Below are 72,089 nucleotides of genomic sequence, written 5' to 3'. Positions count from 1 at the left end.
CAGAATTCTGCACGAAATCTTCAAAATTCTTAGAGAAAACTGCATATTTCGATGCAAAACAACGATTTCTCGCCGATTTTCGTTGTTTTCTATCTTGAATTCGCCAAGAAGAGCACGAAATCTACAAAATCATGACTTTTTACCTAGATTCAACGGCTGAATTGCAAGAAAACAGCAGAATTCTGCACGAAATCATCAAAATTCTTACAGAAAACCGCATATTTCGATGCAAAACAACGATTTCTCACCGATTATCGTTGTTTTCTATCTTGAATTCGCCAAGAAGGGCACGAAATCTACAAAATCATGACTTTTTACCTAGATTCAACAGCTGAATTGCAAGAAAACAGCAGAATTCTGCACGAAATCATCAAAATTCTTGCAGAAAACCGCATATTTCGATGCAAAACGACGATTTCTCGCCGATTTTCGATGTTTTCTGGCTTGAATTCGCAAAGAAGAGCACGAAATCTACAAAATCATGACTTTTTACCAAGATTCAACGGCTGAATTGCAAGAAAACAGCAGAATTCTGCACGAAATCATCAAAATTCTTACAGAAAACCGTATATTTCGATGCAAAACGACGATTTCTCGCCGATTTTCGTTGTTTTCTGGCATGAATTTGCAAAGAAGAGCACGAAATCTACAAAATCATGACTTTTTACCAAGATTCAACGGCTTAATTGCAAGAAAACAGCAGAATTCTGCACGAAATCATCAAAATTCTTACAGAAAACCACATATTTCGATGCAAAACGACGATTTCTCGCCGATTTTCGTTGTTTTCTGGCTTGAATTCGCAAAGAAGAGCACTAAATCTACAAAATCATGACATTTTACCAAGATTCAACGGCTGAATTGCAAGAAAACAGCAGAATTCTGCACGAAATCATCAAAATTCTTAGAGAAAACTGCATATTTCGATGCAAAACAACGATTTCTCGCCGATTTTCGTTGTTTTCTATCTTGAATTCGCCAAGAAGAGCACGAAATCTACAAAATCATGACTTTTTACCTAGATTCAACGGCTGAATTGCAAGAAAACAGCAGAATTCTGCACGAAATCATCAAAATTCTTACAGAAAACCGCATATTTCGATGCAAAACAACGATTTCTCACCGATTATCGTTGTTTTCTATCTTGAATTCGCCAAGAAGAGCACGAACTCTACAAAATCATGACTTTTTACCTAGATTCAACAGCTGAATTGCAAGAAAACAGCAGAATTCTGCACGAAATCATCAAAATTCTTGCAGAAAACCGCATATTTCGATGCAAAACGACGATTTCTCGCCGATTTTCGATGTTTTCTGGCTTGAATTCGCAAAGAAGAGCACGAAATCTACAAAATCATGACTTTTTACCAAGATTCAACGGCTGAATTGCAAGAAAACAGCAGAATTCTGCACGAAATCATCAAAATTCTTACAGAAAACCGTATATTTCGATGCAAAACGACGATTTCTCGCCGATTTTCGTTGTTTTCTGGCATGAATTTGCAAAGAAGAGCACGAAATCTACAAAATCATGACTTTTTACCAAAATTCAACGGCTTAATTGCAAGAAAACAGCAGAATTCTGCACGAAATCATCAAAATTCTTACAGAAAACCACATATTTCGATGCAAAACGACGATTTCTCGCCGATTTTCGTTGTTTTCTGGCTTGAATTCGCAAAGAAGAGCACTAAATCTACAAAATCATGACATTTTACCAAGATTCAACGGCTGAATTGCAAGAAAACAGCAGAATTCTGCACGAAATCATCAAAATTCTTACAGAAAACCGCATATTTCGATGCAAAACAACGATTTCTCGTTGATTTTCGTTGTTTTCTGGCTTGAATTCGCAAAGAAAAGCACGAAATCTACAAAATCATGACTTTTTACCTAGATTCAACGGCAGAATTGCAAGAAAACAGCAGAATTCTGCACGAAATCATCAAAATTCTTACAGAAAACCGCATATTTCGATGCAAAACAACGATTTCTCGCCGATTATCGTTGTTTTCTATCTTGAATTCGCCAAGAAGAGCACGAAATCTACAAAATCATGACTTTTTACCAAGATTCAACGGCTGAATTGCAAGAAAACAGCAGAATTCTGCACGAAATCATCAAAATTCTCACAGAAACCGCATATTTTGATGCAAAACGACGATTTCTCGCCGATTTTCGTTGTTTTCTGGCATGAATTTGCAAAGAAGAGCACGAAATCTACAAAATCATGACTTTTTACCAAGATTCAACGGCTGAATTGCAAGAAAACAGCAGAATTCTGCACGAAATCATCAAAATTCTTAGAGAAAACCGCATATTTCGATGCAAAACGACGATTTCTCGCTGATTTTCGTTGTTTTCTATCTTGAATTCGCAAAGAAGAGCACAAAATTTACAAAATCATGACTTTTTACCAAGATTCAACGGCTGAATTGCAAGAAAACAGCAGAATTCTGCACGAAATCGTCAAAATTCTTAGAGAAAACCGCATATTTCGATGCAAAACGACGATTTCTCGCCGATTTTCGTTGTTTTCTAGCTTGAATTCGCTAAGAAGAGCACGAAAACTACAAAATCATTACTTTTTACCAAGATTCAACAGCTGAATTGCAAGAAAACAGCAGAATTCTGCACGAAATCATCAGAATTCTTAGAGACAACCGCATATTTCGATGCAAAACGACGATTTCTCGCTGATTTTCGTTGTTTTCTATCTTGAATTCGCAAAGAAGAGCACGGAATCTACAAAATCATGACTTTTTACCAAGATTCAACGGCTGAATTGCAAGAAAACAGCAGAATTCTGCACGAAATCATCAAAATTCTTACAGAAAACCGCATATTTCGATGCAAAACGACGACTTCTCGCCGATTTTCGTTGTTTTCTGGCTTGAATTCGCAAAGAAGAGCACGAAATCTACAAAATCAAGACTTTTTACCAAGATTCAACGGCTGAATTGCAAGAAAACAGCAGAATTCTGCACGAAATCATCAAAATTCTTAGAGAAAACCGCATATTTCGATGCAAAACAACCATTTCTCGCTGATTTTCGTTGTTTTCTATTTTGAATTTGCAAAGAAGAGCACGAAATCTACAAAATCATGACTTTTTACCTAGATTCAACGGCTGAATTGCAAGAAAACAGCAGAATTCTGCACGAAATCATCAAAATTCTTACAGAAAACCGCATATTTCGATGCAAAACAACGATTTCTCGCCGATTATCGTTGTTTTCTATCTTGAATTCGCCAAGAAGAGCACGAAATCTACAAAATCATGACTTTTTACCTAGATTCAACGGCTGAATTGCAAGAAAACAGCAGAATTCTGCACGAAATCATCAAAATTCTTGCAGAAAACCGCATATTTCGATGCAAAACGACGATTTCTCGCCGATTTTCGTTGTTTTCTGGCTTGAATTCGCAAAGAAGAGCACGAAATCCACAAAATCATGACTTTTTACCAAGATTCAACGGCTGAATTGCAAGAAAACAGCAGAATTCTGCACGAAATCATCAAAATTCTTACAGAAAACCGCATATTTCGATGCAAAACGACGATTTCTCGCCGATTTTCGTTGTTTTCTGGCATGAATTTGCAAAGAAGAGCACGAAATCTACAAAATCATGACTTTTTACCAAGATTCAACGGCTGAATTGCAAGAAAACAGCAGAATTCTGCACGAAATCATTAAAATTCTTAGAGAAAACCGCATATTTCGATGCAAAACGACGATTTCTCGCTGATTTTCGTTGTTTTCTATCTTGAATTCGCAAAGAAGAGCACAAAATTTACAAAATCATGACTTTTTACCAAGATTCAACGGCTGAATTGCAAGAAAACAGCAGAATTCTGCACGAAATCGTCAAAATTCTTAGAGAAAACCGCACATTTCGATGCAAAACGACGATTTCTCGCCGATTTTCGTTGTTTTCTAGCTTGAATTCGCAAAGAAGAGCACGAAATCTACAAAATCATTACTTTTTACCAAGATTCACCAGCTGAATTGCAAGAAAACAGCAGAATTCTGCACGAAATCATCAGAATTCTTAGAGAAAACCGCATATTTCGATGCAAAACAACGATTTCTCGCTGATTTTCGTTGTTTTCTATCTTGAATTCGCAAAGAAGAGCACGGAATCTACAAAATCATGACTTTTTACCAAGATTCAACGGCTGAATTGCAAGAAAACAGCAGAATTCTGCACGAAATCATCAAAATTCTTACAGAAAACCGCATATTTCGATGCAAAACGACGATTTCTCGCCGATTTTCGTTGTTTTCTGGCTTGAATTCGCAAAGAAGAGCACGAAATCTACAAAATCATGACTTTTTACCAAGATTCAACGGCTGAATTGCAAGAAAACAGCAGAATTCTGCACGAAATCATCAAAATTCTTACAGAAAACCGCATTTTTCGATGCAAAACGACGATTTCTCGCCGATTTTCGTTGTTTTCTGGCTTGAATTGGCAAAGAAGAGCACGAAATCTACAAAATCATGACTTTTTACCAAGATTCAAGGGCTGAATTGCAAGAAAACAGCAGAATTCTGCACGAAATCATCAAAATTCTTACAGAAAACCGCATATTTCGATGCAAAACAACGATTTCTCGCCGATTTTCGTTGTTTTCTGGCTTGAATTCGCAAAGAAGAGCACGAAATCTACAAAATCATCACTTTTTACCAAGATTCTACGGCTGAATTGCAAGAAAACAGCAGAATTCTGCACGAAATCATCAAAATTCTTACAGAAAACCGCATATTTCGATGCAAAACGACGATTTCTCGCCGATTTTCGTTGTTTTCTGGCTTGAATTCGCAAAGAAGAGCACGAAATCTACAAAATCAAGACTTTTTACCAAGATTCAACGGCTGAATTGCAAGAAAACAGCAGAATTCTGCACGAAATCATCAAAATTCTTAGGGAAAACTGCATATTTCGATGCAAAACAACGATTTCTCGCCGATTTTCGTTGTTTTCTATCTTGAATTCGCCAAGAAGAGCACGAAATCTACAAAATCATGACTTTTTACATAGATTCAACGGCTGAATTGCAAGAAAACAGCAGAATTCTGCACGAAATCATCAAAATTCTTACAGAAAACCGCATATTTCGATGCAAAACAACGATTTCTCGCCGATTTTCGTTGTTTTCTATCTTGAATTCGCCAAGAAGAGCACGAAATCTACAAAATCATGACTTTTTACCTAGATTCAACGGCTGAATTGCAAGAAAACAGCAGAATTCTGCACGAAATCACCAAAATTCTTACAGAAAACCGGATATTTCGATGCAAAACGACGATTTCTCGCCGATTTTCGTTGTTTTCTGGCTTGAATTCGCAAAGAAGAGCACGAAATCTACAAAATCATGACTTTTTACCAAGATTCATGGCTGAATTGCAAGAAAACAGCAGAATTCTGCACGAAATCATCAAAATTCTTACAGAAAACCGCATATTTCGATGCAAAACGACGATTTCTCGCCGATCTTCGTTGTTTTCTGGCATGAATTTGCAAAGAAGAGCACGAAATCTACAAAATCATGACTTTTTATCAAGATTCAACTACTGAATTGCAAGAAAACAGCAGAATTCTGCACGAAATCATCAAAATTCTTAGAGAAAACCGCATATTTCGATGCAAAACGACGATTTCTCGCTGATTTTCGCTGTTTTCTATCTTGAATTCGCAAAGAAGAGCACGAAATCTACAAAATCATCACTTTTTACCAAGATTCAACGGCTGAATTGCAAGAAAACAGCAGAATTCTGCACGAAATCATCAAAATTCTTAGAGAAAACCGCATATTTCGATGCAAAACGACGATTTCTCGCCGATTTTCGTTGTTTTCTGGCTTGAATTCGCATAAAAGCACGAAATCCACAAAATCATCACTTTTTACCAAGATTCAACGGCTGAAATGCAAGAAAACAGCAGAATTCTGCACGAAATCATCAAAATTCTTAGAGAAAACTGCATATTTCGATGCAAAACAACGATTTCTCGCCGATTTTCGTTGTTTTCTATCTTGAATTCGCCAAGAAGAGCACGAAATCTACAAAATCATGACTTTTTACCTAGATTCAACGGCTGAATTGCAAGAAAACAGCAGAATTCTGCACGAAATCATCAAAATTCTTACAGAAAACCGCATATTTCGATGCAAAACGACGATTTCTCGCCGATTTTCGTTGTTTTCTGGCATGAATTTGCAAAGAAGAGCACGAAATCCACAAAATCATGACTTTTTACCAAGATTCAACGGCTGAATTGCAAGAAAACAGCAAAATTCTGCACGAAATCGTCAAAATTCTTAGGAAAACCGCATATTTCGATGCAAAACGAAGATTTCTCGCCGATTTTCGTTGTTTTCTGGCTTGAATTCGCAAAGAAGAGCACGAAATCTAAAAAATCATCACTTTTTACCAAGATTCAACGGCTGAATTGCAAGAAAACAGCAGAATTCTGCACGAAATCATCAAAATTCTTAGAGAAAACCGCATATTTCGATGCAAAACGACGATTTCTCGCCGATTTTCGTTGTTTTCTGGCTTGAATTCGCAAAAGAGCACGAAATCTACAAAATCATCACTTTTTACCAAGATTCAACGGCTGAATTGCAAGAAAGCAGCAGAATTTTGCACGAAATCATCAAAATTCTTAGAGAAAACTGCATATTTCGATGCAAAACAACGATTTCTCGCCGATTTTCGTTGTTTTCTATCTTGAATTCGCCAAGAAGAGCACGAAATCTACAAAATCATGACTTTTTACCTAGATTCAACGGCTGAATTGCAAGAAAACAGCAGAATTCTGCACGAAATCATCAAAATTCTTACAGAAAACCGCATATTTCGATGCAAAACGACGATTTCTCGCCGATTTTCGTTGTTTTCTGGCATGAATTTGCAAAGAAGAGCACGAAATCCACAAAATCATGACTTTTTACCAAGATTCAACGGCTGAATTGCAAGAAAACAGCAGAATTCTGCACGAAATCATCAAAATTCTTAGAGAAAACCGCATATTTCGATGCAAAACGACGATTTCTCGCCGATTTTCGTTGTTTTCTGGCTTGAATTCGCAAAAGAGCACGAAATCTACAAAATCATCACTTTTTACCAAGATTCAACGGCTGAAATGCAAGAAAACAGCAGAATTCTGCACGAAATCATCAAAATTCTTAGAGAAAACTGCATATTTCGATGCAAAACAACGATTTCTCGCCGATTTTCGTTGTTTTCTATCTTGAATTCGCCAAGAAGAGCACGAAATCTACCAAATCATGACTTTTTACCTAGATTCAACGGCTGAATTGCATGAAAACAGCAGAATTCTGCACGAAATCATCAAAATTCTTACAGAAAACCGCATATTTCGATGCAAAACGACGATTTCTCGCCGATTTTCGTTGTTTTCTGGAATGAATTTGCAAAGAAGAGCACGAAATCCACAAAATCATGACTTTTTACCAAGATTCAACGGCTGAATTGCAAGAAAACAGCAAAATTCTGCACGAAATCGTCAAAATTCTTAGAGAAAACCGCATATTTCGATGCAAAACGAAGATTTCTCGCCGATTTTCGTTGTTTTCTGGCTTGAATTCGCAAAGAAGAGCACGAAATCTAAAAAATCATCACTTTTTACCAAGATTCAACGGCTGAATTGCAAGAAAACAGCAGAATTCTGCACGAAATCATCAAAATTCTTAGAGAAAACCGCATATTTCGATGCAAAACGACGATTTCTCGCCGATTTTCGTTGTTTTCTGGCTTGAATTCGCAAAAGAGCACGAAATCTACAAAATCATCACTTTTTACCAAGATTCAACGGCTGAATTGCAAGAAAGCAGCAGAATTTTGCACGAAATCATCAAAATTCTTAGAGAAAACTGCATATTTCGATGCAAAACAACGATTTCTCGCCGATTTTCGTTGTTTTCTATCTTGAATTCGCCAAGAAGAGCACGAAATCTACAAAATCATGACTTTTTACCTATATTCAACGGCTGAATTGCAAGAAAACAGCAGAATTCTGCACGAAATCATCAAAATTCTTACAGAAAACCGCATATTTCGATGCAAAACGACAATTTTTCGCCGATTTTCGTTGTTTTCTGGCTTGAATTCGCAAAGAAGAGCACGAAATCTACAAAATCATGACTTTTTACCAAGATTCAATGGCTGAATTGCAAGAAAACAGCAGAATTCTGCTCGAAATCATCAAAATTCTTACAGAAAACCGCATATTTCGATGCAAAACGACGATTTCTCGCCGATTTTCGTTGTTTTCTGGCATGAATTTGCAAAGAAGAGCACGAAATCCACAAAATCATGACTTTTTACCAAGATTCAACGGCTGAATTGCAAGAAAACAGCAGAATTCTGCACGAAATTGTCAAAATGCTTAGAGAAAACCGCATATTTCGATACAAAACGAAGATTTCTCGCCGATTTTCGTTGTTTTCTGGCTTGAATTCGCAAAGAAGAGCACGAAATCTACAAAATCATCACTTTTTACCAAGATTCAACGGCTGAATTGCAAGAAAACAGCAGAATTCTGCACGAAATCATCAAAATTCTTAGAGAAAACCGCATATTTCGATGCAAAACGACGATTTCTCGCCGATTTTCGTTGTTTTCTGGCTTGAATTCGCAAAATAGCACGAAATCTACAAAATCATCACTTTTTACCAAGATTCAACGGCTGAATTGCAAGAAAACAGCAGAATTCTGCACGAAATCATCAAAATTCTTAGAGAAAACTGCATATTTCGATGCAAAACAACGATTTCTCGCCGATTTTCGTTGTTTTCTATCTTGAATTCGCCAAGAAGAGCACGAAATCTACAAAATCATGACTTTTTACCTAGATTCAACGGCTGAATTGCAAGAAAACAGCAGAATTCTGCACGAAATCGTCAAAATTCTTACAGAAAACCGCATATTTCGATGCAAAACAACGATTTCTCGCCGAATTTCGTTGTTTTCTATCTTGAATTCGCCAAGAAGAGCACGAAATCTACAAAATCATAACTTTTTACCTAAATTCAACGGCTGAATTGCAGGAAAACAGCAGAATTCACCACGAAATCATCAAAATTCTTACAGAAAACCGCATATTTCGATGCAAAACGACGATTTTTCGCCGACTTTCGTTGTTTTCTGGCTTGAATTCGCAAAGAAGAGCACGAAATCTACAAAATCATGACTTTTTACCAAGATTCAACGGCTGAATTGCAAGAAAACAGCAGAATTCTGCACGAAATCATCAAAATTCTTACAGAAAACCGCATATTTCGATGCAAAACGACGATTACTCGCCGATTTTCGTTGTTTTCTGGCATGAATTTGCAAAGAAGAGCACGAAATCCACAAAATCATGACTTTTTACCAAGATTCAACGGCTGAATTGCAAGAAAACAGCAGAATTCTGCACGAAATCATCAAAATTCTTAGAGAAAACCGCATATTTCGATGCAAAACGACGATTTCTCGCTGATTTTCGTTGTTTTCTATCTTGAATTTGCAAAGAAGAGCAGAAAATCTACAAAATCATGACTTTTTACCAAGATTCAACGGCTGAATTGCAAGAAAACAGCAGAATTCTGCACGAAATCGTCAAAATTCTTAGAGAAAACCGCATATTTCGATGCAAAACGAGGATTTCTCGCCGATTTCCGATGTTTTCTGGCTTGAATTCGCAAAGAAGAGCACGAAATCTACAAAATCATGACTTTTTACCAAGATTCAACGGCTGAATTGCAAGAAAACAGCAGAATTCTGCACGAAATCATCAAAATTCTTACAGAAAACCGCATATTTCGATGCAAAACGACGATTTCTCGCCGATTTTCGTTGTTTTCTGGCTTGAATTCGCAAAGAAGAGCACGAAATCTACAAAATCATGACTTTTTACCAAGATTCAACGGCTGAATTGCAAGAAAACAGCAGAATTCTGCACGAAATCATCAAAATTCTTACAGAAAACCGCATTTTTCGATGCAAAACGACGATTTCTCGCCGATTTTCGTTGTTTTCTGGCTTGAATTCGCAAAGAAGAGCACGAAATCTACAAAATCATCACTTTTTACCAAGATTCAACGGCTGAATTGCAAGAAAACAGCAGAATTCTGCACGAAATCATCAAAATTCTTAGAGAAAACCGCATATTTCGATGCAAAACGACGATTTCTCGCCGATTTTCGTTGTTTTCTGGCTTGAATTCGCAAAATAGCACGAAATCTACAAAATCATCACTTTTTACCAAGATTCAACGGCTGAATTGCAAGAAAACAGCAGAATTCTGCACGAAATCATCAAAATTCTTAGAGAAAACTGCATATTTCGATGCAAAACAACGATTTCTCGCCGATTTTCGTTGTTTTCTATCTTGAATTCGCCAAGAAGAGCACGAAATCTACAAAATCATGACTTTTTACCTAGATTCAACGGCTGAATTGCAAGAAAACAGCAGAATTCTGCACGAAATCGTCAAAATTCTTACAGAAAACCGCATATTTCGATGCAAAACAACGATTTCTCGCCGAATTTCGTTGTTTTCTATCTTGAATTCGCCAAGAAGAGCACGAAATCTACAAAATCATAACTTTTTACCTAGATTCAACGGCTGAATTGCAGGAAAACAGCAGAATTCACCACGAAATCATCAAAATTCTTACAGAAAACCGCATATTTCGATGCAAAACGACGATTTTTCGCCGATTTTCGTTGTTTTCTGGCTTGAATTCGCAAAGAAGAGCACGAAATCTACAAAATCATGACTTTTTACCAAGATTCAACGGCTGAATTGCAAGAAAACAGCAGAATTCTGCACGAAATCATCAAAATTCTTACAGAAAACCGCATATTTCGATGCAAAACGACGATTACTCGCCGATTTTCGTTGTTTTCTGGCATGAATTTGCAAAGAAGAGCACGAAATCCACAAAATCATGACTTTTTACCAAGATTCAACGGCTGAATTGCAAGAAAACAGCAGAATTCTGCACGAAATCATCAAAATTCTTAGAGAAAACCGCATATTTCGATGCAAAACGACGATTTCTCGCTGATTTTCGTTGTTTTCTATCTTGAATTTGCAAAGAAGAGCAGAAAATCTACAAAATCATGACTTTTTACCAAGATTCAACGGCTGAATTGCAAGAAAACAGCAGAATTCTGCACGAAATCGTCAAAATTCTTAGAGAAAACCGCATATTTCGATGCAAAACGAGGATTTCTCGCCGATTTCCGATGTTTTCTGGCTTGAATTCGCAAAGAAGAGCACGAAATCTACAAAATCATGACTTTTTACCAAGATTCAACGGCTGAATTGCAAGAAAACAGCAGAATTCTGCACGAAATCATCAAAATTCTTACAGAAAACCGCATATTTCGATGCAAAACGACGATTTCTCGCCGATTTTCGTTGTTTTCTGGCTTGAATTCGCAAAGAAGAGCACGAAATCTACAAAATCATGACTTTTTACCAAGATTCAACGGCTGAATTGCAAGAAAACAGCAGAATTCTGCACGAAATCATCAAAATTCTTACAGAAAACCGCATTTTTCGATGCAAAACGACGATTTCTCGCCGATTTTCGTTGTTTTCTGGCTTGAATTCGCAAAGAAGAGCACGAAATCTACAAAATCATGACTTTTTACCAAGATTCAAGTGCTGAATTGCAAGAAAACAGCAGAATTCTGCACGAAATCATCAAAATTCTTACAGAAAACCGCATATTTCGATGCAAAACAACGATTTCTCGCCGATTTTCGTTGTTTTCTGGCTTGAATTCGCAAAGAAGAGCACGAAATCTACAAAATCATGACTTTTTACCAAGATTCAAGGGCTGAATTGCAAGAAAACAGCAGAATTCTGCACGAAATCATCAAAATTCTTACAGAAAACCGCATATTTCGATGCAAAACGACGATTTCTCGCTGATTTTCGTTGTTTTCTATCTTGAATTTGCAAAGAAGAGCACAAAATCTACAAAATCATGACTTTTTACCAAGATTCAACGGCTGAATTGCAAGAAAACAGCAGAATTCTGCACGAAATCGTCAAAATTCTTAGAGAAAACCGCATATTTCGATGCAAAACGAGGATTTCTCGCCGATTTTCGATGTTTTCTGGCTTGAATTCGCAAAGAAGAGCACGAAATCTACAAAATCATGACTTTTTACCAAGATTCAACGGCTGAATTGCAAGAAAACAGCAGAATTCTGCACGAAATCATCAAAATTCTTACAGAAAACCGCATATTTCGATGCAAAACGACGATTTCTCGCCGATTTTCGTTGTTTTCTGGCTTGAATTCGCAAAGAAGAGCACGAAATCTACAAAATCATGACTTTTTACCAAGATTCAACGGCTGAATTGCAAGAAAACAGCAGAATTCTGCACGAAATCATCAAAATTCTTACAGAAAACCGCATTTTTCGATGCAAAACGACGATTTCTCGCCGATTTTCGTTGTTTTCTGGCTTGAATTCGCAAAGAAGAGCACGAAATCTACAAAATCATGACTTTTTACCAAGATTCAAGGGCTGAATTGCAAGAAAACAGCAGAATTCTGCACGAAATCATCAAAATTCTTACAGAAAATCGCATATTTCGATGCAAAACGACGATTTCTCGCCGATTTTCGTTGTTTTCTGGCTTGAATTCGCAAAGAAGAGCACGAAATTTACAAAATCAAGACTTTTTATCAAGATTCAACGGCTGAATTGCAAGAAAACAGCAGAATTCTGCACGAAATCATCAAAATTCTTAGAGAAAACTGCATATTTCGATGCAAAACAACGATTTCTCGCCGATTTTCGTTGTTTTCTATCTTGAATTCGCCAAGAAGAGCACGAAATCTACAAAATCATGACTTTTTAAATAGATTCAACGGCTGAATTGCAAGAAAACAGCAGAATTCTGCACGAAATCATCAAAATTCTTAGAGAAAACTGCATATTTCGATGCAAAACAACGATTTCTCGCCGATTTTCGTTGTTTTCTATCTTGAATTCGCCAAGAAGAGCACGAAATCTACAAAATCATGACTTTTTACATAGATTCAACGGCTGAATTGCAAGAAAACAGCAGAATTCTGCACGAAATTATCAAAATTCTTACAGAAAACCGCATATTTCGATGCAAAACAACGATTTCTCGCCGATTTTCGTTGTTTTCTGGCTTGAATTCGCAAAGAAGAGCACGAAATCTACAAAATCATCACTTTTTACCAAGATTCTACGGCTGAATTGCAAGAAAACAGCAGAATTCTGCACGAAATCATCAAAATTCTTACAGAAAATCGCATATTTCGATGCAAAACGACGATTTCTCGCCGATTTTCGTTGTTTTCTGGCTTGAATTCGCAAAGAAGAGCACGAAATTTACAAAATCAAGACTTTTTATCAAGATTCAACGGCTGAATTGCAAGAAAACAGCAGAATTCTGCACGAAATCATCAAAATTCTTAGAGAAAACTGCATATTTCGATGCAAAACAACGATTTCTCGCCGATTTTCGTTGTTTTCTATCTTGAATTCGCCAAGAAGAGCACGAAATCTACAAAATCATGACTTTTTAAATAGATTCAACGGCTGAATTGCAAGAAAACAGCAGAATTCTGCACGAAATCATCAAAATTCTTAGAGAAAACTGCATATTTCGATGCAAAACAACGATTTCTCGCCGATTTTCGTTGTTTTCTATCTTGAATTCGCCAAGAAGAGCACGAAATCTACAAAATCATGACTTTTTACATAGATTCAACGGCTGAATTGCAAGAAAACAGCAGAATTCTGCACGAAATCATCAAAATTCTTAGAGAAAACCGCATATTTCGATGCAAAACGACGATTTCTCGCCGATTTTCGTTGTTTTCTGGCTTGAATTCGCATAAAAGCACGAAATCTACAAAATCATCACTTTTTACCAAGATTCAACGGCTGAAATGCAAGAAAACAGCAGAATTCTGCACGAAATCATCAAAATTCTTAGAGAAAACTGCATATTTCGATGCAAAACAACGATTTCTCGCCGATTTTCGTTGTTTTCTATCTTGAATTCGCCAAGAAGAGCACGAAATCTACAAAATCATGACTTTTTACCAAGATTCAACGGCTGAATTGCAAGAAAACAGCAGAATTCTGCACGAAATCATCAAAATTCTTACAGAAAACCGCATTTTTCGATGCAAAACGACGATTTCTCGCCGCTTTTCGTTGTTTTCTGGCTTAAATTGGCAAAGAAGAGCACGAAATCTACAAAATCATGACTTTTTACCAAGATTCAAGGGCTGAATTGCAAGAAAACAGCAGAATTCTGCACGAAATTATGAAAATTCTTACAGAAAACCGCATATTTCGATGCAAAACAACGATTTCTCGCCGATTTTCGTTGTTTTCTGGCTTGAATTCGCAAAGAAGAGCACGAAATCTACAAAATCATCACTTTTTACCAAGATTCTACGGCTGAATTGCAAGAAAACAGCAGAATTCTGCACGAAATCATCAAAATTCTTACAGAAAATCGCATATTTCGATGCAAAACGACGATTTCTCGCCGATTTTCGTTGTTTTCTGGCTTGAATTCGCAAAGAAGAGCACGAAATTTACAAAATCAAGACTTTTTATCAAGATTCAACGGCTGAATTGCAAGAAAACAGCAGAATTCTGCACGAAATCATCAAAATTCTTAGAGAAAACTGCATATTTCGATGCAAAACAACGATTTCTCGCCGATTTTCGTTGTTTTCTATCTTGAATTCGCCAAGAAGAGCACGAAATCTACAAAATCATGACTTTTTAAATAGATTCAACGGCTGAATTGCAAGAAAACAGCAGAATTCTGCACGAAATCATCAAAATTCTTAGAGAAAACTGCATATTTCGATGCAAAACAACGATTTCTCGCCGATTTTCGTTGTTTTCTATCTTGAATTCGCCAAGAAGAGCACGAAATCTACAAAATCATGACTTTTTACATAGATTCAACGGCTGAATTGCAAGAAAACAGCAGAATTCTGCACGAAATCATCAAAATTCTTAGAGAAAACCGCATATTTCGATGCAAAACGACGATTTCTCGCCGATTTTCGTTGTTTTCTGGCTTGAATTCGCATAAAAGCACGAAATCTACAAAATCATCACTTTTTACCAAGATTCAACGGCTGAAATGCAAGAAAACAGCAGAATTCTGCACGAAATCATCAAAATTCTTAGAGAAAACTGCATATTTCGATGCAAAACAACGATTTCTCGCCGATTTTCGTTGTTTTCTATCTTGAATTCGCCAAGAAGAGCACGAAATCTACAAAATCATGACTTTTTACCAAGATTCAACGGCTGAATTGCAAGAAAACAGCAGAATTCTGCACGAAATCATCAAAATTCTTACAGAAAACCGCATTTTTCGATGCAAAACGACGATTTCTCGCCGATTTTCGTTGTTTTCTGGCTTGAATTCGCAAAGAAGAGCACGAAATCTACAAAATCATGACTTTTTACCAAGATTCAAGGGCTGAATTGCAAGAAAACAGCAGAATTCTGCACGAAATTATCAAAATTCTTACAGAAAACCGCATATTTCGATGCAAAACAACGATTTCTCGCCGATTTTCGTTGTTTTCTGGCTTGAATTCGCAAAGAAGAGCACGAAATCTACAAAATCATCACTTTTTACCAAGATTCTACGGCTGAATTGCAAGAAAACAGCAGAATTCTGCACGAAATCATCAAAATTCTTACAGAAAATCGCATATTTCGATGCAAAACGACGATTTCTCGCCGATTTTCGTTGTTTTCTGGCTTGAATTCGCAAAGAAGAGCACGAAATTTACAAAATCAAGACTTTTTATCAAGATTCAACGGCTGAATTGCAAGAAAACAGCAGAATTCTGCTCGAAATCATCAAAATTCTTACAGAAAACCGCATATTTCGATGCAAAACGACGATTTCTCGCCGATTTTCGTTGTTTTCTGGCATGAATTTGCAAAGAAGAGCACGAAATCCACAAAATCATGACTTTTTACCAAGATTCAACGGCTGAATTGCAAGAAAACAGCAAAATTCTGCACGAAATCGTCAAAATTCTTAGAGAAAACCGCATATTTCGATGCAAAACGAAGATTTCTCGCCGATTTTCGTTGTTTTCTGGCTTGAATTCGCAAAGAAGAGCACGAAATCTACAAAATCATCACTTTTTACCAAGATTCAACGGCTGAATTGCAAGAAAACAGCAGAATTCTGCACGAAATCATCAAAATTCTTAGAGAAAACCGCATATTTCGATGCAAAACGACGATTTCTCGCCGATTTTCGTTGTTTTCTGGCTTGAATTCGCAAAAGAGCACGAAATCTACAAAATCATCACTTTTTACCAAGATTCAACGGCTGAATTGCAAGAAAGCAGCAGAATTCTGCACGAAATCATCAAAATTCTTAGAGAAAACTGCATATTTCGATGCAAAACAACGATTTCTCGCCGATTTTCGTTGTTTTCTATCTTGAATTCGCCAAGAAGAGCACGAAATCTACAAAATCATGACTTTTTACCTATATTCAACGGCTGAATTGCAAGAAAACAGCAGAATTCTGCACGAAATCATCAAAATTCTTACAGAAAACCGCATATTTCGATGCAAAACGACGATTTTTCGCCGATTTTCGTTGTTTTCTGGCTTGAATTCGCAAAGAAGAGCACGAAATCTACAAAATCATGACTTTTTACCAAGATTCAACGGCTGAATTGCAAGAAAACAGCAGAATTCTGCTCGAAATCATCAAAATTCTTACAGAAAACCGCATATTTCGATGCAAAACGACGATTTCTCGCCGATTTTCGTTGTTTTCTGGCATGAATTTGCAAAGAAGAGCACGAAATCCACAAAATCATGACTTTTTACCAAGATTCAACGGCTGAATTGCAAGAAAACAGCAGAATTCTGCACGAAATCGTCAAAATTCTTAGAGAAAACCGCATATTTCGATACAAAACGAAGATTTCTCGCCGATTTTCGTTGTTTTCTGGCTTGAATTCGCAAAGAAGAGCACGAAATCTACAAAATCATCACTTTTTACCAAGATTCAACGGCTGAATTGCAAGAAAACAGCAGAATTCTGCACGAAATCATCAAAATTCTTAGAGAAAACCGCATATTTCGATGCAAAACGACGATTTCTCGCCGATTTTCGTTGTTTTCTGGCTTGAATTCGCAAAAGAGCACGAAATCTACAAAATCCTCACTTTTTACCAAGATTCAACGGCTGAATTGCAAGAAAACAGCAGAATTCTGCACGAAATCATCAAAATTCTTAGAGAAAACTGCATATTTCGATGCAAAACAACGATTTCTCGCCGATTTTCGTTGTTTTCTATTTTGAATTCGCCAAGAAGAGCACGAAATCTACAAAATCATGACTTTTTACCTAGATTCAACGGCTGAATTGCAAGAAAACAGCAGAATTCTGCACGAAATCGTCAAAATTCTTACAGAAAACCGCATATTTCGATGCAAAACAACGATTTCTCGCCGAATTTCGTTGTTTTCTATCTTGAATTCGCCAAGAAGAGCACGAAATCTACAAAATCATAACTTTTTACCTAGATTCAACGGCTGAATTGCAGGAAAACAGCAGAATTCTCCACGAAATCATCAAAATTCTTACAGAAAACCGCATATTTCGATGCAAAACGACGATTTTTCGCCGATTTTCGTTGTTTTCTGGCTTGAATTCGCAAAGAAGAGCACGAAATCTACAAAATCATGACTTTTTACCAAGATTCAACGGCTGAATTGCAAGAAAACAGCAGAATTCTGCACGAAATCATCAAAATTCTTACAGAAAACCGCATATTTCGATGCAAAACGACGATTACTCGCCGATTTTCGTTGTTTTCTGGCATGAATTTGCAAAGAAGAGCACGAAATCCACAAAATCATGACTTTTTACCAAGATTCAACGGCTGAATTGCAAGAAAACAGCAGAATTCTGCACAAAATCATCAAAATTCTTAGAGAAAACCGCATATTTCGATGCAAAACGACGATTTCTCGCTGATTTTCGTTGTTTTCTATCTTGAATTTGCAAAGAAGAGCACAAAATCTACAAAATCATGACTTTTTACCAAGATTCAACGGCTGAATTGCAAGAAAACAGCAGAATTCTGCACGAAATCGTCAAAATTCTTAGAGAAAACCGCATATTTCGATGCAAAACGAGGATTTCTCGCCGATTTTCGATGTTTTCTGGCTTGAATTCGCAAAGAAGAGCACGAAATCTACAAAATCATGACTTTTTACCAAGATTCAACGGCTGAATTGCAAGAAAACAGCAGAATTCTGCACGAAATCATCAAAATTCTTACAGAAAACCGCATATTTCGATGCAAAACGACGATTTCTCGCCGATTTTCGTTGTTTTCTGGCTTGAATTCGCAAAGAAGAGCACGAAATCTACAAAATCATGACTTTTTACCAAGATTCAACGGCTGAATTGCAAGAAAACAGCAGAATTCTGCACGAAATCATCAAAATTCTTACAGAAAACCGCATTTTTCGATGCAAAACGACGATTTCTCGCCGATTTTCGTTGTTTTCTGGCTTGAATTCGCAAAGAAGAGCACGAAATCTACAAAATCATGACTTTTTACCAAGATTCAAGGGCTGAATTGCAAGAAAACAGCAGAATTCTGCACGAAATCATCAAAATTCTTACAGAAAACCGCATATTTCGATGCAAAACAACGATTTCTCGCCGATTATCGTTGTTTTCTGGCTTGAATTTGCAAAGAAGAGCACGAAATCTACAAAATCATCACTTTTTACCAAGATTCTACGGCTGAATTGCAAGAAAACAGCAGAATTCTGCACGAAATCATCAAAATTCTTGGAGAAAACTGCATATTTCGATGCAAAACAACGATTTCTCGCCGATTTTCGTTGTTTTCTATTTTGAATTCGCCAAGAAGAGCACGAAATCTACAAAATCATGACTTTTTACATAGATTCAACGGCTGAATTGCAAGAAAACAGCAGAATTCTGCACGAAATCATCAAAATTCTTACAGAAAACCGCATATTTCGATGCAAAACAACGATTTCTCGCCGATTTTCGTTGTTTTCTATCTTGAATTCGCCAAGAAGAGCACGAAATCTACAAAATCATGACTTTTTACCTAGATTCAACGGCTGAATTGCAAGAAAACAGCAGAATTCTGCACGAAATCATCAAAATTCTTACAGAAAACCGGATATTTCGATGCAAAACGACGATTTCTCGCCGATTTTCGTTGTTTTCTGGCTTGAATTCGCAAAGAAGAGCACGAAATCTACAAAATCATGACTTTTTACCAAGATTCATGGCTGAATTGCAAGAAAACAGCAGAATTCTGCACGAAATCATCAAAATTCTTACAGAAAACCGCATATTTCGATGCAAAACGACGATTTCTCGCCGATTTTCGTTGTTTTCTGGCATGAATTTGCAAAGAAGAGCACGAAATCCACAAAATCATGACTTTTTACCAAGATTCAACGGCTGAATTGCAAGAAAACAGCAGAATTCTGCACGAAATCGTCAAAATTCTTAGAGAAAACCGCATATTTCGATACAAAACGAAGATTTCTCGCCGATTTTCGTTGTTTTCTGGCTTGAATTCGCAAAGAAGAGCACGAAATCTACAAAATCATCACTTTTTACCAAAATTCAACGGCTGAATTGCAAGAAAACAGCAGAATTCTGCACGAAATCATCAAAATTCTTAGAGAAAACCGCATATTTCGATGCAAAACGACGATTTCTCGCCGATTTTCGTTGTTTTCTGGCTTGAATTCGCAAAAGAGCACGAAATCTACAAAATCCTCACTTTTTACCAAGATTCAACGGCTGAATTGCAAGAAAACAGCAGAATTCTGCACGAAATCATCAAAATTCTTAGAGAAAACTGCATATTTCGATGCAAAACAACGATTTCTCGCCGATTTTCGTTGTTTTCTATTTTGAATTCGCCAAGAAGAGCACGAAATCTACAAAATCATGACTTTTTACCTAGATTCAACGGCTGAATTGCAAGAAAACAGCAGAATTTTGCACGAAATCGTCAAAATTCTTACAGAAAACCGCATATTTCGATGCAAAACAACGATTTCTCGCCGAATTTCGTTGTTTTCTATCTTGAATTCGCCAAGAAGAGCACGAAATCTACAAAATCATAACTTTTTACCTAGATTCAACGGCTGAATTGCAAGAAAACAGCAGAATTCTGCACGAAATCATCAAAATTCTTACAGAAAACCGCATATTTCGATGCAAAACGACGATTTCTTGCCGATTTTCGTTGTTTTCTTACTTGAATTCGCAAAGAAGAGCACGAAATCTACAAAATCATGACTTTTTACCAAGATTCAACGGCTGAATTGCAAGAAAACAGCAGAATTCTGCACGAAATCATCAAAATTCTTACAGAAAACCGCATATTTCGATGCAAAACAACGATTTCTCGCCGATTTTCGTTGTTTTCTATCTTGAATTCGCCAAGAAGAGCACGAAATCTACAAAATCATGACTTTTTACCTAGATTCAACGGCTGAATTGCAAGAAAACAGCAGAATTCTGCACGAAATCATCAAAATTCTTACAGAAAACCGGATATTTCGATGCAAAACGACGATTTCTCGCCGATTTTCGTTGTTTTCTGGCTTGAATTCGCAAAGAAGAGCACGAAATCTACAAAATCATGACTTTTTACCAAGATTCATGGCTGAATTGCAAGAAAACAGCAGAATTCTGCATGAAATCATCAAAATTCTTACAGAAAACCGCATATTTCGATGCAAAACGACGATTTCTCGCCGATCTTCGTTGTTTTCTGGCATGAATTTGCAAAGAAGAGCACGAAATCTACAAAATCATGACTTTTTATCAAGATTCAACTACTGAATTGCAAGAAAACAGCAGAATTCTGCACGAAATCATCAAAATTCTTAGAGAAAACCGCATATTTCGATGCAAAACGACGATTTCTCGCTGATTTTCGCTGTTTTCTATCTTGAATTCGCAAAGAAGAGCACGAAATCTACAAAATCATCACTTTTTACCAAGACTCAACGGCTGAATTGCAAGAAAACAGCAGAATTCTGCACGAAATCATCAAAATTCTTAGAGAAAACCGCATATTTCGATGCAAAACGACGATTTCTCGCCGATTTTCGTTGTTTTCTGGCTTGAATTCGCATAAGAGCACGAAATCTACAAAATCATGACTTTTTACCAAGATTCAACGGCTGAATTGCAAGAAAACAGCAGAATTCTGCACGAAATCATCAAAATTCTTACAGAAAACCGCATATTTCGATGCAAAACGACGATTTCTCGCCGATTTTCGTTGTTTTCTGGCTTGAATTCGCAAAGAAGAGCACGAAATCTACAAAATCATGACTTTTTACCAAGATTCAACGGCTGAATTGCAAGAAAACAGCAGAATTCTGCACGAAATCATCAAAATCCTTACAGAAAACCGCATTTTTCGATGCAAAACGACGATTTCTCGCCGATTTTCGTTGTTTTCTGGCTTGAATTCGCAAAGAAGAGCACGAAATCTACAAAATCATGACTTTTTACCAAGATTCAAGGGCTGAATTGCAAGAAAACAGCAGAATTCTGCACGAAATCATCAAAATTCTTACAGAAAACCGCATATTTCGATGCAAAACAACGATTTCTCGCCGATTTTCGTTGTTTTCTGGCTTGAATTCGCAAAGAAGAGCACGAAATCTACAAAATCATCACTTTTTACCAAGATTCTACGGCTGAATTGCAAGAAAACAGCAGAATTCTGCACGAAATCATCAAAATTCTTACAGAAAATCGCATATTTCGATGCAAAACGACGATTTCTCGCCGATTTTCGTTGTTTTCTGGCTTGAATTCGCAAAGAAGAGCACGAAATCTACAAAATCAAGACTTTTTACCAAGATTCAACGGCTGAATTGCAAGAAAACAGCAGAATTCTGCACGAAATCATCAAAATTCTTACAGAAAACCGCATATTTCGATGCAAAACAACGATTTCTCGCCGATTTTCGTTGTTTTCTATCTTGAATTCGCCAAGAAGAGCACGAAATCTACAAAATCATGACTTTTTACATAGATTCAACGGCTGAATTGCAAGAAAACAGCAGAATTCTGCACGAAATCATCAAAATTCTTACAGAAAACCGCATATTTCGATGCAAAACAACGATTTCTCGCCGATTTTCGTTGTTTTCTATCTTGAATTCGCCAAGAAGAGCACGAAATCTACAAAATCATGACTTTTTACCTAGATTCAACGGCTGAATTGCAAGAAAACAGCAGAATTCTGCACGAAATCATCAAAATTCTTACAGAAAACCGGATATTTCGATGCAAAACGACGATTTCTCGCCGATTTTCGTTGTTTTCTGGCTTGAATTCGCAAAGAAGAGCACGAAATCTACAAAATCATGACTTTTTACCAAGATTCATGGCTGAATTGCAAGAAAACAGCAGAATTCTGCACGAAATAATCAAAATTCTTACAGAAAACCGCATATTTCGATGCAAAACGACGATTTCTCGCCGATCTTCGTTGTTTTCTGGCATGAGTTTGCAAAGAAGAGCACGAAGTCTACAAAATCATGACTTTTTATCAAGATTCAACTACTGAATTGCAAGAAAACAGCAGAATTCTGCACGAAATCATCAAAATTCTTAGAGAAAACCGCATATTTCGATGCAAAACGACGATTTCTCGCTGATTTTCGCTGTTTTCTATCTTGAATTCGCAAAGAAGAGCACGAAATCTACAAAATCATCACTTTTTACCAAGATTCAACGGCTGAATTGCAAGAAAACAGCAGAATTCTGCACGAAATCATCAAAATTCTTAGAGAAAACCGCATATTTCGATGCAAAACGACGATTTCTCGCCGATTTTCGTTGTTTTCTGGCTTGAATTCGCATAAGAGCACGAAATCTACAAAATCATCACTTTTTACCAAGATTCAACGGCTGACATGCAAGAAAACAGCAGAATTCTGCACGAAATCATCAAAATTCTTAGAGAAAACTGCATATTTCGATGCAAAACAACGATTTCTCGCCGATTTTCGTTGTTTTCTATCTTGAATTCGCCAGGAAGAGCACGAAATCTACAAAATCATGACTTTTTACCTAGATTCAACGGGTGAATTGCAAGAAAACAGCAGAATTCTGCACGAAATCATCAAAATTCTTACAGAAAACCGCATATTTCGATGCAAAACGACGATTTTTCGCCGATTTTCGTTGTTTTCTGGCTTGAATTCGCAAAGAAGAGCACGAAATCTACAAAATCATGACTTTTTACCAAGATTCAACGGCTGAATTGCAAGAAAACAGCAGAATTCTGCTCGAAATCATCAAAATTCTTACAGAAAACCGCATATTTCGATGCAAAACGACGATTTCTCGCCGATTTTCGTTGTTTTCTGGCATGAATTTGCAAAGAAGAGCACGAAATCCACAAAATCATGACTTTTTACCAAGATTCAACGGCTGAATTGCAAGAAAACAGCAAAATTCTGCACGAAATCGTCAAAATTCTTAGAGAAAACCGCATATTTCGATGCAAAACGAAGATTTCTCGCCGATTTTCGTTGTTTTCTGGCTTGAATTCGCAAAGAAGAGCACGAAATCTACAAAATCATCACTTTTTACCAAGATTCAACGGCTGAATTGCAAGAAAACAGCAGAATTCTGCACGAAATCATCAAAATTCTTAGAGAAAACCGCATATTTCGATGCAAAACGACGATTTCTCGCCGATTTTCGTTGTTTTCTGGCTTGAATTCGCAAAAGAGCACGAAATCTACAAAATCATCACTTTTTACCAAGATTCAACGGCTGAATTGCAAGAAAGCAGCAGAATTCTGCACGAAATCATCAAAATTCTTAGAGAAAACTGCATATTTCGATGCAAAACAACGATTTCTCGCCGATTTTCGTTGTTTTCTATCTTGAATTCGCCAAGAAGAGAACGAAATCTACAAAATCATGACTTGTTACCTATATTCAACGGCTGAATTGCAAGAAAACAGCAGAATTCTGCACGAAATCATCAAAATTCTTAGAGAAAACTGCATATTTCGATGCAAAACAACGATTTCTCGCCGATTTTCGTTGTTTTCTATCTTGAATTCGCCAAGATGAGCACGAAATCTACAAAATCATGACTTTTTACCTAGATTCAACGGCTGAATTGCAAGAAAACAGCAGAATTCTGCACGAAATCATCAAAATTCTTACAGAAAACCGCATATTTCGATGCAAAACAACGATTTCTCGCCGATTTTCGTTGTTTTCTATCTTGAATTCGCCAAGAAGAGCACGAAATCTACAAAATCATAACTTTTTACCTAGATTCAACGGCTGAATTGCAGGAAAACAGCAGAATTCTCCACGAAATCATCAAAATTCTTACAGAAAACCGCATATTTCGATGCAAAACGACGATTTTTCGCCGATTTTCGTTGTTTTCTGGCTTGAATTCGCAAAGAAGAGCACGAAATCTACAAAATCATGACTTTTTACCAAGATTCAACGGCTGAATTGCAAGAAAGCAGCAGAATTCTGCACGAAATCATCAAAATTCTTACAGAAAACCGCATATTTCGATGCAAAACGACGATTACTCGCCGATTTTCGTTGTTTTCTGGCATGAATTTGCAAAGAAGAGCACGAAATCCACAAAAACATGACTTTTTACCAAGATTCAACGGCTGAATTGCAAGAAAACAGCAGGATTCTGCACGAAATCATCAAAATTCTTAGAGAAAACCGCATATTTCGATGCAAAACGACGATTTCTCGCTGATTTTCGTTGTTTTCTATCTTGAATTTGCAAAGAAGAGCACAAAATCTACAAAATCATGACTTTTTACCAAGATTCAACGGCTGAATTGCAAGAAAACAGCAGAATCCTGCACGAAATCGTCAAAATTCTTAGAGAAAACCGCATATTTCGATGCAAAACGAAGATTTCTCGCCGATTTTCGTTGTTTTCTGGCTTGAATTCGCAAAGAAGAGCACGAAATCTACAAAATCATGACTTTTTACCAAGATTCAACGGCTGAATTGCAAGAAAACAGCAGAATTCTGCACGAAATCATCAAAATTCTTACAGAAAACCGCATATTTCGATGCAAAACGACGATTTCTCGCCGATTTTCGTTGTTTTCTGGGATGAATTTGCAAAGGAGAGCACGAAATCCACAAAATCATGACTTTTTACCAAGATTCAACGGCTGAATTGCAAGAAAACAGCAGAATTCTGCACGAAATCATCAAAATTCTTAGAGAAAACCGCATATTTCGATGCAAAACGACGATTTCTCGCTGATTTTCGTTCTTTTCTATCTTGAATTCGCAAAGAAGAGCACAAAATCTACAAAATCATGACTTTTTACCAAGATACAACTGCTGAATTGCAAGAAAACAGCAGAATTCTGCACGAAATCGTCAAAATTCTTAGAGAAAACCGCATATTTCGATGCAAAACGAGGATTTCTCGCCGATTTTCGATGTTTTCTGGCTTGAATTCGCAAAGAAGAGCACGAAATCTACAAAATCATCACTTTTTACCAAGATTCAACGGCTGAATTGCAAGAAAACAGCAGAATTCTGCACGAAATCATCAAAATTCTTAGAGAAAACCGCATATTTCGATGCAAAACGACGATTTCTCGCCGATTTTCGTTGTTTTCTGGCTTGAATTCGCAAAAGAGCACGAAATCTACAAAATCATCTTTACCAAGATTCAACGGCTGAATTGCAAGAAAACAGCAGAATTCTGCACGAAATCATCAAAAGTCTTAGAGAAAACTGCATATTTCGATGCAAAACAACGATTTCTCGCCGATTTTCGTTGTTTTCTATCTTGAATTCGCCAAGAAGAGCACGAAATCTACAAAATCATGACTTTTTACCTAGATTCATCGGCTGAATTGCAAGAAAACAGCAGAATTCTGCACGAAATCATCAAAATTCTTATAGAAAACCGCATATTTCGATGCAAAACAACGATTTCTCGCCGATTTTCGTTGTTTTCTATCTTGAATTCGCCAAGAAGAGCACGAAATCTACAAAATCATGACTTTTTACCTAGATTCAACGGCTGAATTGCAGGAAAACAGCAGAATTCTCCACGAAATCATCAAAATTCTTACAGAAAACCGCATATTTAGATGCAAAACGACGATTTTTCGCCGATTTTCGTTGTTTTCTGGCTTGAATTCGCAAAGAAGAGCACGAAATCTACAAAATCATGACTTTTTACCAAGATTCAACGGCTGAATTGCAAGAAAACAGCAGAATTCTGCACGAAATCATCAAAATTCCTACAGAAAACCGCATATTTCGATGCAAAACGACGATTTCTCGCCGATTTTCGTTGTTTTCTGGCATGAATTTGCAAAGAAGAGCACGAAATCCACAAAATCATGACTTTTTACCAAGATTCAACGGCTGAATTGCAAGAAAACAGCAGAATTCTGCACGAAATCATCAAAATTCTTAGAGAAAAGAAGAGCACGAAATCCACAAAATCATGACTTTTTACCAAGATTCAACGGCTGAATTGCAAGAAAACAGCAGAATTCTGCACGAAATCATCAAAATTCTTAGAGAAATCCGCATATTTCGATGCAAAACGACGATTTCTCGCTGATTTTCGTTGTTTTCTATCTTGAATTCGCAAAGAAGAGCACAAAATCTACAAAATCATGACTTTTTACCAAGATTCAACGGCTGAATTGCAAGAAAACAGCAGAATTCTGCACGAAATCGTCAAAATTCTTAGAGAAAACCGCATATTTCGATGCAAAACGACGATTTCTCGCCGATTTTCGATGTTTTCTGGCTTGAATTCGCAAAGAAGAGCACGAAATCTACAAAATCATGACTTTTTACCAAGATTCAACGGCTGAATTGCAAGAAAACAGCAGAATTCTGCACGAAATCGTCAAAATTCTTAGAGAAAACCGCATATTTCGATGCAAAACGAAGATTTCTCGCCGATTTTCGTTGTTTTCTGGCTTGAATTCGCAAAGAAGAGCACGAAATCTACAAAATCATCACTTTTTACCAAGATTCAACGGCTGAATTGCAAGAAAACAGCAGAATTCTGCACGAAATCATCAAAATTCTTAGAGAAAACCGCAAATTTCGATGCAAAACGACGATTTCTCGCCGATTTTCGTTGTTTTCTGGCTTGAATTCGCAAAAGAGTACGAAATCTACAAAATCATCACTTTTTACCAAGATTCAACGGCTGAATTGCAAGAAAACAGCAGAATTCTGCACGAAATCATCAAAATTCTTAGAGAAAACTGCATATTTCGATGCAAAACAACGATTTCTCGCCGATTTTCGTTGTTTTCTATCTTGAATTCGCCAAGAAGAGCACGAAATCTACAAAATCATGACTTTTTACCAAGATTCAACGGCTGAATTGCAAGAAAACAGCAGAATTCTGCACGAAATCGTCAAAATTCTTAGAGAAAACCGCATATTTCGATGCAAAACGACGATTTTTCGCCGATTTTCGTTGTTTTCTGGCTTGAATTCGCAAAGAAGAGCACGAAATCTACAAAATCATCACTTTTTACCAAGATTCAACAGCTGAATTGCAAGAAAACAGCAGAATTCTGCACGAAATCATCAAAATTCTTAGAGAAAACCGCATATTTCGATGCAAAACGACGATTTCTCGCCGATTTTCGTTGTTTTCTGGCTTGAATTCGCAAAAGAGTACGAAATCTACAAAATCATCACTTTTTACCAAGATTCAACGGCTGAATTGCAAGAAAACAGCAGAATTCTGCACGAAATCATCAAAATTCTTAGAGAAAACTGCATATTTCGATGCAAAACAACGATTTCTCGCCGATTTTCGTTGTTTTCTATCTTGAATTCGCCAAGAAGAGCACGAAATCTTCAAAATCATGACTTTTTACCTAGATTCAACGGCTGAATTGCAAGAAAACAGCAGAATTCTGCACGAAATCATCAAAATTCTTACAGAAAACCGCATATTTCGATGCAAAACAACGATTTCTCGCCGATTTTCGTTGTTTTCTACCTTGAATTCAGCAAGAAGAGCACGAAATCTACAAAATCATGACTTTTTACCTAGATTTAACGGCTGAATTGCAGGAAAACAGCAGAATTCTCCACGAAATCATCAAAATTCTTACAGAAAACCGCATATTTCGATGCAAAACGACGATTTTTCGCCGATTCTCGTTGTTTTCTGGCTTGAATTCGCAAAGAAGAGCACGAAATCTACAAAATCATGACTTTTTACCAAGATTCAACGGCTGAATTGCAAGAAAACAGCAGAATTCTGCACGAAATCATCAAAATTCTTAGAGAAAACCGCATATTTCGATGCAAAACGACGATTTCTCGCTGATTTTCGTTGTTTTCTGGCATGAATTTGCAAAGAAAAGCACGAAATCCACAAAATCATGACTTTTTACCTAGATTCAACGGCTGAATTGCAAGAAAACAGCAGAATTCTGCACGAAATCATCAAAATTCTTACAGAAAACCGCATATTTCGATGCAAAACAACGATTTCTCGCCGATTATCGTTGTTTTCTATCTTGAATTCGCCAAGAAGAGCACGAAATCTACAAAATCATGACTTTTTACCTAGATTCAACGGCTGAATTGCAAGAAAACAGCAGAATTCTGCACGAAATCATCAAAATTCTTGCAGAAAACCGCATATTTCGATGCAAAACGACGATTTCTCGCCGATTTTCGATGTTTTCTGGCTTGAATTCGCAAAGAAGAGCACGAAATCTACAAAATCATGACTTTTTACCAAGATTCAACGGCTGAATTGCAAGAAAACAGCAGAATTTTGCACGAAATCATCAAAATTCTTACAGAAAACCGCATATTTCGATGCAAAACGACGATTTCTCGCCGATTTTCGTTGTTTTCTGGCATGAATTTGCAAAGAAGAGCACGAAATCTACAAAATCATGACTTTTTACCAAGATTCAACGGCTTAATTGCAAGAAAACAGCAGAATTCTGCACGAAATCATCAAAATTCTTACAGAAAACCGCATATTTCGATGCAAAACGACGATTTCTCGCCGATTTTCTTTGTTTTCTGGCTTGAATTCGCAAAGAAGAGCACTAAATCTACAAAATCATGACTTTTTACCAAGATTCAACGGCTGAATTGCAAGAAAACAGCAGAATTCTGCACGAAATCATCAAAATTCTTACAGAAAACCGCATATTTCGATGCAAAACAACGATTTCTCGCCGATTTTCGTTGTTTTCTGGCTTGAATTCGCAAAGAAGAGCACGAAATCTACAAAATCATCACTTTTTACCAAGATTCTACGGCTGAATTGCAAGAAAACAGCAGAATTCTGCACGAAATCATCAAAATTCTTACAGAAAACCGAATATTTCGATGCAAAACGACGATTTCTCGCCGATTTTCGTTGTTTTCTGGCTTGAATTCGCAAAGAAAAGCACGAAATCTACAAAATCATGACTTTTTACCTAGATTCAACGGCTGAATTGCAAGGAAACAGCAGAATTCTGCACGAAATCATCAAAATTCTTACAGAAAACCGCATATTTCGATGCAAAACAACGATTTCTCGCCGATTATCGTTGTTTTCTATCTTGAATTCGCCAAGAAAAGCACGAAATCTACAAAGTCATGACTTTTTACCTAGATTCAACGGCTGAATTGCAAGAAAACAGCGGAATTCTGCACGAAATCATCAAAATTCTTGCAGAAAACCGCATATTTCGATGCAAAACGACGATTTCTCGCCGATTTTCGTTGTTTTCTGGCTTGAATTCGCAAAGAAGAGCACGAAATCCACAAAATCATGACTTTTTACCAAGACTCAACGGCTGAATTGCAAGAAAACAGCAGAATTCTGCACGAAATCATCAAAATTCTTACAGAAAACCGCATATTTCGATGCAAAACGACGATTTCTCGCCGATTTTCGTTGTTTTCTGGCATGAATTTGCAAAGAAGAGCACGAAATCTACAAAATCATGACTTTTTACCAAGATTCAACGGCTGAATTGCAAGAAAACAGCAGAATTCTGCACGAAATCATCAAAATTCTTAGAGAAAACCGCATATTTCGATGCAAAACGACGATTTCTCGCTGATTTTCGTTGTTTTCTATCTTGAATTCGCAAAGAAGAGCACAAAATTTACAAAATCATGACTTTTTACCAAGATTCAACGGCTGAATTGCAAGAAAACAGCAGAATTCTGCACGAAATCGTCAAAATTCTTAGAGAAAACCGCATATTTCGATGCAAAACGACGATTTCTCGCCGATTTTCGTTGTTTTCTAGCTTGAATTCGCAAAGAAGAGCACGAAATCTACAAAATCATTACTTTTTACCAAGATTCAACAGCTGAATTGCAAGAAAACAGCAGAATTCTGCACGAAATTATCAGAATTCTTAGAGAAAACCGCATATTTCGATGCAAAACGACGATTTCTCGCTGATTTTCGTGGTTTTCTATCTTGAATTCGCAAATAAGAGCACGGAATCTACAAAATCATGACTTTTTACCAAGATTCAACGGCTGAATTGCAAGAAAACAGCAGAATTCTGCACGAAATCATCAAAATTCTTACAGAAAACCGCATATTTCGATGCAAAACGACGATTTCTCGCCGATTTTCGTTGTTTTCTGGCTTGAATTCGCAAAGAAGAGCACGAAATCTACAAAATCATGACTTTTTACCAAGATTTAACGGCTGAATTGCAAGAAAACAGCAGAATTCTGCACGAAATCATCAAAATTCTTACAGAAAACCGCATTTTCCGATGCAAAACGACGATTTCTCGCCGATTTTCGTTGTTTTCTGGCTTGAATTCGCAAAGAAGAGCACGAAATCTACAAAATCATGACTTTTTACCAAGATTCAAGGGCTGAATTGCAAGAAAACAGCAGAATTCTGCACGAAATCATCAAAATTCTTACAGAAAACCGCATATTTCGATGCAAAACAACGATTTCTCGCCGATTTTCGTTGTTTTCTGGCTTGAATTCGCAAAGAAGAGCACGAAATCTACAAAATCATCACTTTTTACCAAGATTCTACGGCTGAATTGCAAGAAAACAGCAGAATTCTGCACGAAATCATCAAAATTCTTACAGAAAACCGCATATTTCGATGCAAAACGACGATTTCTCGCCGATTTTCGTTGTTTTCTGGCTTGAATTCGCAAAGAAGAGCACGAAATCTACAAAATCAAGACTTTTTACCAAGATTCAACGGCTGAATTGCAAGAAAACAGCAGAATTCTGCACGAAATCATCAAAATTCTTAGAGAAAACTGCATATTTCGATGCAAAACAACGATTTCTCGCCGATTTTCGTTGTTTTCTATCTTGAATTCGCCAAGAAGAGCACGAAATCTACAAAATCATGACTTTTTACATAGATTCAACGGCTGAATTGCAAGAAAACAGCAGAATTCTGCACGAAATCATCAAAATTCTTACAGAAATCCGCATATTTCGATGCAAATCAACGATTTCTCGCCGATTTTCGTTGTTTTCTATCTTGAATTCGCCAAGAAGAGCACGAAATCTACAAAATCATGACTTTTTACCTAGATTCAACGGCTGAATTGCAAGAAAACAGCAGAATTCTGCACGAAATCATCAAAATTCTTACAGAAAACCGGATATTTCGATGCAAAACGACGATTTCTCGCCGATTTTCGTTGTTTTCTGGCTTGAATTCGCAAAGAAGAGCACGAAATCTACAAAATCATGACTTTTTACCAAGATTCATGGCTGAATTGCAAGAAAACAGCAGAATTCTGCACGAAATCATCAAAATTCTTACAGAAAACCGCATATTTCGATGCAAAACGACGATTTCTCGCCGATCTTCGTTGTTTTCTGGCATGAATTTGCAAAGAAGAGCACGAAATCTACAAAATCATGACTTTTTATCAAGATTCAACTACTGAATTGCAAGAAAACAGCAGAATTCTGCACGAAATCATCAAAATTCTTAGAGAAAACCGCATATTTCGATGCAAAACGACGATTTCTCGCCGATTTTCGTTGTTTTCTGGCTTGAATTCGCATAAGAGCACGAAATCTACAAAATCATCACTTTTTACCAAGATTCAACCGCTGAAATGCAAGAAAACAGCAGAATTCTGCACGAAATCATCAAAATTCTTAGAGAAAACTGCATATTTCGATGCAAAACAACGATTTCTCGCCGATTTTCGTTGTTTTCTATCTTGAATTTGCCAAGAAGAGCACGAAATCTACAAAATCATGATTTTTACCTGGATTCAACGGCTGAATTGCAAGAAAACAGCAGAATTCTGCACGAAATCATCAAAATTCTTACAGAAAACCGCATATTTCGATGCAAAACGACGATTTTTCGCCGATTTTCGTTGTTTTCTGGCTTGAATTCGCAAAGAAGAGCACGAAATCTACAAAATCATGACTTTTTACCAAGATTCAACGGCTGAATTGCAAGAAAACAGCAGAATTCTGCTCGAAATCATCAAAATTCTTACAGAAAACCGCATATTTCGATGCAAAACGACGATTTCTCGCCGATTTTCGTTGTTTTCTGGCATGAATTTGCAAAGAAGAGCACGAAATCCACAAAATCATGACTTTTTACCAAGATTCAACGGCTGAATTGCAAGAAAACAGCAGAATTCTGCACGAAATCGTCAAAATTCTTAGAGAAAACCGCATATTTCGATGCAAAACGAAGATTTCTCGCCGATTTTCGTTGTTTTCTGGCTTGAATTCGCAAAGAAGAGCACGAAATCTACAAAATCATCACTTTTTACCAAGATTCAACGGCTGAATTGCAAGAAAACAGCAGAATTCTGCACGAAATCATCAAAATTCTTAGAGAAAACCGCATATTTCGATGCAAAACGAAGATTTCTCGCCGATTTTCGTTGTTTTCTGGCTTGAATTCGCAAAGAAGAGCACGAAATCTACAAAATCATCACTTTTTACCAAGATTCAACGGCTGAATTGCAAGAAAACAGCAGAATTCTGCACGAAATCGTCAAAATTCTTAGAGAAAACCGCATATTTCGATGCAAAACGAAGATTTCTCGCCGATTTTCGTTGTTTTCTGGCTTGAATTCGCAAAGAAGAGCACGAAATCTACAAAATCATCACTTTTTACCAAGATTCAACGGCTGAATTGCAAGAAAACAGCAGAATTCTGCACGAAATCATCAAAATTCTTAGAGAAAACCGCATATTTCGATGCAAAACGACGATTTCTCGCCGATTTTCGTTGTTTTCTGGCTTGAATTCGCAAAGAAGAGCACGAAATCTACAAAATCATCACTTTTTACCAAGATTCTACGGCTGAATTGCAAGAAAACAGCAGAATTCTGCACGAAATCATCAAAATTCTTACAGAAAACCGCATATTTCGATGCAAAACGACGATTTCTCGCCGATTTTCGTTGTTTTCTGGCTTGAATTCGCAAAGAAGAGCACGAAATCTACAAAATCAAGACTTTTTACCAAGATTCAACGGCTGAATTGCAAGAAAACAGCAGAATTCTGCACGAAATCATCAAAATTCTTACAGAAAACCGGATATTTCGATGCAAAACGACGATTTCTCGCCGATTTTCGTTGTTTTCTGGCTTGAATTCGCAAAGAAGAGCACGAAATCTACAAAATCATGACTTTTTACCAAGATTCATGGCTGAATTGCAAGAAAACAGCAGAATTCTGCACGAAATCATCAAAATTCTTACAGAAAACCGCATATTTCGATGCAAAACGACGATTTCTCGCCGATTTTCGTTGTTTTCTGGCTTGAATTCGCATAAGAGCACGAAATCTACAAAATCATCACTTTTTACCAAGATTCAACGGCTGAATTGCAAGAAAACAGCAGAATTCTGCACGAAATCATCAAAATTCTTACAGAAAACCGCATATTTCGATGCAAAACGACGATTTTTCGCCGATTTTCGTTGTTTTCTGGCTTGAATTCGCAAAGAAGAGCACGAAATCTACAAAATCATGACTTTTTACCAAGATTCAACGGCTGAATTGCAAGAAAACAGCAGAATTCTGCTCGAAATCATCAAAATTCTTACAGAAAACCGCATATTTCGATGCAAAACGACGATTTCTCGCCGATTTTCGTTGTTTTCTGGCATGAATTTGCAAAGAAGAGCACGAAATCCACAAAATCATGACTTTTTACCAAGATTCAACGGCTGAATTGCAAGAAAACAGCAGAATTCTGCACGAAATCGTCAAAATTCTTAGAGAAAACCGCATATTTCGATGCAAAACGAAGATTTCTCGCCGATTTTCGTTGTTTTCTGGCTTGAATTCGCAAAGAAGAGCACGAAATCTACAAAATCATCACTTTTTACCAAGATTCAACGGCTGAATTGCAAGAAAACAGCAGAATTCTGCACGAAATCATCAAAATTCTTAGAGAAAACCGCATATTTCGATGCAAAACGACGATTTCTCGCCGATTTTCGTTGTTTTCTGGCTTGAATTCGCAAAAGAGCACGAAATCTACAAAATCATCACTTTTTACCAAGATTCAACGGCTGAATTGCAAGAAAGCAGCAGAATTCTGCACGAAATCATCAAAATTCTTAGAGAAAACTGCATATTTCGATGCAAAACAACGATTTCTCGCCGATTTTCGTTGTTTTCTATCTTGAATTCGCCAAGAAGAGCACGAAATCTACAAAATCATGACTTTTTACCTAGATTCAACGGCTGAATTGCAAGAAAACAGCAGAATTCTGCACGAAATCGTCAAAATTCTTAGAGAAAACCGCATATTTCGATGCAAAACGAGGATTTCTCGCCGATTTTCGATGTTTTCTGGCTTGAATTCGCAAAGAAGAGCACGAAATCTACAAAATCATGACTTTTTACCAAGATTCAACGGCTGAATTGCAAGAAAACAGTAGAATTCTGCACGAAATCATCAAAATTCTTACAGAAAACCGCATGTTTCGATGCAAAACGACGATTTCTCGCCGATTTTCGTTGTTTTCTATCTTGAATTCGCAAAGAAGAGCACAAAATCTACAAAATCATGACTTTTTACCAAGATTCAACGGCTGAATTGCAAGAAAACAGCAGAATTCTGCACGAAATCGTCAAAATTCTTAGAGAAAACCGCATATTTCGATGCAAAACGAAGATTTCTCGCCGATTTTCGTTGTTTTCTGGCTTGAATTCGCAAAGAAGAGCACGAAATCTACAAAATCATCACTTTTTACCAAGATTCAACGGCTGAATTGCAAGAAAACAGCAGAATTCTGCACGAAATCATCAAAATTCTTAGAGAAAACCGCATATTTCGATGCAAAACGACGATTTCTCGCCGATTTTCGTTGTTTTCTGGCTTGAATTCGCAAAAGAGCACGAAATCTACAAAATCATCATTTTTTACCAAGATTCAACGGCTGAATTGCAAGAAAACAGCAGAATTCTGCACGAAATCATCAAAATTCTTACAGAAAACCGCATATTTCGATGCAAAACAACGATTTCTCGCCGATTTTCGTTGTTTTCTATCTTGAATTCGCCAAGAAGAGCACGAAATCTACAAAATCATGACTTTTTACCTAGATTCAACGGCTGAATTGCAGGAAAACAGCAGAATTCTCCACGAAATCATCAAAATTCTTACAGAAAACCGCATATTTAGATGCAAAACGACGATTTTTCGCCGATTTTCGTTGTATTCTGGCTTGAATTCGCAAAGAAGAGCACGAAATCTGCAAAATCATGACTTTTTACCAAGATTCAACGGCTGAATTGCAAGAAAACAGCAGAATTCTGCACGAAATCATCAAAATTCTTACAGAAAACCGCATATTTCGATGCAAAACGACGATTTCTCGCCGATTTTTGTTGTTTTCTGGCATGAATTTGCAAAGAAGAGCACGAAATCCACAAAATCATGACTTTTTACCAAGATTCAACGGCTGAATTGCAAGAAAACAGCAGAATTCTGCACGAAATCATCAAAATTCTTAGAGAAAAGAAGAGCACGAAATCCACAAAATCATGACTTTTTACCAAGATTCAACGGCTGAATTGCAAGAAAACAGCAGAATTCTGCACGAAATCATCAAAATTCTTAGAGAAAACCGCATATTTCGATGCAAAACGACGAATTCTCGCTGATTTTCGTTGTTTTCTATCTTGAATTCGCAAAGAAGAGCACAAAATCTACAAAATCATGACTTTTTACCAAGATTCAACGGCTGAATTGCAAGAAAACAGCAGAATTCTGCACGAAATCGTCAAAATTCTTAGAGAAAACCGCATATTTCGATGCAAAACGACGATTTTTCGCCGATTTTCGATGTTTTCTGGCTTGAATTCGCAAAGAACAGCACGAAATCTACAAAATCATGACTTTTTACCAAGATTCAACGGCTGAATTGCAAGAAAACAGCAGAATTCTGCACGAAATCGTCAAAATTCTTAGAGAAAACCGCATATTTCGATGCAAAACGAAGATTTCTCACCGACTTTCGTTGTTTTCTGGCTTGAATTCGCAAAGAAGAGCACGAAATCTACAAAATCATCACTTTTTACCAAGATTCAACGGCTGAATTGCAAGAAAACAGCAGAATTCTGCACGAAATCATCAAAATTCTTAGAGAAAACCGCATATTTCGATGCAAAACGACGATTTCTCGCCGATTTTCGTTGTTTTCTGGCTTGAATTCGCAAAAGAGTACGAAATCTACAAAATCATCACTTTTTACCAAGATTCAACGGCTGAATTGCAAGAAAACAGCAGAATTCTGCACGAAATCATCAAAATTCTTAGAGAAAACTGCATATTTCGATGCAAAACAACGATTTCTCGCCGATTTTCGTTGTTTTCTATCTTGAATTCGCCAAGAAGAGCACGAAATCTACAAAATCATGACTTTTTACCAAGATTCAACTGCTGAATTGCAAGAAAACAGCAGAATTCTGCAGGAAATCATCAAAATTCTTACAGAAAACCGCATATTTCGATGCAAAACAACGATTTCTTGCCGATTTTCGTTGTTTTCTATCTTGAATTCGCCAAGAAGAGCACGAAATCTACAAAATCATGACTTTTTACCTAGATTCAACGGCTGAATTGCAAGAAAACAGCAGAATTCTGCACGAAATCATCAAAATTCTTACAGAAAACCGCATATTTCGATGCAAAACGACGATTTCTCGCCGATTTTCGTTGTTTTCTGGCTTGAATTCGCAAAGAAGAGAACGAAATCTACAAAATCATGACTTTTTACCAAGATTCAACGGCTGAATTGCAAGAAAACAGCAGAATTCTGCACGAAATCATCAAAATTCTTAGAGAAAACCGCATATTTCGATGCAAATCGACGATTTCTCGCTGATTTTCGTTGTTTTCTGGCTTGAATTCGCAAAAGAGCACGAAATCTACAAAATCATCACTTTTTACCAAGATTCAACGGCTGAATTGCAAGAAAACAGCAGAATTCTGCACGAAATCATCAAAATTCTTACAGAAAACCGCATATTTCGATGCAAAACAACGATTTCTCGCCGATTTTCGTTGTTTTCTATCTTGAATTCGCCAAGAAGAGCACGAAATCTACAAAATCATGACTTTTTACCTAGATTCAACGGCTGAATTGCAGGAAAACAGCAGAATTCTCCACGAAATCATCAAAATTCTTACAGAAAACCGCATATTTAGATGCAAAACGACGATTTTTCGCCGATTTTCGTTGTATTCTGGCTTGAATTCGCAAAGAAGAGCACGAAATCTGCAAAATCATGACTTTTTACCAAGATTCAACGGCTGAATTGCAAGAAAACAGCAGAATTCTGCACGAAATCATCAAAATTCTTACAGAAAACCGCATATTTCGATGCAAAACGACGATTTCTCGCCGATTTTTGTTGTTTTCTGGCATGAATTTGCAAAGAAGAGCACGAAATCCACAAAATCATGACTTTTTACCAAGATTCAACGGCTGAATTGCAAGAAAACAGCAGAATTCTGCACGAAATCATCAAAATTCTTAGAGAAAAGAAGAGCACGAAATCCACAAAATCATGACTTTTTACCAAGATTCAACGGCTGAATTGCAAGAAAACAGCAGAATTCTGCACGAAATCATCAAAATTCTTAGAGAAAACCGCATATTTCGATGCAAAACGACGAATTCTCGCTGATTTTCGTTGTTTTCTATCTTGAATTCGCAAAGAAGAGCACAAAATCTACAAAATCATGACTTTTTACCAAGATTCAACGGCTGAATTGCAAGAAAACAGCAGAATTCTGCACGAAATCGTCAAAATTCTTAGAGAAAACCGCATATTTCGATGCAAAACGACGATTTTTCGCCGATTTTCGATGTTTTCTGGCTTGAATTCGCAAAGAACAGCACGAAATCTACAAAATCATGACTTTTTACCAAGATTCAACGGCTGAATTGCAAGAAAACAGCAGAATTCTGCACGAAATCGTCAAAATTCTTAGAGAAAACCGCATATTTCGATGCAAAACGAAGATTTCTCACCGACTTTCGTTGTTTTCTGGCTTGAATTCGCAAAGAAGAGCACGAAATCTACAAAATCATCACTTTTTACCAAGATTCAACGGCTGAATTGCAAGAAAACAGCAGAATTCTGCACGAAATCATCAAAATTCTTAGAGAAAACCGCATATTTCGATGCAAAACGACGATTTCTCGCCGATTTTCGTTGTTTTCTGGCTTGAATTCGCAAAAGAGTACGAAATCTACAAAATCATCACTTTTTACCAAGATTCAACGGCTGAATTGCAAGAAAACAGCAGAATTCTGCACGAAATCATCAAAATTCTTAGAGAAAACTGCATATTTCGATGCAAAACAACGATTTCTCGCCGATTTTCGTTGTTTTCTATCTTGAATTCGCCAAGAAGAGCACGAAATCTACAAAATCATGACTTTTTACCAAGATTCAACTGCTGAATTGCAAGAAAACAGCAGAATTCTGCAGGAAATCATCAAAATTCTTACAGAAAACCGCATATTTCGATGCAAAACAACGATTTCTTGCCGATTTTCGTTGTTTTCTATCTTGAATTCGCCAAGAAGAGCACGAAATCTACAAAATCATGACTTTTTACCTAGATTCAACGGCTGAATTGCAAGAAAACAGCAGAATTCTGCACGAAATCATCAAAATTCTTACAGAAAACCGCATATTTCGATGCAAAACGACGATTTCTCGCCGATTTTCGTTGTTTTCTGGCTTGAATTCGCAAAGAAGAGAACGAAATCTACAAAATCATGACTTTTTACCAAGATTCAACGGCTGAATTGCAAGAAAACAGCAGAATTCTGCACGAAATCATCAAAATTCTTAGAGAAAACCGCATATTTCGATGCAAATCGACGATTTCTCGCTGATTTTCGTTGTTTTCTATCTTGAATTTGCAAAGAAAAGCACGAAATCTACAAAATCATGACTTTTTACCAAGATTCAACGGCAGTAGTAGGGTAGTGCCGGTTTCACTCCACGACCTTGTGGAGTGAAACCGGCATAGGTTTTGTGATGATAAGTCATTGCACTTTTCTAGAGTTATTAACCTATTGCTCATCTTTAAATATATTCATGTTTTTTTATCACGTTTATGCGCATTAGGTGTAAGGTTAAAAAAGAAACTTTCTCATTTATTAAAATTTTTATTGTTTTGGTTTAAAATAACTTGCAGGTACATGTTTTGCACCATGTTCTTCCTTTGCAATGATTTGAAACGAACATGCCATACATTTGGCATTTTCCATATCAGTCTCTCCATTGCACTTGGGACATTTAAATTTCACAGGCACTGGCATGTTCTTCGCTTTTCTGACTTTAGTCATAAGAATTTTCTGTTAAAATGAATAAACAAAACTCTATGCAAATTATTGTGGTGGTGTGGACAAGAATTTTTTGTAGTGGGGGACGATTTCAAATCGCCTTAAGAACGCCTCAGAAAAACGCCTTAAAACGCCTCAGAAAAACGCCTCAGAAAAACGCCTTAAAAACGCCTCACAAAAACGCCTTAAAAACGCCTCAGAAATACGACTTAAAAACGCCTCAGAAAAACGCCTCACAAAAACGCCTCAGAAAAACGCCTCACAAAAACGCCTTAAAAACGCCTCAGACAAACGCCTCAGAAAATCGCCTTTTGTAACGCCTTGAAAACATTAACAGGTTTTTTTCTAGTTTCAACGTTACATTGTGTTTGATATTTAATACTGGGTTGACATAAAAAAAATAAATAACAATGTTAAGTTTTCATTTTATTATTTTTTTTTTGTTTTATTATACAAATACAATTAGTTTAAAATGTTCCATTATTTTATTTTTCTTCAAATTCTATGTTGGTTGACCGTCCTGCAGGTCCCTTGCTTACTAGGAATATTTCTTTACCGTTTTCTAAGTCTTCATTTAATAATTTCACAGTGTCGTTCTTCTTGAATACTTCTGTAAACCTCTGGGGCAAGAGAGTTTTAAAATCTTGACATTTGACGCACACTTTGTCACCGTAACATGTTTCTATGATTTCAAAAGAAACAACTTGAAATGGTTTATTCACATCCAAAGACTTTACACTTATAAAATCTTCAAGGCGCAAGTCTTCATTCAAATTCTTTAAAAGTGAAGCCATTTCAATTGATGTTTGTTGGAGTGATTTGAAGTTAGATTAACTATTGTTTGTTAACAGACCGAGTTATATATGATTCAGGCACGTTCCTAAGCATGCGCTTTAGATATGAACACTCAGCATTTCCAGAAATGTGCAATTGTTGCGTGAAGTTCCGCAATACAATAAATATGCTGATTTTACTAAATTCACCAAGATGAGTCATTATGATGGCGATGATACGCCTGCGCCATAAATATCCTTTTATTATTTATACAGCCAGAGTTACTCTACCAATATTAATTTGTTTAAAGACTCACAATGTATTATCGGTTTAAAAAAAATGGTGGTGTGTTGTTTAGCGAAAAGAAATATATGAATCAATTAGGTAATTTAAATTTCGATGAAAGTGAAATGAAATTTTTCAACAGACAAGATTATTGCCTGCCATGTTACAAGAAAGAAAAAAATACTTGGAAATGTTTAGATCCAAACAAAGCTTTAGAGATTGAAGAGACAATAACCAATATGGATGTTGTGTGTGATCAAAGCGAATTGCAATGGCTTATTTCAAAATATGGAAAGGAGTGCGTTTCCTGCCATGAAGATTTCTTTGAAGTCTCTGAGGTAGATCCGCACAACACATCGCCAGTGAAAACAAAGTTTTATTGATACGAATATAAATAAAAATTATTATCATTAAATTGTGTTTTATTTACAAGTAAAAATACTACAATGTAACATGTTATAATTATTTTATGGAAAACATAGATTACAATTAAAGGAAACAACTATGAATAATTTATTACATAAATTTTACACTACGCTAGTATTATCTATCCAACTGTTAAACTTTTTATCGAATCCCAACCACTTTACATATAATTTATTTCCTTTTTTTTTTAATACTTTTTCTATCAGATACACATCTTGATGCTTAACTTTCTGCAGTTCCATTTCATAAAATCCTCCTAAGATTTTTTCACCTTTGTCATCTTGAAGTAGATAGGTTGTTGGATTAGTTAGCTTGATTTGTCGCACAACAAATATTTCATTGGACCAATTTGGAGTATATCCTTTATCAAAAATTCCTCGATATTTGCTTATTCTTACATGATCACCTTTATGGAACTTATTTTTATTGGTAGCATATTTAATGTTGGTGTATATTGCTTTTAAAATAGATTTTTCGTTTTTTATATTTACTTCAGCAGGCTTCATTTTGATAGTCCTGTGGTAAGAATTGTTATATTGGTTAACAGTCCTTTCCAAAATATCCAGCCATTTATAGTTTCCTTGTAGACTGAATTGCTTCCACATTAAATTCTTTAAGGTTCTATTTACTCTTTCAACAATTGATGCTTTTTTAGTACTAAAAACGCTATAATGATTTATGTGATACTTTTTCATTAAAGTTTTAAAATTATTATTGTAAAATTCTGTTCCATTATCTGTTTGGATATGTTTTGGTTGAGTTTTAAATGTACCCAAAATATGACTCATAGCATTTGTAACTTCCGGAGCAGATTTTGTTTTAAGTTTACTTGCCCACACATATTTTGAAAAACAATCAATTACTATTAGAATGTATTTGTAACCTCTATTTTCCTTTGCATATTTAATCATTTCAACAAGGTCAGCTTGAAGTGTTTCATTTAGTCCTTTAATCACAATACGTCTTCTTTTAAAATTAACTCTTGCCGGTTTATGTAATTCATCTACAACATCTTGTTTTGTGGAAGAAATTTTCTGCTTTGAAGTTTTCATTTTGTCTGAACTTGTTTATGATACAAACTTTCTGATGTAACTGATGTTGTCTCAAATTCAACCGGACACTTTACGACCATTTCGGCATAAAAATTCTTGTTAATCAAACTTGAAAATGAAAGTCTATCACCATTTTTTAACTGAAGACTTAAAAGTTCAGTTTTTAAATATGGAATAATATCATTTACACAAGTTGCTATTTCATCATCAGATAATTTTACACTCTTAATACACCCAAATTCAACGGAAAAACATATTCAGTGTTTCCAGACATTAAAACAAATTTATTTTTTATCATTTTAGTTGCATGATATGTTAATATTACATTATAGTACAAATAATGTGAGACATCATCGTCTTTATCTGTATTGTAAATTACATTTAGAGGATGTTTAGATATATGACGTCCAAATTTATCTAATGTCATTTTAAACTATTACGTTAGCTTCCCGTAATTCTTCAATGATCGAGATAATTTCGTTATTTTGACTTGTATTGCCCGCTGTCTGAGATGCAACTAACAATCGTAGTCTATCGACTAACTCATTTGGATCATTCCAATAAACATAATCCACAGAGTTTAAATTAACCTCTTTCAACATTCCTTTACCAATCAATTTCTTGTTTTTTAGTGTTTTTAGTGGAGAGTTTGTTAATCCGGGAGCAACAATATTCCTATATTTATCTGACCTTGAACCAGCAATTTTATCATCAGGATTGAAATTTTTTCTAGCAGCACAACTAATGCTTATGATTTTGTTATAATTTTCTAAATCATCATTTATATAATTTAAAGGCTTATTTTTAAACAACAATTCATATAAGCCGATTGTTCCCTTGTAAGTATTATTTCTGACTTCTATATCAGGACCAATAAAATTTACTGGTTCACGTCCTATATAATATTTTTCACCATAACTGTCATGACGAATTCCGGTTCTATGATCAAACTCCTTTTTACCATCATGATGCATTTCATCAATGTACCTTCTTGGAAGTTCATGAAAATCGTTCATCCATTCTTTATACACTGGAGTATCAATAAAGCTTGCAATATTTTGCTTACTCTCTAATACAGAATTTTCTAAAATTTCATCAAATGAAAAATTTTGTTCTTTGTGAGGGTTATGTTCAGCAATTGTTGAGGTGTGTAAAAACGATGTATCTTTAGATGCGGCTTGATGAAAATCCCCATCTTTGTTTTGTTCAATTTTTGATCTTATTGGTGAGAGTGTCTCATTTTCACCTTTGAGGAGATGAATACGCTTTTTGATTTTATCTACTTTTAAAGAAATTCTCTTAGGTGTAGTTGGAGATAGGTGTAGTTGAGTTAATAATTTCTTTTTAGGAGTACTCGAAACAGTAGGATTAGTTGTAAACTCATTAGACTGTTTTGGTTCTAATTTATCTGCAATGTTTTTTAAATGACTTGTAATTGGTAAAAAAGAGTTTTCATGATTTTCTTGGCTTTCTTTAAGCAACTGTAATTTTTGTTGAAGAATTTTTCGTATTTCGATGAGTTTTTTTGTGAGTTCTAAACTATTCTCTAAATCCATAATATACACGAGTATAGAAAGCTATAGTAAGCACAAAGGTTTTTTAAAGACTAAGTTAATCACTTGTTTTCATACACATATATTCGTTTCTTATTTGTCTTTCTTCTTGTTTTAACGGTTCTATAAAAGAATCTAATTTTAGTCTATACCGTCCAGCATTTACATCACTATCTTTGTCTATCGTCAAAAAGCCATGCTTTTCTTTCCAACAAAGAGAACACATTTCTTTGAATTGTTTAAAGTCAATATCACTGTTTACATTGTCATTATAGATATGACGTAAATTTAAGTTATCCTGCTCAAATATAATTAATAAATTTGCATTATCTCGAATTAAATGTTTTGGAATTCTCGTGTACGTTTGACACAAATAAAAACAATCCACTTGTTTATGGCGCCCCATACTAAAATATTCTCTAATAATATTTTGTTTATCACAAGCTACATCATCAAAAACAAAAATTGAATTTGATTTTGCTTGATGCGGTGGCGGTATATTATCGTTTACATCTTTAAATGAGAAAAAATTCATTCCTTTAATGGATTTTAATAACTTTTCTAAACGACAGTATTTTGGTTGAAATAATGATTTTGAAAAAACATAAACGTTTTCAAATTTTAACCCATTTGGATGCTCAATTAAACTTATCATAACATTGGTTTTTCCACAATTAGAAGGTCCGACTATAAGACATCTTATTGTAGAAGGTAACAATTCACCATGTTTTTTATATCTATTTTCCAGATTATCATCATGGTTGATGACTGGTAATCTAACTTGTTGCTTAACCACATTCATATTCGTTGTTACTGTTCGTCAAGCTGTTATTAAACTGAATACCAATATTCATATCAGTAGTAAACGATCAGGAGTCAAACGGTGTGCATGTGATGCTTCAAAAGGTATAAAATGCTATCAGACCGGTCACAAAAAAACAGTTTAAGTAGAACCTCTGAAAAGGTGTATTACGGTGGAGGGCTTGTAAATTCAGCGATTAACAAATTACCCTTTGAATTACACATTCCTGGCTATCAATTTTGCGGTCCTGGAACCAAACTAGCTAAACGTTTAGCCAGAGGAGACAAGGGTATTAACAAATTAGATGAAGCTTGTAAATCTCATGACATAGCATACAATAATCACAAAGATTTAGAAGAGCGACACAAAGCTGATAAAATTCTTTACGAACAAGCTGTCGATAGATTTCGTTCAACAGACGCTAATTTTGGAGAAAAAGCTGCCGCTGCTGGTGTTGCAACGGTGATGAAAGCAAAAACCAAACTTGGTATGGGTTGCAATTTAAAATTAAAGAAACCAACACGAAAATCTCAAAGAAGAAAACATAAAAGAAAAAATGGAAAAGCTTTGAATTTCAAGGACTTAGTAAATCATGCAAAACAAATTTTAAAAAATAAAAATTATAAAAACACTACAACTGCACTTAAAAGTGCGATTGCTGAAGTCAAAAAAATTAAGGGAACGAAGAAAATAAAACCAGACAGAATTATTCCAGTTCCAAAAACTGGTGGATTTTTACCATTGTTACCAATTTTCGCCGCTTTAGGAGCATTGGGATCACTAGGCGGAGGTGCCGCTGCAATAGCAAAAACTGTGAATTCTGCAAATGCTGCCAAAGAGCAGTTAAAAGAGAATCAACGTCATAATCAAGCAATGGAAACTATTGCGGTGGGAAAATCTGGCAAAGGATTATATTTAAAACCATACAAATCAGGTTTTGTTTTTTTTTTAAAACCTGCAATAAACAAAAAAGGTTTCCGTTAAAACTACCTAAACGAGCACTTACAAATGTAGATTTGATTAAATATGTAAAACTTTTAAAAATTCCACATTTTCGAGGAATATTTATGAGAAACTCATTACCTACCAAAACCGTAAATGTCAAAGAATGTGGAATAATTAACTTAGATGATTGTAATGGTCCTGGAACACATTGGACAGCATATAAAAAAAATTGCAATAAAATTATTTACTTTGATAGTTATGGAAATCTGCAACCTCCAAAAGAATTGATTAATTATTTGCAAAGTGCGGGCTCTTGTAGCATAACATATAATCATAAAAATTTTCAAAATTATAATACATATAATTGTGGTCATTTGTGCTTAAAATTTCTATATAACTACACACCAACTTAATGTTTAATTAGTAGTGACTCGGTTGTAACCAGAATAACTTTAATATGTCATTTACTGTAACATTAAGTGGAAGAAATTCCATACTTAATAGCAAATTTTATCCTCCATTATGTTTGGAAAACAATAATTTTGTGATGGGTTTAACAAATCTTCAGACCTATAATTCATTTCCAAATATTGATAAAACTAATAACAAATTTTACTTTAAATTGGAAAATAAACAACTATGTTGTATAAGCTTAGATGAGGGTTCTTATGAAATTGATGATATTAGTTCATGTTTAGACAAGAAACTAACTGATTATGTAACAAAGTTTTATGGCACTTCGATCAACCCTAAAAAGAAGCGGAAATTATTACCAAAAGTATTAATTAAAGGAAATAATAACACGTTAAAAACTGAAATAAAGTGTACGTTTGATATTGATTTCACCCATAAAGATTGTATTGCAACTCTTTTGGGTTTTAAACCACAAGAGCTAAAGAAAAATATTAATCATTTTTCTGAATTTCCTGCAAAAATTCTCAAGTTGAACGCTCTATGTGTAGAGTGTAACGTTGTATCAAATTCTTTCAGAAACGGAAAAGAAGTGCACATAATTCACGAATTTTTTCCAAATGTTCCACCTGGCTATCGAATCGTGGAAATTCCTAGAAATGTTATTTATTTACCAATCAACACGCAGCAAATTGATGAAATAGTACTTAAAATAACAGATCAAGATGGTAATTTAGTTAATTTCAGAGAAGAAGTCATAACAGTAAGACTACATTTGAAAAAAGTGTAAGAAAATGGGTTTATTGTTTAACACAACATCTAAACAGGAATTTTCTTTGAAACCTAAACTACCTCAATATATAAATAAGTCAAGGAAAACATTATTCAGTACTAATCTGATGTGCAACGGATTAACATCCAGAAACAAAAAATTTTTAGAGTCGTTAGGCTTGACCGTAAAGACTTCAAATCAAAAATGAATTACGAAAACCTAAATGTTAACGATAAAGCTGTATTTGATTCAGCAATAACTTACGCCGAAAGACGTACACATAAACCTTACACTAATGATTCATTTGGAAATAATGATACAATCAGGATTCCTATAGAACAGCAGAATTTGTACACGCTACCATCTCATAGTTCATTGTATATAGAAGGAAAAGTGGATGTGTTTAAAGAAAATAATGAACCTGTTTCACCTTTAGGTGTAAAATTCGCAAATAATGGTGTTCTATTATTGTTTGATGAAATACGTTATGAAATTTGTGGACAACCTGTAGATCGAATTAGAAATCCTGGATTGACAACAATCTTGAAAGGTTATCCAACATACAATACAAATCAGAGTGATGCTCTTCAAAATGCAGGCTGGTTTCCAAAAGGAAATTCAACAACAATTAATCAAACGACAGGAGATTTTAATGTGGTGATTCCTTTACGTTTCATTTTCGGATTCTGTGAAGATTTTAATAAAATTTTAATTAATATGCGTCAAGAACTGATTCTTATTCGTGGAAACACCGACATAAATGCATTAATTTTCAGTGACAATAAAAATTCAGCTAGAGTTAAAATATTTAAAATTTCTTGGGCTGTGCCACATATATCGGTATCTGACTCAACAAAGCTTATGTTAATTAATATTGTCAACAATGATAGAGAATTGGATATTCCATTTCGTAGTAGAGAAATTCATGAGTTTCCTTTGCTTCCGCAAACAAGAAGTCATACATGGACCTTACAAACCAGCGTTGAAAGAGGACAGTATATATTTTTTGGACTTCAAATAGACAGGAAAAATCATAAAACTAGAGACTATAGCCAATTTGATCATTGTAATTTAAGTAATATTAAAGTGTATCTTAATGATGATATGTATCCATATGATAATTTAAATCTAAATTTTAAAACAAATCAGTATGCTCTTTTGTATGAAATGTTTATAAATTTTCAGAGATCCTTTTTTAGAAAAGAGGCTGAACCATTATTCAGTCCTGAAGAATTTAAAACAATTGCACCTATAACCGTTCTAGATTGTTCTAAACAAAACGAAATCTTGAGAAAAAGTCCTGTATTGATCAGATTGGAATTTGAAACAGCTGTTAACGTTCCGGACAAAACCAGTGCATATTGTCTCATTTTATATGATAGAGTTGTAAAATATTTACCATTAAGGAATATTGTAAAAATAGTATAAGTATATATACAATATATTATTTGATGTATGTGGGTAATAAAATAAATGCATTTTTTAAAAATTGTTTATTTATTTATTCATTACATATTAAGTTAAGTAATGACAAAGTTTCTTTATAATCCGCCAATTCAGTAGATGGCCAAGGAGCAGAATCCGGTCCTGAAGTCCATCCCAATCTCGTTCCTGGCTCCCTTTCCGCTTTTAATATATTTTCCTGCAGCCAGCTGAATATTCTGCTGAACGGAGCTGTAGATCTGTTAAGACTATATGGAATTTTGTTTATTGCTAATGCCGAAATAAAACATTTTAAAGGTTCGGCGTAAGCCTTAGATGCTACGTAAAATATAAAGTTTGTAACACAAGTTTCCAAATTTTTATAATTTTTTGCTATATATTTAACAGGGTTAACTGTTATTGGTAACACCTTGTAAATCAAAATCTGATAACAAACACAAAACAAAAGATTTATAAAACATACTGTTAAGTAACTTGTTGGATGTTAATAAAGTGCTAAGAAGTTCAAAATTTAAATACTGATAATTATGTTTATTACATAATTGTAAAATCGAATTAATATAATTATCAAATTTTAACTTTTTCTCTAAAACTAAACAAACATCTGTAAGATCGGTATTGTTATACATATAATAAAAAATACAATCTTCTATTATAAAATCTTTTTTTTCCATCAAATGGTGAAACAGTTTCTTACTTGGTAAATAACTCGAGCTATTTCCTGATTGGTTCATGATGGAGAAATATTTCTTGAGATAGAATAACTCAGTATTTTGCACATTTTTACAGATTTCAAGTTCCATCTCATTAATCATGTTAACTTCCATGATTTTTATCAGAATTATGTAGACAATTAAAAAGCTTGTTCTTAGAGCACACTGTTACTCACTGATGTGATACATGTACCCCCAAGGTTTTGTATCTGTATGTGGAAAATTGAGCATGCGCTTATCATCGTGAGGACTTAGAACAACTTTGGTTTGTTCTGTCGAATAAACCGTATGATTTTTAGATCTGATAAGTCTCTGAACTGTTTTGAAAATTTTCTCATCAAACAAACATTGTTTATAATCATCTAACGTAATAGACTTAATAGACGATTTTTTTGCTCCTTTTGATTTTTTTTCAAAATTTATTTTATCTTTCCGATCAACAGTATAAGCATACATTTTTGATCGTAGTCCAACAAATTCCAACATAATTTTGCCGTTGTTTTCATCTTTTATTAAGCCTGGAACTTTTTTATTTTTTAATTCTATATTATAAATATTGTTTGGTTCATAATCGGAGGTGTCAAATTTATGAAGATCAGTTTTTATATACTGATAAATATCATCAACTTGAATTTGATAAATTAAACTGTCTGTATCGGTGTAAAGTAATTTAGCTCTTTTATCAAAACGATTCAAAATGTAGCCATAATGAAAATCATAAAGAAATGTTTTGGATATATCTAAAATGCTAAAACCAATATATATAGGTTTATTTAAAAATACTTCTAATTTATTCATTTCTACAACAACCAAATTATCATCAAAACAAACTGAACTGTGAAAATTTGGTTTAGAGATATAAAATCGAGCACCAAATCGACCATCCCATTTAGTAAGTAAATGGATATCTTTATGTTTGCGAACGTTTTCCATACATTTGCCATAAATGGCATTAATCATTAACTTATAAAAATCTTTTTCAAAATCATTTTTTGACTGTTGTCTCAATTTAGTGTTCAAGTCAATATATTCTTTCAACCAAGGAGATTGATAAAATTTTAAAACTCTATGAACCTTTTCTACAGTCAATCCATATTTTATGTACAATTTCAAGTTGTGATAGTGTACAACATAGTTGCGTTTTGGATATAATGTTAGCAACAGTTTGGGTATTTTGCTCTTTGATATTGGAGGAATCATATGTTCTGGAGCCAGAGGCAAGTCACTATGAAGTTCATGCAAATTTAAGGGATAATTGATATCACATTCAATTATGTATCCAATGTGAGAATTTTTGGGAGTGTTAAGTATTTCACTGAGATCAATGTTTTCTAGAAATTTGAAATTTCCATAGGGCAAATATTCTGACATCGCTGCTCCATAGAGATTATTAACATCAAAATACATTAGAAAACTGGAATCCTTATATTGATCATAGTGACTAGCCATATATTTATTGTTGGCTTGAGCGTATCGATTTGAACATTGCGAAACACCACCTCGAATTCCTTTTTCTATAAATAGGATTTTGTCAATATCTGTCAAAAGCTCTAATTGAATTTTCGTTGTTTTAAGCATCGCATCAAAAGTTAGACCAGGTGCAGTGTAATAATGTAAAGGATCTAGTTGATAAGTTATCATGCAGGTTTTTCGAAAAGCTTCAAATATGTCAGCTAATAGTAAAACATCTGTTTTTAAATACAAATCAGAATATTCTCCAAGCGAATTAATTTTAAAACGTTTCCAGACGTTAATGGCATGTTGATAGTTTTTATCTGAAACATCTTCGTCATTGAGATAACTGAAGAAATCAGTTTTTGTGGGAAGATTTTTTTCATCAAGTTTTTCCGAAGAATCAATGTAATCGTAAGGAAAGATACCCTTTTTTGTTAACATTTCAAATTCTTGGAAATCATTACAATGCGCTTTAGTAATGTATTTCTGATCATTTTGTAAATTATTTGCCAACGTCTCCAAACTAGACGGCATAAAGCGAAAAGAATCAATAAATCTCAGGCGAATTGAGGTGTTGGAAACATACTTTGTAAACGCTATGTATTTTTCTTTATTAATCGGTAAAAGTTGTATCTGACCTTCAATGGATGTGGATAATTCTTTTATAATAAAATGAGCATCATAACCACTCAAATTATGAAAAACAATGGGAATAATGTGGGAATCCTTATAATTTAGATTGCAATTCTGATGAGCAGCCCCGCGAATTGCTCCAGTTTTGTGATCATGATCAATTACTTTGATTTGTTCGTTAATAAATGATTGATTACAGATGTGACATTTGCCTGCATTTAAAATTTTTTGTCTTTCTTGTTTATTTAATTTTTGCATAGGCAATACAAATCTGAAGATATTCTCACAAAATTTTGCAATAGAGTCCAGCTTTTTTATAAACCATGAAATGCAATCTTTACCACGATATAATCGAAATTTTGAAAGGTTTTCATCATATGAACATTTCAAATAATACGCGACACTAAAAGCAGTATGCTTTTGATAAGCATGAGAATTGGAATGTTGATTGTTATCATTGCATTTCTCTAAAATGCTCTCCAAATCTGCATATATAGCGAAAGCTACTTTTTCTTGAAATTTATGGTTTTTAAAAAACAAGAATTTATCATCTTCTGTTGGTAATTTAATGGAACAAGTATTTACGTTTTCACAATAGTTTCTATGTTTTTCCAAAAGATCTTGTTGCGTAAACGCGTTCAAACATCTTTCGCATATATACGTCTTGTGATTGTGTGCTGATAATTGCTTTGATATCAATGCAGATAAATTTTTTATCCAAACAAAGTGATGTAAAAGCTGATTGTTTTTAAATTGCTTTGTATTAGTTTGCAATGGTACCATTAAGAGATTAATTACTTTCCTTGAATTTTGCAAATTTGTACTTAATGCACACGGAAAGATTTTTTTATTTTCAATACAGTAGAGATTTATAGCTAAATTGTTCATAACTTCAATTTTTTTTATATCTTTAAATGTAATTGGAAATTCTATGTTTTCATAAGATAAAACATCTTTGAAATGCGGGTACGATGAAATTCTTTCAGGGTGATTATTTGTTGGATATAAAGCCGAAACAATTGCCCAAAGTATGCAATATGAGTCAGAATTTTGAACATTGATGACTGCTCGTTTGTTTTGAATAAAATTTGGCATTTTAACAAAAGTGGAATAACCAAATTTGATGGGATCATATTGGTTAATATTAACTTTTAAACCTAATATTTCCAATAATGCCCATCCGGAATCTTTTTCAGCAAATTCTTCAAGTTTATTTATAATTTTGTTAACAACATTTGTTTGATACCATTTTTTTAAATTAGTTGATTTGTCAATTAATTCGTTTTTTGTTGGAAACGATTTCATATCAATGTCATCATTTTGCGGCTTAATAAAATTCGCTGAAAATATGACATTTACTTTTAAAAGATGTTTTGTTAATTCTTTTTTAACTCTTATAGAGAAACATTTAAAACACTTATTTAAAAAAATTAAAGCATCTTTACATCCATGATTTGATATAAACCCTGTCTGAATTCTGCTGTTAAAAGATGAATCAACATCTTCCCATGAAATAGCACAATCTTTTATATTAGATGGCGTTGGTAAACCTTTTCCACGTTTAACATTAAACTGCTTTTTCATGTGTTTCAATTTAAAACGATAACATTTGAGATGAGCTAAACTTGCTTCTAAAGAACTTGGTTGTTCTAATGGATTGTTTTGAAAGATTTTGTTTAAGATTGCTTTTTTAACTATTCTGATTGTGGTGTTAATATGAGTTATCATACGTTGAGTCTCATCCACATTGTTAACTTTACTAATGTACTGTCGTATAAGTCGTAATGATCGCTTGCACAGAGAAGTCACAGTTTCCATGTTTTTAGATGTTTTTATAGCACCATACATTCACATACAAGCACAAAAACACAGTTTTGTCAAAGCAAAATTCTTGCATCTATAAGTACTAGAGAAATCAACAAGTTTCAACTTGTAAACCAAGGACACTAGCAATTTGAGACATGTCAGTTGTTGATTGTCAGCAAATTGTTCATATTTCAAATAGTGCTGAATTCGAAATTTTTAATTGCGCTTGCGTATGAATGAAAGAATATTTATATAAATCTACAAAATGTAGTCTTAAAATCAGATTGTTTGTAATTTATAACTTCATCTTTTAAAAGAAAATGTCTGCAATGATTAAAGAATTAAACGATAATTTGAGAGTTGACGAATTTGTAAGTTTGCGCTCACTGCAACTACATAAACCATATAAAGTGTTGAATTTTAGTTTTGCTGATACGTGCTATGGCGAAAAGGTGTGTGTAAAGTGTCCTGGCTTCAAAACGATTCTTCCTCATCGTTTTACAAATAGATTGAAGAAAAACAACAATTTTGCAACTTTAAACGAAGAAATTAAACTTGGAAAAGAAATATTTTTGATCAGCAGAGGAACGGTGTATTTATCCACGGACATAGAATTTGTAGAAAAAGACAATTATGCCCAAATTCCTAAACAAGAAGTTTTATGACCATAAGAAGACGCTTGCTATAAAAAGTTATCAGATAAAAATTGAACGACATATTCAATCTTTGATTCATTTAAAACAACAAATTGAATTGTTTCAACTACAAAGAAAAATGTATCGATTACAATTAATTGAAAATGTTATTTCAAAATAATAAAATAAAATATGGTATATATCAATCAAAATTTTTTCTGTTATCCTTGTTTTATTTTATGATGGTTTTAATATGTAAAAATTTGAAAAAAAAGACAAAACTGGAAGAATAAAAATAAATTTGGAACAATAAAAATCAAATGAATTTCAATCTTACAAAATTGAATAGAATAAGTTTAATTAAATGAAATATTCAACGCAGTAAATAGTAGATTTTTTTGTTTATATATAATTTATTAGCTTTAATGAAATAACTGGAATGTAAATAAATTACCAACCAATATTAGTACAAACATGTTGGTTAAATTTGTGGTCTAGTCTATTCAAATGTTTTTAATAAAAAATAAAATAAAACAATAAAACATATTATAATTATTTATTAGAGTAGCTTATAATTGTTTCGAAATATGGTTGATCACGTCTTTACATGTATCAATTTGATTATTTAGGTTTATTGCCTCGTTTGTCAGTTTTCTTCTTTTTTCTTGTATAACGAGAAGAAACTTATCTTCTTTTTTCTTCAGTTCCTGGAGGGCCCTCTCTATACCCTCCAGATGGTAAAGGTGCTTTTGCTTCTCTGCTATCAAACGTTTGCGACAACCTCGCAGGGTGGATGTTGTAGAGTTTTCTTCTTCTTCATCTTCCGTGAAGTCCTGTGATGAACAAGGTGACTCCTCGTTCAACACTTGTTCTTCCAGCAAACGTAAATTTTTTCCCCTGGATGGCGTTGGTTTTGGCGATTTTTTCGAATTTAATTTCCTCATCGGAGGTGGCACTGAGGGTACTTGTCCCGCCGTCTTTAAAAAACTATCCAGAGACTCACAACCCTGAAAATTGAACGAAAAGAATTAAAAATTTTAAATAACCGAAAGTAAGATTGTTAGAGAATTATTTATAATACTCACAGAGAGCAATTCTCCATCTTCTAGCTGGAGAACTTCTAAATCCACTCCACCTGCTTCCTGAAAGCCAAATAAATCATGTTATTTGTAATGTACTAAAAATTGTAAAATTGATTTACCTGCAGCAAAACATTTTGCAGGACTTTTATTGTTTGTTTTTCTTCATCTTCTTCTTCGGCGCTACTTTTGACCGAAATCTAAAAAAAAAATAGTATTTAAAATAAAATTTATATACAGATAGAATAAATGAAAATATATATTAATAATTTTACTTACAGCAGGCGATTTTTTCAGGCTAAGGTTGAACTTCTTTGCGGGAGTCTTCATCTTGTCAACTTTGTCAACTGAATGATTTGCAATACAGAAAAGTTCATTTTTATAATAAAGAAAATTGTTGATTTTGCAAAAGTGCCCCACTATAGATACGTATGCAGGAGGTGGAAAGTTCATTGATCATTCGGAAAAATCTGCTGAGCTTGCACATTTTGAAGGACAAGTCAATGCTCGAGAGAATTAGACATATATCAGCTTATTACATCAATCTTAAAGACAGGTCATTGTCGCAGGAACTTGGCAATGCATTTTGTAAGTGCAAGCTTGCATTTTTCATGACCGGGGTCATTGAAACAAGAAGCGTGCATAGGTTTGGGACATACATCTCCAATAAGACATTCAAAAGTCTAAGTTCGAGCTGGTGTGGGAAAGCTGTAACCAATGAAACGCAATGTCACAATAGCAACATCAGCAACGGTAAGTGTACTAAGTAGGGATTGGTTGAAAAATAGTGTGTAGAGATAAACAAGGCGTAAAACGTATTTTGTCAAGTAGGCGGTGATAAATGACTTTAATATAAATCAAATTGTAACACTTTAGAGCAACAGAAATCAAGAAATCTTGAAGCAACATGAGCGACGGTAAGACATTGTTCTTCTGTTTTTAATTATATACAATAATTTTTTTCAGAATTAGTGCAATGCCCGTTCGTTAAAGACCATTGGGTCAAGCCAACGAAAATGGCGATCCACAAGTTCAAGTGCAGTCGCCGATTCCAACCTGGACTAACTGAATGGGCGCAACCACCCACATCAGCATCTTACCAACCCCAGCAGAATTCTGCAAGCAGTGGGGAAGTAGGAACATCAGCAGCAGTTTTAAATAACATTAAAATAGAAGAATTGTGGGATGATGATGATGATGCTGATGATTATCTGGGATATCGGCCAGTGTTAAACAGGGACATTATAAGAGAGGTCCCACCTTGTCTATCAAGGAGGGAGCGAAAAGAATTCCGCAGACAGGAGAGGTTGCGGATGAGTGCATATTCGTGATATCCCGTAAGTAAAGACTTTTGGAGTAAAACAAAAAGATTAATTTTAATGCACTTACAGGGATGATCGAAAAATGGTGCAGTCACACCCCTCCCCCCGGATTACTATATAATTTAACTTTGTAGCAAACACAATAAAAATTATTGAATATATATTTAGTTTTTTTAAATAGGGGTAGTTTTTCGAGATAAAGCAAATCTTTGAAAATTTACGTAAAAGAAAAATACTTTTTTTACATTTAAACAGGGGTAGTAGAAAAAAATTATCTAAAAAAATTTTTTTTTTTTTTTTTTTTTTTAAGTTTTCAAAATTTTCTGAATTTTTGGGAATGGATAAAGAAAAGAGTTTTGAGTACAATACCATATAAATATATATAAAATATGTATCCAAAAAAAAAAAAAAAAAAAAAAAAAGAGTGTCAGGTTTGGAATCTGAACAAACCGACTAGCGCATTTTATTAATAACTGACAACGATGAATTGTGCCAGTTTTTGGTCGGGCGGAAATGGACTTTACCCCACAAAAATGCTAATCTTAAACGCATTATTTTCTATGTGATTGTACGGTCGCTATATTGAGAAAGATTTTCTCTTTATTTTGATAGTTTTCAATCACACAAAATCGCAACCCTTATGTGTACCAATTGCATTTTTTAACAAACCAGTCGCAAAAAAAAACTTTTAACATTACGGCGATTTTTAGAATCGTCCACTAATTATTCACACAAAATTTCAGATTTCTACCTTCAACAATAATTTAGGGGTAGTTTTTTTAAAATGGTCATGCTGCATATCAAATAACGCAGAATTAAATGTGCATTAAGAAAATATATAACATGTCATAGTTTTTTCAATTCGTTTGGATTTTATTCAAGATTTAACAAAATTTTTTTCGATTTTTGGGGTGGTCGAATAAAATCAAAATTTTCTTTCAACATTTCGATGGTACTTTTCAAGGCGCATCTTTTTTGTCATAGATTCAAATTGTGTCAGAAGTATCGTTTCCGAGATATTGCTCTTCAAACTTCAAAAATTCAAAATTTTATTTAGCTGTAACTTGACACGATATGACTAAAACCCAATTCTTTTTCTATAAATCAATTGTACTTTACAAAACGCTAATTTTTTATTAGTAGCGCAAATCTCGTCAGACTCTTCGTTTTCGAGTTATGAACAAACAGTAAATAACACATTTCATCCTGTAACTTGATACATTACAAATCAAACGTCAGTTACTTTCTATGAATCGATAGTATTTTTTAATGTGCATCTTTTCTGTTATATGTACCAATGGACCCAGAATAACCGTTTCGAAGATATTTGCAATGAAACTTCAAGCTTTCATAAAATTGGATAAATGTAATTTGAAACGATAAGTATCAAATAACATTGTACTGAAAGTTGATAAAATAAAAAATAAAATGAGATTCAACTGTAATGAGTCATCGGCGTAAAACCTATGCCGGTTTCACTCCACAAGGTCGTGGAGTGAAACCGGCACTACCTTACTACTAACGGCTGAATTGCAAGAAAACAGCAGAATTCTGCACGAAATCGTCAAAATTCTTAGAGAAAACCGCATATTTCGATGCAAAACGACGATTTCTCGCCGATTTCCGTTGTTTTCTGGCTTGAATTTGCAAAGAAGAGCACAAAATCTACAAATACATCACTTTTTACCAAGATTCAACGGCTGAATTGCAAGAAAACAGCAGAATTCTGCACGAAATCATCAAAATTCTTAGAGAAAACCGCATATTTCGATGCAAAACGACGATTTCTCGCCGATTTTCGTTGTTTTCTGGCTTGAATTCGCAAAGAAGAGCACAAAATCTACAAAATCATGAAATTTTACCAAGATTCAACGGCTGAATTGCAAGAAAACAGCAGAATTCTGCACGAAATCATCAAAATTCTTACAGAAAACCGCATATTTCGATGCAAAACGACGATTTCTCGCCGATTTTCGTTGTTTTCTGGCATGAATTCGCAAAGAAGAGTACGAAATCTACAAAATCATGACTTTTTACCAAGATTCAACGGCTGAATTGGAAGAAAACAGCAGAATTCTGCACGAAATCGTCAAAATTCTTAGAGAAAACCGCATATTTCGATGCAAAACGACGATTTCTCGCCGATTTTCGTTGTTTTCTGACTTGAATTCGCAAAGAAGAGCACGAAATCTACAAAATCATGACTTTTTACCAAGATTCAACGGCTGAATCGCAAGAAAACAGCAGAATTCTGCACGAAATCATCAAAATTCTTACAGAAAACCGCATTTTTCGATGCAAAACGTCGATTTCTCGCCGATTTTCGATGTTTTCTATCTTGAATTCGCCAAGAAGAGCACGAAATCTACAAAATCATCACTTTTTACCAAGATTCTACGGCTGAATTGCAAGAAAACAGCAGAATTCTGCACGAAATCGTCAAAATTCTTAGAGAAAACCGCATATTTCGATGCAAAACGACGATTTCTTGCCGATTTTCGTTGTTTTCTGGCTTGAATTCGCAAAGAAGAGCACAAAATCAACAAAATCATCGCTTTTTACCAAGATTCAACGGCTGAATTGCAAGAAAACAGCAGAATTCTGCACGAAATCATCAAAATTCTTAGAGAAAACCGCATATTTCGATGCAAAACGACGATTTCTCGCCGATTTTCGTGGTTTTCTGGCTTGAGTTCACAAAGAAGAGCACGAAATCTACAAAATCATGACTTTTTATTAAGATTCAACGGCTGAATTGCAAGAAAACAGCAGAATTTTGCACGAAATCGTCAAAATTCATAGAGAAAACCGCATATTTCGATGCAAAACGACGATTTCTCGCCGATTTTCGTTGTTTTCTGGCTTGAATTCGCAAAGAAGAGCACGAAATCTACAAAATCATGACTTTTTACCAAGATTCAACGGCTGAATTGCAAGAAAACCGCAGAATTCTGCACGAAATCATCAAAATTCTTACAGAAAACCGCATATTTCGATGCAAAACGACGATTTCTCGCCGATTTTCGTTGTTTTCTGGCTTGAATTTGCAAAGAAGAGCACGAAATCTACAAAATCATGACTTTGTACCAAAATTCAACGGTTGAATTGCAAGCAAACAGCAGAATTCTGCACGAAATCATCAAAATTCTTACAGAAAACCGCATTTTTCGATGCAAAACGACGATTTCTCGCCGATTTTCGTTGTTTTCGGGCATGAATTTGCAAAGAAGAGCACGAAATCTACAAAATCATGACTTTTTACCAAGATTCAACGGCTGAATTGCAAGAAAACAGCAGAATTCTGCACGAAATCATCAAAATTCTTAGAGAAAACCGCATATTTCGATGCAAAACGACGATTTCTCGCTGATTTTCGTTGTTTTCTATCTTGAATTCGCAAAGAAGAGCACAAAATCTACAAAATCATGACTTTTTACCAAGATTCAACGGCTGAATTGCAAGTAAACAGCAGAATTCTGCACGAAATCGTCAAAATTCTTAGAGAAAACCGCATATTTCGATGCAAAACGACGATTTCTCGCCGATTTTTGTTGTTTTCTGGCTTTAATTCGCAAAGAAGAGCACGAAATCTACAAAATCATCACTTTTTACCAAGATTCAACGGCTGAATTGCAAGAAAACAGCAGAGTTCTGCACGAAATCATCAAAATTCTTAGAGAAAACCGCATATTTCGATGCAAAACGACGATTTCTCGCCGATTTCCCTTGTTTTCTGGCTTGAATTCGCAAAGAAGAGCACAAAATCTACAAAATCATCACTTTTTACCAAGATTCAACGGCTGAATTGCAAGAAAACAGCAGAATTCTGCACGAAATCATCAAAATTCTTAGAGAAAACCGCATATTTCGATGCAAAACGACGATTTCTCGCCGATTTTCGTTGTTTTCTGGCTTGAATTCGCAAAGAAGAGCACGAAATCTACAAAATCATGAAATTTTACCAAGATTCAACGGCTGAATTGCAAGAAAACAGCAGAATTCTGCACGAAATCATCAAAATTCTTACAGAAAACCGCATTTTTCGATGCAAAACGTCGATTTCTCGCCGATTTTCGTTGTTTTCTGGCTTGAATTCGCAAAGAAGAGCACGAAATCTACAAAATCATGACTTTTTACCAAGATTCAACGGCTGAATTGCAAGAAAACGGCAGAATTCTGCACGAAATCATCAAAATTCTTACAGAAAACCGCATATTTCGATGCAAAACAACGATTTCTCGCCGATTTTCGTTGTTTTCTGGCTTGAATTCGCAAAGAAGAGCACGAAATCTATAAAATCATCACTTTTTACCAAGATTCTACGGCTGAATTGCAAGAAAACAGCAGAATTCTGCACGAAATCATCAAAATTCTTACAGAAAACCGCATATTTCGATGCAAAACGACGATTTCTCGCCGATTTTCGTTGTTTTCTGGCTTGAATTCGCAAAGAAGAGCACGAAATCTACAAAATCATCACTTTTTACCAAGATTCTACGGCTGAATTGCAAGAAAACAGCAGAATTCTGCACGAAATCATCAAAATTCTTACAGAAAACCGCATATTTCGATGCAAAACGACGATTTCTCGCCGATTTTCGTTGTTTTCTGGCTTGAATTCGCAAAGAAGAGCACGAAATCTACAAAATCATGACTTTTTACCAAGATTCAACGGCTGAATTGCAAGAAAACAGCAGAATTCTGCACGAAATCATCAAAATTCTTTGAGAAAACTGCATATTTCGATGCAAAACAACGATTTCTCGCCGATTTTCGTTGTTTTCTATCTTGAATTCGCCAAGAAGAGCACGAAATCTACAAAATCATGACTTTTTACCAAGATTTAACGGCTGAATTGCAAGAAAACAGCAGAATTCTGCACGAAATCGTCAAAATTCTTAGAGAAAACCGCATATTTCGATGCAAAACGACGATTTCTCGCCGATTTTTGTTTATATCTGGCTTGAATTCGCAAAGAAGAGCACAAAATCAACAAAATCATCACTTTTTACCAAGATTCAACGGCTGAATTGCAAGAAAACAGCAGAATTCTGCACGAAATCATCAAAATTCTTAGAGAAAACCGCATATTTCGATGCAAAACGACGATTTCTCGCCGATTTTCGTAGTTTTCTGGCTTGAGTTCACAAAGAAGAGCACGAAATCTACAAAATCATGACTTTTTATTAAGATTCAACGGCTGAATTGCAAGAAAACAGCAGAATTCTGCACGAAATCGTCAAAATTCATAGAGAAAACCGCATATTTCGATGCAAAACGACGATTTCTCGCCGATTTTCGTTGTTTTCTGGCTTGAATTCGCAAAGAAGAGCACGAAATCTACAAAATCATGACTTTTTACCAAGATTCAACGGCTGAATTGCAAGAAAACCGCAGAATTCTGCACGAAATCATCAAAATTCTTACAGAAAACCGCATATTTCGATGCAAAACGACGATTTCTCGCCGATTTTCGTTGTTTTCTGGCTTGAATTTGCAAAGAAGAGCACGAAATCTACAAAATCATGACTTTGTACCAAAATTCAACGGTTGAATTGCAAGCAAACAGCAGAATTCTGCACGAAATCATCAAAATTCTTACAGAAAACCGCATTTTTCGATGCAAAACGACGATTTCTCGCCGATTTTCGTTGTTTTCGGGCATGAATTTGCAAAGAAGAGCACGAAATCTACAAAATCATGACTTTTTACCAAGATTCAACGGCTGAATTGCAAGAAAACAGCAGAATTCTGCACGAAATCATCAAAATTCTTAGAGAAAACCGCATATTTCGATGCAAAACGACGATTTCTCGCTGATTTTCGTTGTTTTCTATCTTGAATTCGCAAAGAAGAGCACAAAATCTACAAAATCATGACTTTTTACCAAGATTCAACGGCTGAATTGCAAGTAAACAGCAGAATTCTGCACGAAATCGTCAAAATTCTTAGAGAAAACCGCATATTTCGATGCAAAACGACGATTTCTCGCCGATTTTCGTTGTTTTCTGGCTTTAATTCGCAAAGAAGAGCACGAAATCAACAAAATCATCACTTTTTACCAAGATTCAACGGCTGAATTGCAAGAAAACAGCAGAATTCTGCACGAAATCATCAAAATTCTTAGAGAAAACCGCATATTTCGATGCAAAACGACGATTTCTCGCCGATTTTCGTGGTTTTCTGGCTTGAGTTCACAAAGAAGAGCACGAAATCTACAAAATCATGACTTTTTATTAAGATTCAACAACTGAATTGCAAGAAAACAGCAGAATTCTGCACGAAATCGTCAAAATTCATAGAGAAAACCGCATATTTCGATGCAAAACGACGATTTCTCGCCGATTTTCGTTGTTTTCTGGCTTGAATTCGCAAAGAAGAGCACGAAATCTACAAAATCATGACTTTTTACCAAGATTCAACGGCTGAATTGCAAGAAAACCGCAGAATTCTGCACGAAATCATCAAAATTCTTACAGAAAACCGCATATTTCGATGCAAAACGACGATTTCTCGCCGATTTTCGTTGTTTTCTGGCTTGAATTCGCAAAGAAGAGCACGAAATCTACAAAATCATGACTTTGTACCAAAATTCAACGGTTGAATTGCAAGCAAACAGCAGAATTCTGCACGAAATCATCAAAATTCTTACAGAAAACCGCATTTTTCGATGCAAAACGACGATTTCTCGCCGATTTTCGTTGTTTTCGGGCATGAATTTGCAAAGAAGAGCACGAAATCTACAAAATCATGACTTTTTACCAAGATTCAACGGCTGAATTGCAAGAAAACAGCAGAATTCTGCACGAAATCATCAAAATTCTTAGAGAAAACCGCATATTTCGATGCAAAACGACAATTTCTCGCTGATTTTCGTTGTTTTCTATCTTGAATTCGCAAAGAAGAGCACGAAATCTACAAAATCATGACTTTTTACCAAGATTCAACGGCTGAATTGCAAGTAAACAGCAGAATTCTGCACGAAATCGTCAAAATTCTTAGAGAAAACCGCATATTTCGATGCAAAACGACGATTTCTCGCCGATTTTCGTTGTTTTCTGGCTTTAATTTGCAAAGAAGAGCACGAAATCTACAAAATCATCACTTTTTACCAAGATTCAACGGCTGAATTGCAAGAAAACAGCAGAGTTCTGCACGAAATCATCAAAATTCTTAGAGAAAACCGCATATTTCGATGCAAAACGACGATTTCTCGCCGATTTTCGTTGTTTTCTGGCTTGAATTCGCAAAGAAGAGCACGAAATCTACAAAATCATCACTTTTTGCCAAGATTCAACGGCTGAATTGCAAGAAAACAGCAGAATTCTGCACGAAATCATCAAAATTCTTAGAGAAAACCGCATATTTCGATGCAAAACGACGATTTCTCGCTGATTTTCGTTGTTTTCTATCTTGAATTCGCAAAGAAGAGCACGGAATCTACAAAATCATGACTTTTTACCAAGATTCAACGGCTGAATTGCAAGAAAACAGCAGAATTCTGCACGAAATCATCAAAATTCTTACAGAAAAGCGCATATTTTGATGCAAAACGACGATTTCTCGCCGATTTTCGTTGTTTTCTGGCTTGAATTCGCAAAGAAGAGCACGAAATCTACAAAATCATGACTTTTTACCAAGATTCAACAGCTGAATTGCAAGAAAACAGCAGAATTCTGCACGAAATCATCAAAATTCTTACAGAAAACCGCATTTTTCGATGCAAAACGACGATTTCTCGCCGATTTTCGTTGTTTTCTGGCTTGAATTCGCAAAGAAGAGCACGAAATCTACAAAATCATGACTTTTTACCAAGATTCAACGGCTGAATTGCAAGAAAACAGCAGAATTCTGCACGAAATCATCAAAATTCTTAGAGAAAACCGCATATTTCGATGCAAAACGACGATTTCTCGCCGATTTTCGTTGTTTTCTATCTTGAATTCGCCAAGGAGAGCACGAAATCTACAAAATCATGACTTTTTACCAAGATTCAACGGCTGAATTGCAATTCCATCAAAATTCTTACAGAAAACCGCATATTTCGATGCAAAACGACGATTTCTCGCCGATTTTCGTTGTTTTCTGGCTTGAATTCGCAAAGAAGAGCACGAAATCTACAAAATCATGACTTTTTACCAAGATTCAACGGCTGAATTGCAAGAAAACAGCAGAATTCTGCACGAAATCATCAAAATTCTTAGAGAAAACCGCATATTTCGATGCAAAACGACGATTTCTCGCTGATTTCCGTTGTTTTCTATCTTGAATTCGCAAAGAAGAGCACGAAATCTACAAAATCATGACTTTTTACCAAGATTCAACGGCTGAATTGCAAGAAAACAGCAGAATTCTGCACGAAATCATCAAAATTCTTACAGAAAACCGCATATTTCGATGCAAAACGACGATTTCTCGTCGATTTTCGTTGTTTTCTGGCTTGAATTCGCAAAGAAGAGCACGAATTCTACAAAATCATCACTTTTTACCAAGATTCTACGGCTGAATTGCAAGAAAACAGCAGAATTCTGCACGAAATCATCAAAATTCTTACAGAAATCCGCATATTTCGATGCAAAACGACGATTTCTCGTCGATTTTTGTTGTTTTCTGACTTGAATTCGCAAAAAAGAGCACGAAATCTACAAAATCATTACTTTTTACCAAGATTCAACGGCTGAATTGCAAGAAAACAGCAGAATTCTGCACGAAATCATCAAAATTCTTACAGAAAACCGCATATTTTGATGCAAAACGACGATTTCTCGCCGATTTTCGTTGTTTTCTGGCTTGAATTTGCAAAGAAGAGCACGAAATCTACAAAATCATGACTTTTTACCAAGATTCAACGGCTGAATTGCAAGAAAACAGCAGAATTCTGCACGAAATCATCAAAATTCTTACAGAAAACCGCATTTTTCGATGCAAAACGACGATTTCTCGCCGATTTTCGTTGTTTTCTGGCTTGAATTCGCAAAGAAGAGCACGAAATCTACAAAATCATGACTTTTTACCAAGATTCAACGGCTGAATTGCAAGAAAACAGCAGAATTCTGCACGAAATCATCAAAATTCTTACAGAAAACCGCATATTTCGATGCAAAACGACGATTTCTCGCCGATTTTCGTTGTTTTCTGGCTTGAATTCGCAAAGAAGAGCACGAAATCTACAAAATCATGACTTTTTACCAAGATTCAACGGCTGAATTGCAATTGCATCAAAATTCTTACAGAAAACCGCATATTTCGATGCAAAACGACGATTTCTCGCCGATTTTCGTTGTTTTCTGGCTTGAATTCGCAAAGAAGAGCACGAAATCTACAAAATCATGACTTTTTACCAAGATTCAACGGCTGAATTGCAAGAAAACAGCAGAATTCTGCACGAAATCATCAAAATTCTTAGAGAAAACCGCATATTTCGATGCAAAACGACGATTTCTCGCCGATTTTCGTTGTTTTCTGGCTTGAATTCGCAAAGAAGAGCACGAAATCTACAAAATCATGACTTTTTACCAAGATTCAACAGCTGAATTGCAAGAAAACAGCAGAATTCTGCACGAAATCATCAAAATTCTTACAGAAAACCGCATATTTCGATGCAAAACGACGATTTCTCGCCGATTTTCGTTGTTTTCTGGCTTGAATTCGCAAAGAAGAGCACGAAATCTACAAAATCATGACTTTTTACCAAGATTCAACGGCTGAATTGCAATTGCATCAAAATTCTTACAGAAAACCGCATATTTCGATGCAAAACGACGATTTCTCGCCGATTTTCGTTGTTTTCTGGCTTGAATTCGCAAAGAAGAGCACGAAATCTACAAAATCATGACTTTTTACCAAGATTCAACGGCTGAATTGCAAGAAAACAGCAGAATTCTGCACGAAATCATCAAAATTCTTAGAGAAAACCGCATATTTCGATGCAAAACGACGATTTCTCGCTGATTTTCGTTGTTTTCTATCTTGAATTCGCAAAGAAGAGCACGAAATCTACAAAATCATGACTTTTTACCAAGATTCAACGGCTGAATTGCAAGAAAACAGCAGAATTCTGCACGAAATCATCAAAATTCTTACAGAAAACCGCATATTTCGATGCGAAACGACGATTTCTCGTCGATTTTCGTTGTTTTCTGGCTTGAATTCGCAAAGAAGAGCACGAAATCTACAAAATCATCACTTTTTACCAAGATTCTACGGCTGAATTGCAAGAAAACAGCAGAATTCTGCACGAAATCATCAAAATTCTTACAGAAAACCGCATATTTCGATGCAAAACGACGATTTCTCGTCGATTTTTGTTGTTTTCTGGCTTGAATTCGCAAAGAAGAGCACGAAATCTACAAAATCATGACTTTTTACCAAGATTCAACGGCTGAATTGCAAGAAAACAGCAGAATTCTGCACGAAATCATCAAAATTCTTACAGAAAACCGCATTTTTCGATGCAAAACGCCGATTTTCGTTGTTTTCTGGCTTGAATTCGCAAAGAAGAGCACGAAATCTACAAAATCATCACTTTTTACCAAGATTCTACGGCTGAATTGCAAGAAAACAGCAGAATTCTGCACGAAATCATCAAAATTCTTACAGAAAACCGCATATTTCGATGCAAAACGACGATTTCTCGCCGATTTTCGTTGTTTTCTGGCTTGAATTCGCAAAGAAGAGCACGAAATCTACAAAATCATGACTTTTTACCAAGATTCAACGGCTGAATTGCAAGAAAACAGCAGAATTCTGCACGAAATCATCAAAATTCTTACAGAAAACCGCATATTTCGATGCATAACCACGATTTCTCGCCGATTTTCGTTGTTTTCTGGCTTGAATTCGCAAAGAATAGCACGAAATCTACAAAATCATCACTTTTTACCAAGATTCTACGGCTGAATTGCAAGAAAACAGCAGAATTCTGCACGAAATCATCAAAATTCTTACAGAAAACCGCATATTTCGATGCAAAACGACGATTTCTCGTCGATTTTCGTTGTTTTCTGGCTTGAATTCGCAAAGAAGAGCACGAAATCTACAAAATCATGACTTTTTACCAAGATTCAACGGCTGAATTGCAAGAAAACAGCAGAATTCTGCACGAAATCATCAAAATTCTTACAGAAAACCGCATATTTCGATGAAAAACGACGATTTCTCGTCGATTTTCTTTGTTTTCTGGCTTGAATTCGCAAAGAAGAGCACGAAATCTACAAAATCATCACTTTTTACCAAGATTCTACGGCTGAATTGCAAGAAAACAGCAGAATTCTGCACGAAATCATCAAAATTCTTACAGAAAACCGCATATTTCGATGCAAAACGACGATTTCTCGTCGATTTTCGTTGTTTTCTGGCTTGAATTCGCAAAGAAGAGCACGAAATCTACAAAATCATGACTTTTTACCAAGATTCAACGGCTGAATTGCAATTGCATCAAAATTCTTACAGAAAACCGCATATTTCGATGCAAAACGACGATTTCTCGCCGATTTTCGTTGTTTTCTGGCTTGAATTCGCAAAGAAGAGCACGAAATCTACAAAATCATGACTTTTTACCAAGATTCAACGGCTGAATTGCAAGAAAACAGCAGAATTCTGCACGAAATCATCAAAATTCTTAGAGAAAACCGCATATTTCGATGCAAAACGACGATTTCTCGCTGATTTTCGTTGTTTTCTATCTTGAATTCGCAAAGAAGAGCACGAAATCTACAAAATCATGACTTTTTACCAAGATTCAACGGCTGAATTGCAAGAAAACAGCAGAATTCTGCACGAAATCATCAAAATTCTTACAGAAAACCGCATATTTCGATGCGAAACGACGATTTCTCGTCGATTTTCGTTGTTTTCTGGCTTGAATTCGCAAAGAAGAGCACGAAATCTACAAAATCATCACTTTTTACCAAGATTCTACGGCTGAATTGCAAGAAAACAGCAGAATTCTGCACGAAATCATCAAAATTCTTACAGAAAACCGCATATTTCGATGCAAAACGACGATTTCTCGTCGATTTTTGTTGTTTTCTGGCTTGAATTCGCAAAGAAGAGCACGAAATCTACAAAATCATGACTTTTTACCAAGATTCAACGGCTGAATTGCAAGAAAACAGCAGAATTCTGCACGAAATCATCAAAATTCTTACAGAAAACCGCATTTTTCGATGCAAAACGCCGATTTTCGTTGTTTTCTGGCTTGAATTCGCAAAGAAGAGCACGAAATCTACAAAATCATCACTTTTTACCAAGATTCTACGGCTGAATTGCAAGAAAACAGCAGAATTCTGCACGAAATCATCAAAATTCTTACAGAAAACCGCATATTTCGATGCAAAACGACGATTTCTCGCCGATTTTCGTTGTTTTCTGGCTTGAATTCGCAAAGAAGAGCACGAAATCTACAAAATCATGACTTTTTACCAAGATTCAACAGCTGAATTGCAAGAAAACAGCAGAATTCTGCACGAAATCATCAAAATTCTTACAGAAAACCGCATATTTCGATGCATAACCACGATTTCTCGCCGATTTTCGTTGTTTTCTGGCTTGAATTCGCAAAGAATAGCACGAAATCTACAAAATCATCACTTTTTACCAAGATTCTACGGCTGAATTGCAAGAAAACAGCAGAATTCTGCACGAAATCATCAAAATTCTTACAGAAAACCGCATATTTCGATGCAAAACGACGATTTCTCGTCGATTTTCGTTGTTTTCTGGCTTGAATTCGCAAAGAAGAGCACGAAATCTACAAAATCATGACTTTTTACCAAGATTCAACGGCTGAATTGCAAGAAAACAGCAGAATTCTGCACGAAATCATCAAAATTCTTACAGAAAACCGCATATTTCGATGAAAAACGACGATTTCTCGTCGATTTTCTTTGTTTTCTGGCTTGAATTCGCAAAGAAGAGCACGAAATCTACAAAATCATCACTTTTTACCAAGATTCTACGGCTGAATTGCAAGAAAACAGCAGAATTCTGCACGAAATCATCAAAATTCTTACAGAAAACCGCATATTTCGATGCAAAACGACGATTTCTCGTCGATTTTCGTTGTTTTCTGGCTTGAATTCGCAAAGAAGAGCACGAAATCTACAAAATCATGACTTTTTACCAAGATTCAACGGCTGAATTGCAAGAAAACAGCAGAATTCTGCACGAAATCATCAAAATTCTTACAGAAAACAGCATATTTCGATGCAAAACGACGATTTCTCGTCGATTTTTGTTGTTTTCTGGCTTGAATTCGCAAAGAAGAGCACGAAATCTACAAAATCATCACTTTTTACCAAGATTCTACGGCTGAATTGCAAGAAAACAGCAGAATTCTGCACGAAATCATCAAAATTCTTACAGAAAACCGCATTTTTCGATGCAAAACGTCGATTTCTCGCCGATTTTTGTTGTTTTCTGGCTTGAATTCGCAAAGAAGAGCACGAAATCTACAAAATCATGACTTTTTACCAAGATTCAACAGCTGAATTGCAAGAAAACAGCAGAATTCTGCACGAAATCATCAAAATTCTTACAGAAAACCGCATATTTCGATGCAAAACAACGATTTCTCGTCGATTTTCGTTGTTTTCTGGCTTGAATTCGCAAAGAAGAGCACGAAATCTACAAAATCATGACTTTTTACCAAGATTCAACGGCTGAATTGCAATTGCATCAAAATTCTTACAGAAAACCGCATATTTCGATGCAAAACGACGATTTCTCGCCGATTTTCGTTGTTTTCTGGCTTGAATTCGCAAAGAAGAGCACGAAATCTACAAAATCATGACTTTTTACCAAGATTCAACGGCTGAATTGCAAGAAAACAGCAGAATTCTGCACGAAATCATCAAAATTCTTAGAGAAAACCGCATATTTCGATGCAAAACGACGATTTCTCGCTGATTTTCGTTGTTTTCTATCTTGAATTCGCAAAGAAGAGCACGAAATCTACAAAATCATGACTTTTTACCAAGATTCAACGGCTGAATTGCAAGAAAACAGCAGAATTCTGCACGAAATCATCAAAATTCTTACAGAAAACCGCATATTTCGATGCGAAACGACGATTTCTCGTCGATTTTCGTTGTTTTCTGGCTTGAATTCGCAAAGAAGAGCACGAAATCTACAAAATCATCACTTTTTACCAAGATTCTACGGCTGAATTGCAAGAAAACAGCAGAATTCTGCACGAAATCATCAAAATTCTTACAGAAAACCGCATATTTCGATGCAAAACGACGATTTCTCGTCGATTTTTGTTGTTTTCTGGCTTGAATTCGCAAAGAAGAGCACGAAATCTACAAAATCATGACTTTTTACCAAGATTCAACGGCTGAATTGCAAGAAAACAGCAGAATTCTGCACGAAATCATCAAAATTCTTACAGAAAACCGCATTTTTCGATGCAAAACGCCGATTTTCGTTGTTTTCTGGCTTGAATTCGCAAAGAAGAGCACGAAATCTACAAAATCATCACTTTTTACCAAGATTCTACGGCTGAATTGCAAGAAAACAGCAGAATTCTGCACGAAATCATCAAAATTCTTACAGAAAACCGCATATTTCGATGCAAAACGACGATTTCTCGCCGATTTTCGTTGTTTTCTGGCTTGAATTCGCAAAGAAGAGCACGAAATCTACAAAATCATGACTTTTTACCAAGATTCAACAGCTGAATTGCAAGAAAACAGCAGAATTCTGCACGAAATCATCAAAATTCTTACAGAAAACCGCATATTTCGATGCATAACCACGATTTCTCGCCGATTTTCGTTGTTTTCTGGCTTGAATTCGCAAAGAATAGCACGAAATCTACAAAATCATCACTTTTTACCAAGATTCTACGGCTGAATTGCAAGAAAACAGCAGAATTCTGCACGAAATCATCAAAATTCTTACAGAAAACCGCATATTTCGATGCAAAACGACGATTTCTCGTCGATTTTCGTTGTTTTCTGGCTTGAATTCGCAAAGAAGAGCACGAAATCTACAAAATCATGACTTTTTACCAAGATTCAACGGCTGAATTGCAAGAAAACAGCAGAATTCTGCACGAAATCATCAAAATTCTTACAGAAAACCGCATATTTCGATGAAAAACGACGATTTCTCGTCGATTTTCTTTGTTTTCTGGCTTGAATTCGCAAAGAAGAGCACGAAATCTACAAAATCATCACTTTTTACCAAGATTCTACGGCTGAATTGCAAGAAAACAGCAGAATTCTGCACGAAATCATCAAAATTCTTACAGAAAACCGCATATTTCGATGCAAAACGACGATTTCTCGTCGATTTTCGTTGTTTTCTGGCTTGAATTCGCAAAGAAGAGCACGAAATCTACAAAATCATGACTTTTTACCAAGATTCAACGGCTGAATTGCAAGAAAACAGCAGAATTCTGCACGAAATCATCAAAATTCTTACAGAAAACAGCATATTTCGATGCAAAACGACGATTTCTCGTCGATTTTTGTTGTTTTCTGGCTTGAATTCGCAAAGAAGAGCACGAAATCTACAAAATCATCACTTTTTACCAAGATTCTACGGCTGAATTGCAAGAAAACAGCAGAATTCTGCACGAAATCATCAAAATTCTTACAGAAAACCGCATTTTTCGATGCAAAACGTCGATTTCTCGCCGATTTTTGTTGTTTTCTGGCTTGAATTCGCAAAGAAGAGCACGAAATCTACAAAATCATGACTTTTTACCAAGATTCAACAGCTGAATTGCAAGAAAACAGCAGAATTCTGCACGAAATCATCAAAATTCTTACAGAAAACCGCATATTTCGATGCAAAACAACGATTTCTCGCCGATTTTCGTTGTTTTCTGGCTTGAATTCGCAAAGAAGAGCACGAAATCTACAAAATCATCACTTTTTACCAAGATTCTACGGCTGAATTGCAAAAAAAACAGCAGAATTCTGCACGAAATCATCAAAATTCTTACAGAAAACCGCATATTTCGATGCAAAACGACGATTTCTCG

At 35.3% G+C, this 72,089-nt stretch overlaps 1 protein-coding gene across 1 annotated transcript; it reads left to right on the top strand.

Annotated features, from left to right (window-relative positions):
- The first annotated feature begins 55,598 nt into the window (after positions 1-55,598).
- On the top strand, positions 55,599-56,328 carry LOC148166004 (uncharacterized). Its single transcript, XM_088049519.1, has 2 exons — positions 55,599-55,690; positions 55,740-56,328. Exons 1-2 carry the CDS (start codon positions 55,681-55,683, stop codon positions 56,102-56,104), a joined length of 375 nt encoding a protein of 124 aa, XP_087905645.1. The 5' UTR covers positions 55,599-55,680; the 3' UTR covers positions 56,105-56,328.
- The last annotated feature ends 15,761 nt before the right edge of the window (positions 56,329-72,089 follow it).

Source organism: Gnatocerus cornutus, unplaced genomic scaffold, assembly GCF_029298725.1.
Source record: "Gnatocerus cornutus isolate USDA-ARS CGAHR unplaced genomic scaffold, icGnaCorn1.1 ctg00000036.1, whole genome shotgun sequence".
Lineage (NCBI taxonomy): Eukaryota > Metazoa > Arthropoda > Insecta > Coleoptera > Tenebrionidae > Gnatocerus > Gnatocerus cornutus.
The sequence above is the reverse complement of the archived record's forward strand: the minus strand, read 5'-3'. Positions and strand labels throughout refer to the sequence as shown.